A 72,089-nucleotide genomic window follows, 5' to 3' on the forward strand; every position below is an offset into this window, starting at 1 on the left:
AGTTGAAATTTACTCCTCAATATACGAAAACACACAGAGTATATAGGGGTGTGGGCTACTAAAACTAAAGCACTAGCCCCTTGTTTTTCTTTACAAATTGAAAGAAGGGAAACCCCCCCTACACACACCCAAAATATATTTCAGGAGCAATCTTCCAATTGTATTTTATAAAGAGGACTTTTAGTTGAAATTTACTCCTCAATATACGAAAACACATAGAGTATATAGGGGTGTGGGCTACTAAAATTAAAGCACTAGCCAGTTGTTTTTCTTTACAAATTGAAAGAAGGGAAACCCCCCTACACACACCCAAAATAAATTTCAGGAGCAATCTTCCAATTGTATTTTATAAAGAGGACTTTTAGTTGAAATTTACTCCTCAATATACGAAAAAACATAGAGTATATAGGGGTGTGGGCTACTAAAATTAAAGCACTAGCCCGTTGTTTTTCTTTACAAATCGAAAGAAGGGAAACCCCCCTACACACACCCAAAATAAATTTCAGGAGCAATCTTCCAATTGTATTTCATAAAGAGGACTTTTAGTTGAAATTTACTCCTCAATATACGAAAACACATAGAGTATATAGGGGTGTGGGCTACTAAAATTTAAGCACTAGCCCGTTGTTTTTCTTTACAAATTGAAAGAAGGGAAACCCCACCTGACCCCGTTTGTTTGATTTGTACAAGAATGCACGCTTCTCTTCCTGCGCAAAATCCTGTATCTGATCTATCTTACATCGCGATATTGTTGGCTGGAACTGTTGGCTGGCTTGCTGTTGGCTAGCTTATTGTTGGCTGACTCTACTCCGGCCCCACTAGCTAGGGGCCACATAACCGGGGGTGGGGCATGCAAACTGGGGCTTCAGGCTTCAGCCCCTCAGCCTCCACTATTTTTTTTTTCAAAAAGCGCGTGTACAATTAAAAATGTAAAAATGGTCATGTATTGTCAGCTAGCCTCCCCCCCAAAAAAAAATGTTCGGCGGCCTCTTTAACGCGATTTCGGCTCGACCTCCCCCGCCCCCAGTCATTATGCGCATACGGTATATACCATACCGGTAATTTTTTTTTAATTCAGCTTTCCATGCATGGAATTAAAAGCAGTTCTTGAAAATACCGGATCGGTACACCGGCGCGGCCGCGCCGTATCACGTATACGGGGGCGCCGGGCGGCACAACCAACACCAAGATGTCTGCGCTCTTTGGCTTCAGGTGGTGTGGATCAAGGTCACAGATATTGTTTAATATCTATGGGAAAAGGTAGACCTTTTAAATTATTAAGTAATAATTGTTTAATGTACTGCGATATCCGAGAAATATGAACAGATTAATGTTATTTCAACTACCTTTTATATGTAAGGCTTTAGCAAGTCACGAAACGTTCGCGGTACCGCCCTACCGGCACCGTGCATCGATGGCAGCCGATAGGATCCCGTGGGTTGGCCCATGGCTACTTGAAGCCCCGGGGACGATCGTCACTTATAAAAAAACACACTTGCTCTCTGGAACTGCCCTGTCTGTGACTGGTGAGTCTATGCAAACATACTACCTACTAGTAGTAAGTATAATATTGGTTAACCCATTGCACAGCTGTACAAGGTATAGACTAGTCTTGAGTTGAGGACTAGCCAGGGGAGCGTTTCATGAAAAATTGAAGGGACTTTGTCCGACAAGTTCTGTTTTATCCGACAATTACCATAGTAACAGTACCTCTCAGCCAATCAGAATCAAGGAAAGATGTCAGATCTGACAACTTGTCAGACAAAAATGTTGATGAAACGAGCGGCTCCCCAGGAGGCTTCTAGAGAGTAAAAATCATTTACTAACGTAAGGTTACTCTCATACGAAGCCAGGTCTTCCTTCCAATACTTTTGCGTGTACCACCAAAAAACCTGAAACTTTCGCCCCCGAGATTTCTACTTTCTTTCTAAAAGATCTAGCCCTAAATCATGTACATGGGATACAACTTCATTTCCGACATTTCTACGCCATGGATTTTATTTCTAGACAAGAATTAATTCATCAAAAAAAATATCATGAATAGACGGAAGAGACTTGCCCGATGTTTACGCCGCCATCTTGTTTTCTATTGTTCTTCACCCACGATACGGACGCTTGCGTCGCGTAACGTTGGGGAAGAACAATAGAAAACAAGATGGCGGCGTAAACATCGGGCAAGTCTCTTCCGTCTATTCATGATATTTTCCTCATTTTTTTGATGAATTCTTGTCTAGAAATAAAATCCATGGCGTAGAAATGTCGGAAATGAAGTTGTATCCCATGTACATGATTTAGGGCTAGATCTTTTAGAAAGAAAGTAGAAATCTCGGGGGCGAAAGTTTCAGGTTTTTTGGTGGTACACACAAAAGTATAGGAAGGAAGACCTGGCTTTGTATGAGACTTGAGAGTAACCTTACGTTAGTAAATGATTTTTACTCTCTAGAAGCCTCCTGGCTATTGAGGACGCCATGATGATGACTTTTATTAAAATCCTGACATATACTTCATCATTGGCGTCTTGAATCGCCTCTCAGTCATACTGATCTAAAGGAGAACCATGTAAACACAGATGGATTTCCCTAGGAAATCCATCTTTTAAGACAAAAATCACGTAAAGTTTATGAATTTTATTGATTTTTACACCTTCCTACGCTTAATGCGTAGGAAGGTTTTAAAAAAAGTTAGATAAAAATGTTTAAAAATGAAGGTTTCTTACCTAACTGATGCCCCGTAGACCCCTCGATCCACATGTAAACAACGCAAATACAATAGCGTCGACCCTTGAACCGCTTATGTATGACGTACTTCCGATTAGCAATGCCGTTTTGAAGAACAATTTTTAGATAAAAATTATTATTTCACAAATACTAAAATTTATTAAGTGATTATAAATAATTATTAGTATTATACTAATTATTTATCTTTTATGCATTGTAACGTGAGAAGTCTTAAGAAGAATATTGATAAGCTCCATTCATGTGTAACAAATATAAATACTAATTTCTCTGTTATAGCGATAAGCGAAACGTTGAAAGATAATGAAAATAAATTTATTACCAGTGTTCAGTTTAAATGGTTATAATTTTGTGAACAAAGGAAGGAAAGATCGAACCAGTGGTGGTGTTGGTTTTTTCATAAAAGATACATTGAATTATAAAATATGTACTGACTTACATTTATTTGTTAACGAAGTTGAAACATTATTTATTGAACTGAAGTTTAATAGACAATGTTATTGTGGGTATTATTTATAGACCACCATCTCAGTCAGTACTTCCTTCTAAGAATATATCGAGCCATAGACCAAAAGCTTTGGTCTCTGTAATGTTGGTTGTTCAGCTGAACTCCGTTGGCTTCACTCACCAAATACAGAGACCGAAGTTCTAGCGCGATCTGTACAGGGGACTCAATGACAATGGCCATATGTTTATGTGTATTAAGTTCGGATAAAACAGGGCAGTGAAGTTGCGCGACAGCCGAGGTAAGTCACTGTTTTTGTTCCTTTTAACTTGATTTTCTCTGTTTTTTGGCAATTAATGCCAAGAGGGAATATTAATTTGCATTTCGGTTGCGTTAATTTTCAAAAGTTTGATTCATTAAAGACAAAAATTGAAGAGCCCCGATGGGGGGATTTTGCATTGTAAGTCCCCTAATGAGGGCTGCACGATAGCGAGTCGTCTGTGTATGAGGAGAAATTTAAAAAATAAAAAAATGTTTAAAAACTCGAAACAGATGGCTGCTAGCTGTCTAATCGAGCCAATGCTTTTTCAAATTGTTAATGAAAACCAACCCTGTTACATAATTGGAGATTTTAACATTGATCATTTTCTACACGATTCGTTACAGTCATCTGAACTTCTACAAAGCAAGATGATACAAGATTCCACTTCCTACCTATGTTACACCATGGATATAGCTCCATGGTTACACAGACACAATGTCCATAAAACATGGGATTGGCGAACTGAAAACATAATAGCTCCATGCTGAAAATACGCTTATTGTGGAATTAGTACATATATGATAGACAAACTTACATTTTTATCTTACAGCTTTGATTGGAATAGAAAATATTTGAAATAAATTATGTTTCATTCAGTACTATGACAAACCAAATGAGGTCTTGTATCTGCCTGTGTTTCATTTGGAATTTGTTCACACATTTAAAGGACAAGTCCACCCCAATGAAAATTTTATTTGAATAAAAAGAGAAAAATCCAACTAGCATAACACTGAAAATTTCATCAAAAACAGATGTAAAATAAGAAAGTTATGACATTTTAAAGTTTTCGCATAATTTCACAAAACAGTTCTATGCACATCGTGGTCGGTATGCAAATGAGGGGACTGATGACATCACTCACTATTTCTTTTGTATTTCATTTTATGAAATATGATTTATTCCCATTTTCTCCTCATTGTCCTTGAAACAAAGTTTCATTCCTCCCTGAACATGTGGGATGACCATCGCCTTAACACTTTATGGTTCAGTCAAGTTGTTCCTATTGTCAAATCTGTAAATATTGAAATATTCTATATTTCAAACAATAAAAAACAAAAGAAATAGTGAGGGACATCATCGACTCTCATTTGCAAGTCATTGAGTTGTGCATATAACTTTTGTAAAAAATAAGCGAAACTTTAAAATGTCCTTACTTTTTAGTTTACATCTGATTTTGATGAAATTTTCCGCATTATGCTAGTTTGAATTTTCTTTATTCATTCAAATCAACATTTTTCTGAGGTGGACTTGACCTTTAGATTACATTGCTAAGTGTTTTTCTATGATTTCAAGTATTTCCTTATTACCTATTACCTATGCAGTATACATGCAAGAAACTGTAAGCCATATGCAGACTATTTTCTTTTGAAATATAAGTTGATTCCTTGCACTGACAATAACAAGCCCACTCTATATTTAACAATTTTTTATATGGATATGAAGTTCATTTATAAACACACATGTAGGTATTGTTTGTGTAAACTAATACAATGAAAAGCATTAGGTGTATGTTCACATTCATATTTCCAATAAACGAGCATGTTTCATACTGTGATTAATCAATGTTTTTATTAGAATTCAGCCTATATATTTGATGCAGGAATAAAGATTACCATTGGGAAAAAAACAACACATTTGATTTGCTGATACAAAGTAGTTTATGTTCCATGTTCCTCAAATAATATTTTATTAAGTAAAGTTAACATGTTGATTACTATTATGCTGCATCTTAATAATGTGTTCAGCTAAAAAATAAGGGATATACAGAGAAATGTCATTTCGGGTCAGAAAAAGACATGATTGAAAAAAAAGTCTGTGTAATGTAGGTATTCTATGGTGTCTGTTTTGTCATGTTGAATAAAAGTGGGCAAATGAATGTGCACAATTCTAGATTTCTAGTGGTAATTCGTTAAAGAGTTTGTTCCAGAAACCAGAGGAAACGAAGTCTGAATCCCCCCCCCCCCAATGTCACAATTTTTTACCCAACACCATGGATTTTATTTTGTGCATGCCTGGTATTTAATGGCCTCCTGACCCCATGATCCTGTGTGAATCCGACATAGACTCATGGGAACTCAGGCCCCAATCTTCTCTTTATTATGAGGAATAATATCAAGGTAAAAAAAGGTCTGACATGAGATCTACCTTGCTTCTTTTCTCAGTATTCATGAAAACTTGATCCATCAATTCAGAGTAAGTAAGCAAGATATCGCAGTTGTGCCAAAAGTCGGATAGTGCAGTTCTTTGAACTTGAAATAAACCAATTTATAGTTTCCTGCTTTAAGAATTGGCAGTGTTGCAATGGTCTGGATCTGTATGTACATGTATACAGTGCAGGACCATTTTGGTATAACATACCGAATGAGAGAGAGAGAGAGGGCTTATGAAGACTAGCAGTACTGAAGCTGCCTTGGAGGTTGCGACCGTCTGGTAAGTTGTGATGGTGTCTGAAAGGTGGTTCCAGTCCACTGTACTTTGAAGAAAGAAATATTTCTTTAATTGATCTGTGTTGAATGTCTCAACTGCAAAACAATTTCTATGATCTTGGACTTCTTGGTGTGCAATAAAAAAAATATCATTTCGATTATACTTCTCAGGTTGCAGGCACCGGTGTCGAAGAGGCTGATCCATAAAACTGCAGGTGTCTTATCGGTTTCAGACTCTGAGTTCACAGCAGCTCAGGATAGATTGAACTCATTGAAAGAAGACCCGGGTAACGAAGTGAAGCTTCAGATATATGCCCTATTCAAACAGGTGATTTACACACAATCTTATAGTTTTACTGAGTACTCTTCCGCAAATGAGAATCGGAAGGCACTTAAAAGAGGCAAAACTAGTTATTTGTAGAAGCTGATACAATATAGAAAGTTGTAGTTTCTTGTACTATTTGTGTTTTTTTTTCTTCAAATATCAAATAAGGGATAGAGCCTCGTCAATCTGGTGCAGCACAGTGGCTGCCGGGTCCACGATCAATTGGGCAAAGCAAATTTTTTTAGTATTTCATTTCATGTCTATATGTATTTCAAACAATAAAATATAGATTTTCATTTTTAATATGGATGGGATTTTCAAAGTACTGAATGATGAGGAGGGTAGCAATGTAGCAAGTTTGAAAATTTATAACCAGAAGTATGCAGATGATTCTTTAATTTTTGCCAATGAAAGGAAAATTTGCAGTCTTTGAGGAAAAAACCAATATGTTAGAATTAAGTCAACAAGGGTGTTATTCTGATAGCCATGGTTTAGTTAAATCTGGGTTTCTGACCACACATTTATGGAGTTCCAGTTGTCAGCTTATTCACCAATTAAGAATTATTCTAATCCCGTTGCAAATAGTTGTTCAAAAATGATTATTTTTTTATTTAATTTTTTTTTTTGTAATATTAAAAAAAAAAAAATTGGTACATAATAAGTTCCACTAATATGGAAGTAGTATTGTGAAGTCAGCATTCCATACAAACGTGGTTTTAAAGTCTAGTTTAGACTGGAGTTAAACCTATGTCTAATTATCAGAATAACACCCCAAGTGTTCTTGAAATTAAAAGAGAGATCTTCACAAAAATTTAGATGCATTGTGTTGTTAGAATATAAATTTTGAGCTAAGATGTAGAATTTGGAATTGCTATTGCAACTAGTCTTGGAGACTCTGCAAAGAAAGAAAATGAAAATTAGATATGTATGTAATGTGGTGTGGGTGATAAAGAAGTCCTGAACATTGCAAACAATGAGAGAAAAAAATCCCACCGTGCAAAAGGGAAATGTGTGTACTCTGGGCATGTGATAAAGAAAGGAAAAAGAAGGCAACAAAAGAGCTTGTTTGAAAGTTAGTAGGAGGTGAAATTCATATCCCCTACCCACCTACTGTATCACCCCCCACACCCCCCCCCCCCAAAAAAAAAAGAATGTGGCAAAGTGATGACTGATGACAGTGTTATCTAAATAATGTAGACAAAACAAGATATAGCTAGGATTATGAGATGGTTTCCCAACAAATATTGATCAAATTTAAAGACAAAGTTGACAGCAAACCACTTGCGTAGTCTGATGATGTCGAATGATATGAAGAAAAAATTATAGAGAGATTTGCAAGGTTACATGAATCAAGGCAGTATAGGTGCATTATGCATTGCAGTTTCTTACAAAGGTTCCATTTTATTTTCAATTTTTGTCTCGGCTACGTAGCAGAGCAAGACTATAACTTTCCGACGGAGGTGGCGTCGTCAACTTTGAAATCTTAACCAAGGTTAAGGTTTTGAAGTGTCATTACAACTTAAATATATGGAACTAGTTCATGAAACTAAGACATAAGGGTAATCAAGTATTACTTAATATCCTACCTAGGTTTCAGGTCACGTGACCAAGGTCAAAGGTCATTTAGGGTCAATGAACTTAGACCATGTTGGGGGAATCAGTATCAAAATCTTAACCAAGGTTAAGTTTTTGAAATGTCTTCATAACTTAGAAAGTATTTGGATCTAGTTCATGAAACTTGGACATAAGGGCAGTCAAGTATCCCTGAACATCCTGTGCAAGATTCAGGTCACATGACCAAGGTCAAAGGTCATTTAGGGTCAGTGAACTTTGGTAATGTTGGGGGTATTTGTGGAATTGTCATCATAACTTTAAAAATGTATGGATCTAGTTCATGAAACTTGGACATATAGTCATAAGAGCAACCGTGTATCCCTGAATATCCTGTGCATGTTTCAGGTCACATGACCAAGATCAAAGGTAAAGGTCAATGAACTTTGGCCATGTTGGTGGTATTTGTTGAATTGGCATCATAACTTAAAAGGGTTATGGATCTAGTTCATAAGATAAATAAGGGTAATCAAGTATGAATTATTGTTTTGCACATGTCTTAGGTCACATGATCCGAAAAGATCCAAAAGCGTGTATGTCGTATCATCCTGAGAGATCAATATGTCTCCTATAAACATGCTTTGAATAGACTTGGCATCAGTCGCCTGTTCGAGCATCACGAACAGTTGCTGCTTACCTTTGCCAAGGGTTTGTTTACCTCCCCGAGGCATCGAGATTTCCTTCCGCTCCTGCGCAGTGGAGTGTCCTCTTGGTGTCTACGTTATTCTCACCACTTGGATACCCCTCTGTGCAGGACGGCCCGTTACCGTTCGTCGACAATACCATCTGCGATAGACTACTCAACGCAAACCTTTGATACTTTTGAAATTTATGTTGTCTGGACAATGAAATTTAATAAAGCTTTCCACTCTATATTTTTTTGTTTTAACTTTTTATTCCTCTCTCCATAATGTTTTTATATTTGTGCAATAATTGACACGTATGTAATGTCACAATATCAATCACTTTAATAATTTATCCAGTCATTTGAAAATATATTCTGTTAAACATTAAGTGCAATTTCATTACTCCGAAATAAGACTTACACTCTTTAATTAGTTAATTGTTTTGGAAGAAGTACTAGTAATACAATAATGATTTTATCTGCAAGATAAGAATCATATTTACATACTGAGACATTTTCTTATTGTGTTTGATTATACTGTACTTAAGTTAATTATTACCCTGTATTCAATCCTGTTTATCTGTAAATTAATTTGCAATATTTCAAAATTGTTCAAATATTTATTAATCAATTTCCCTTTAACATTGACACTTTGCTGCACACTGAAATTTACTGTTTATTTTGATATTATTTTAACTCGAAGTATAGATATTAATTCTGTTTTATCTACACAACAGATTTACTTTATTTAAATTTCAATCACTTGACCTTTGCTTCAACTACGCCACTCATTTTCTGCTTTTTTTCATTGTTGTTCATTTAGCCCTATTTGTTTGTTTCTGTATTTTGATTTCAAACATAATAGTAGAAATTCAATTTATGTTTTATCTCTCACCATTGTATAATTATACTAACTCTGTTGATTTTTTGCTTGTAAATTCAACATTTTCAGCCTGCGAGCTGCCTGTTTGATATATTTTTTTCAATAAACCGTACCAATTTAATTCAATGATCATGGTCATTTTGAGTCAATGGGCATAGTATTTTATCATCATATGTTTGTTTTGTGAATAATTATTTAATAGCTGTTTTCAAAGTCAGCACTGCTGCTATATTGAATCCCGTAATGCAGGCGAGACTGCCAGAGGCGTTCCACTTTATTTTTTATAATATAAGTAAGATTTCAGTTGATTGCAGAATTGTATATTGCACAGCTGCATTCATTGACATAGGTAAAGGACTGCATGTATAATGACAGATATGTATTTTGCAGGCAACTACTGGCAAGTGCAACATCTCTAAACCAGGAGCTTTCAACATTGTCGCGAAGGCTAAGTGGACTGCTTGGGATTCTTTAGGCGATATGTCACAGGTAAGTTGATTCATTGATGATCAATCTCTACTGTGTTTTTTGACAACTTTTAGATTCAAAACATGGTAGTATATGTGAGCCGTAACTGGAGGACTTGTTTATGAGAAAATGTAAAGCTTAGCGATATTAAAGTAAGGAAGATTTATGGATACATCTTTTTGTTAGCGATCCTGGAATGACCCCCCCCCCCTCCATGACGATTAAAACAAACTAATAAATGGTTAATTCAAAATTAGTCAGTTTTTGAAATTTCACATGTTTGTTGTCATACCAATATTGTGAGTGTGGAAGTTAAGTATCATAGGACCAATCACCATGAAATTATCATGGGATCAAAGTAGAAGTGAACAAGCTTAGTTTGGTATAGACATGGACAGTATAGAGTACCAAGGTGATGACGTCACAAATTTTTTTTTTTTGCATTTCAGCATTTTTTTATACCATACCTTGGCAGGGCTTGATGAAAACACCCATTACCAAAGTTTGGTGGCAAGCGGTCCTTGGGGGTGTTAAAAATGACCTCATGAATTCATAATTTAATCAATCAATGTATTGTCCTGGTTCCTAACTTTTAGAACCAGGCCAATAATACATTGATTTCCATGGGGCCAATTATGTTTTCATATAAGGCTCCCATGGACTGATTCCCACCAAATTTGGGTTGTGGAGGTATTTACCCGTGCTCTACCAAAAAATGGTTTAAAAAACACTGATGTGCAAAAAGTGAAAATTTATGAGTCACACTTTTATACTCTAAGGGATTATATATATGCCTAACACAATTGATGACAATGGTCACGATTTGTATTCTAAATTCCTGAGGAAAAAGAAGTGGGTGTCACTATTGAAATAATAGGATTTTACATATATCAGGCACGTTCTCATGGTGCCATTTTCACCCAAGAATCCAGACATCATTTTCTTGTCAATCCCTCAAAACCTTCCTGCATTTCAGTCAGAGTGTCAGAGAAATTTAATTTGGAAAGCCATGCTTATAATTATTCGTATGGGTTCTCCTTTTCCTCCTTGTTAGGACCAGGCGAAAGAGAAATATGTTGGCATCGTCAAGGATCTCGCAGGACAGGAAGGAGGTGAAGCAGAGGTGGCCTCGACATCAGAAGGAGCTCTGTCTTTCACTGGACTCAAGTATACAGTGGAGAATGGGGTTGCAACCATTACTCTCAACAGACCTAACAAGAAGAATGCTGTAACCACCGAGGTAAGAGCAGTCATTTATTGATCGAGTGGATGGTTTTATGCCTAAAGGATAAGAACGCCTGGGACCCGTTTCATAAAGAGTTGCAACTGTTATGACTTTGCCATTATGGCAACTACCAATGAAACCTTGATTCTGATTGGCTGCTGAGCTCTGTTACCATGGTAGTTGCCATTATGGCAAAGTTACAATAGTTGTAAGTCCTTTATAAAATGGGCCCCAGATGCACTTGTAGGGACTGTGATTTTCCGTTTCAAAAAATTGCCTTTTCCGTTTCAGAAAATCTCAAATTCCGTTTTAGCATGTCAGAAAACAGAAATTCTGTTTCCCATAGACTTTGTGTACATAAAAAAAGAGAATTTTGTTTACCCATTGAATAGCAATATCACACTCGCGCTGGTCAAAATTTGTATCTGCCACTGTACCAGCACCGCAATAGAATCCGTTCTAATCGGATCTATGTGGGTACACAAAATATTTTGACAAACATATCTAACATAAATACGTCCTCACCTTTCGAATTAATAGCATTATTTTCATTATAAATGAAATTTCATCGATGATTTGGGGGGTTTTTGACATCGTTTCCAGCAGTCAGCGAGTTTCGCCTATCCGCCATTTTGGATTTCAAGACCCTGATATTGTGCTGTTACATCTTCGAACGTAGAGGGCAGCAACACACGACCGTGTTGTTGAAATCAAGCATGTGCATGTTTTCAATAAGCCCAATACAACCCCGCCGGGGCCGTCGCTGGGTACGGGCAGCGAGTGGTTCGATCGAGTGTGATGAAGTCGAGTGCAGTCACGATTTGTGAATTGTCATGATTGTAGCGAAGTGAGATCGTGTTTTCTGGGGTTTTGTGGCTATTTAATATTAATATTTTGTTAAGATTTTAAGTAATTTCTGTTGCTGTTCTGTGTATTTTGAGGAAAAATATGTTTTCTGTGATTTTCCGTTTGAAATGCCACTTTCCGTTTCAAAATGCCCTTTCCGTGATTTCCGTCCGTTTTCCGCGATCTCGGAAAATCACTGTCCCTACACTTGTTAGTATTTGTCCATTGTGGGGCAACCATTACTCTCAATAGAGCTAACAAGAAGAATGTTATAACCACCGAGGTAAGAGCAGTCATTTGTTTGTAGAGTAGATGGTTTATCATAAAGAGTTACAACTGTTATGACTTTGCCATTATGGCAACTACCGATGAAACCTTGATTCTGATTGGCTGCTGAGCCCTGATACCATGGTAGTTGCCATTATGGCAAAGTTACAATAGTTGTAAGTCCTTTATGAAACGGGCCCCAGATGCACTTGTTAGTATTTGTCCATTGTGGGGCATTTAAAGGAGAATTATTGTATATCCTGAGATATAAAGAGTACCAACATTTTGGTGATTACCTTTAATTAAGTGAACCTTGATTGATTTCACTGTAGCACCTGTCTTCCATATACCATAGGCCGAGCTATCTTGGCCTTGGGGTCGATGGGAATCAAGAATAACATGATTTGTCGTCAAGTTTATTTTGTTGCTTTATGAAATAAAATTAGCTCTATCCACTGCAACATTTTTAATATGATATCACAAAAATATCCAAATTCTGATAAAATGTCAATGAATGGATGATATTATTTTGTCCAATTATATATGGCCTTGATTTTGTAACAGTTGAGGTTTTGATTAAGACAAGAAATATGCTTTGAAATGGAATAAAACCCAGACTTTATCCCTATTACCCTAATCCAATTCCAATTCATCAAGATCCAAGCGAATCACCATGATTTCATGTACTGCCACCTTGTTATAAAACTACAGAAACGTGATTGCCACATGGGATAAATTACTTTTTCATGTGATTACTCTTTTTGTGATATCCCACTCATTCTTACTTTGTATTTGTCAAGATGTATTCAGAATGGGTAACTGCTCTTGATACAGCCGGAGCAGATGACAGCGTGGTCTTGGCTCTAATTACAGGTTTGTTGAAAAAATGTTCCGTATTACAGATTGTATGTTCTCATATCAAAACAGAATTGAGGCTTGGTTCTTAAAAAAAAACAATGAATAAAAAGTGTTAAAACAAATTAAAAAGAATTTCTGTATATAAACAAGAATATCAATAGTAAGTGAATGCTCTACCACATACAGTTTATTCAGCAATGTATGTTTTTTTAAAGGTATGTTTGTCTGATGATGAGTTGGTCACATATAATGATTCTGCCAGCAGGACTAAGGGTAATTTAGCCCTCAAATGTCCAAAATTGCCCCTAAAAATTACGATCCAATGTGAAAGATAAGGAAATCATTATCATTCAGCTCTCATGGAGCAGTTCTGCTGCATCCCGATTAGCTAGGTCTCGAGTTTCTAGCCCTCATGAAAAAAAAAACCAGAGTTTAGAAATCGTCACGAATCATCCAAAGTTGGCTGTTTCTTTGCTAAAGTATCGTCTGTGTCCGGGAGTCATGGAGCATGCTTACATTCGGCTCTTTGGCCGAATTCACAAAGGTAGTTTTGAAAACCCACAGTTGAGTCCATGGTTTATGCAGATTTCCTGTATAAATTACGCTTATTTTACCGCGTATGTTAAAAAGTGTCCAATGCTGATGCTCGCTTTTGTCACAGTGTGCCAAATTGACGCCTGTTGCCGTGGTTATCCACGCTTTTTCATTCATAAGTCCATTGTTTGAAGAGTGGACACATTACTTAAAACAGTGGACTCATGAATAAAATAGCGAATCTAACCATGGTAACAGGCGTCAATTTGGCGCACTGTGACAAAAGCGTGCATCAGCATTGGACATTTTTTATACACCCGCCCGATACACGCTAAATTAAGCGTAATTTATACAGGAAATCTACATAAACCATGGATTCAACCGTGGGTTTTCAAAACCACCTTTGTGAATTCGGGCCTTTATGTCTTCAAAAGTGTGTGATGGTTGTTGGTATGAAGGAATTATCCCAAAATCAGAAGTGTACTTTATCCAAATTAATATGCTTCATAATGCCCATTTATCCATCTTTTTGTCTCAAACTTTGGATGAAACCCAAGTGCCATGAAATAACCAAATAACTGTAGGTTCATGATAAGATTTTGAACTTGTTTTGTTTTGATGTTTTTTCTCCATCAGAAGTAGATGGATAATTCATATGTTTGTGTTTGATACATATAGGTGCTGGTGACTTTTATTGTAGTGGGAATGACCTCAACAACTTCATGAAAATAGACCCGAGTGATTTATATGAAGAATCTGTAAAGGGTAGCCACCTGCTCGAGTAAGTGAAGGCGGGTGATCTTGTGTCACAGCATCTGTCGTGTCCATGTATTTCATCCATTTTTTTTCTTAAACATTCTCCACGGTGATTTCCTCATTTGTGTGACAATTTATCGGTGAAATTAAGAATGAATGAATCTTTGATTTAATTGTTGGAAAACGATTTGTCCTCAAGTCCTCTACTTTCAAAACATTAAGAATACAATCAGTCTAGTATTCAGTCTAGTATCGATCTACTCTTTTTGTATGTGTACAGCGTTGAGGAAGAGGTTGAGTCAAGTTGCAATTGGTGTGAGGGTTTCAGTACTATAGGAATAAGATACTTGCAAAGCAATGATTATACCCATCCCTTCTCCTAAAGTGCAATAAGAATTTGACAGAAACATAATGAATAAAAGAGGAAAAAGATCTTTTTTTCTTCTTTTCTTGCCCAAATGTGGTCAAAATTCATTGAACCCGGGATGTTTTGGGGACACAAAGCTGCCAGGATTTCATCCTGATTCCGGATCGGATAGCAACATTAGTTCAGAAAATTCGGAAAATGATATGTCTTTGAAGTCAGTGTCATTGTTTTAGATAATCTATGATTCATAAATATACTGTCTATTGCTTATCATTCCAGGAGATATGTTAATTCAATGATAGATTTCCCCAAGCCTTTGATTTGTGCTGTTAATGGTCCAGCAGTTGGTATCGCAGTCACTACGCTGGGGCTAATGGATGTTGTCTATGCTTCAGATACGGTGAGTCGCAATCTTATATCATGAACTATATCATATTTTAATTGTTCAATAAAAGGATTGCTATATGTTCCTTTTCATATAGTGATAATTAATAATTGCAACAAGGATAATGCAAATAATTGTAATAATAAATATCCAATTATTTTCTTTAAATGACAAGCCTTAGGTGTGAAATCCACGAAAATGTAATAATTGTGTGCGAAAAAATAAAGTACAATCAAATCAGAATGCATTTTTAAAATTTATAATTATGTATAGTATCCAAGTCTAATTTAATATAGTGTAGGTTATTTCAAGTTTTATTTCAAGTTTATTTATTTAAAACCAAAAACATCACATTATAATCATATAAATATGCATACAATGTATATAATAAGTACATAAATATTCTCTTTGCCCTAAATGGGGAAATTCAAGATCGAAAACAACACTCATTAACGTGACTTAGCAGGAAAGGGATATGATAAATAAAACAAATATTCAAATAACAAAACTTTTTTGGGGTGGCTATTATTACTTTAAATTAATACTTGCAAGAATAGTATGCATTAATTTAATTTAATGGAAACGCTGTATACTGTCATAGACCAGGCCTGTCATTTCGGGGTTCTTGTTGTTGGATTTTGTGTAGGGCTAATTCAAAGAGAACAATTACAAGAGGAAGGCTAAATGTAGATTCTAACTTGTTCGGCCCAGTACACTGTTAAAGGCAGGTGTGATAAATAGGCAAGATCAAACTGGTGTTTGCAGATTAGAATAAACAAACAACTTTCATAACTCCATATAACATACATTTTTTTATTTGAGATTCTGGAAAAATTGGAATGGCCATCATATAGTCTACACAATACTAGATGATCCCTGTCTAAACCAACCAGTGGAATAAGGTAGCATGCCCATTTACATTGTGGGTAGGGAGCTTACTCCCCCTCCCCTCCCCAAAATATATTGCTATATGTTTATATTTTTTCCAAAGAAATTAACCCAAATTATGTACCATGTCTGTCAATTTTAAATTAAAGAAAAAGGAAAAATCAGCTAGCTAATTTGCATCGCTCCCTCGCCTGTATAGAATATTTTACATGGTTGCCCCCCCCCCCCCATCCCCCCCGACTGAATTAGTGATGACCATTTAATGCAATGAATAGGGTTTTGAAAAGGCCCTGTGTCTTGGCTATATACCTCGTCAAGTAGGGGCAGGGTTGGCACGTTTTAAACGGTGTGTTTTAAAACATGTTTTAAAACGCGTTTTAAAACACCCGTTTTTTTTTACAAAAAAAACGTGTTTTAAAACACCTCATAGACTTGTGTGTTATAAATATGCATGGATGTGATTTTACATGAATATGTTTTTTATACTTATAATTTCTTAAGTGGTATATTTTTTTCTTCTAACTAAATCTTTCTCAACACCACTCTTTTTCTCCTCTCTCTTTCCCCCCTTATTCTCCCTTTTTCCATTGCTTTGTCATGTTCCTTTCCTCCTGTTCAATTATGGACATCAATCTATATATTCTCATTTTAACAAACATTTGAATGTTGTGCTCACTTTTAGACAGGGAAAGAAACAAATAAGCTCAAATATGTAATAGTAGTACTTGAATGAAATGGAAGTGTTGCACAAGCACAATAATATTGCAAATAGACAGTATAACTGACATTGTAACCTTGAGGTACACACGAAAGTACATGGAGGTGAAACTTTGCGCTTCGTAAAGATAAAAGTAGTTTAATTCAGAATAAGATAATCACCTAGCAAACCTTAAAGAAGAAAAAGGTATTATGCTGAAAATTTCATCAAAATCGGATGTAAAATAATAAAGTGATGACATTTTAAAGTTTCACTTAATTTTGCAAAACAATTATATGCGCATCCTGGTTTGTATGCATATGAGGGGACTGATGACATCACTCACTACTTATTTTTTATGTCGTTATTTTCTCATTGTCATGTGAAATATAGTTTTATTTCCTCCCTGAACATGAGTGGAACTACCATTGTTTTAACATTTTTTGGTTCAGTCAAGTTGGCAGGGGTGTAAGTGGTCACAAATAAAAAGATCTGAAAAAAGCTGAAGAGTATTGAAAAAGTCTGAAATAGAAAGAGCTCCCATACTTTTTGTACAGAGGAAAGCCAAATATAAGCTGAAATTCAGCTGAAAATCAAAACAAAAAAATCTGAAATCAGATAAAAATCTGAACTCTCACACCCCTGAGTTGGTCATTATTATCAAATCTGTATAAATTGAAATATTGTATTGTTCAAACAATTAAAAAAAACAAAAGAAATAGTGAGTGAGGGACATCATCAACTCTCATTTGCACATCACTGAGTAGTTGTAAATGCTTTGTGAAAAATAAGCGAAACTTTAAAATGTCATAACTTTCTTATTTTACATCCGATTTCGATGAAATTTTCAGTATTATGCTTGTTTGAATTTTCTCTACTGATTCAAATCAACATTTTTCTGGGGTGGATTTGACCTTTAACTCTAACAATCCCAAGGGATTGTAGTGGCCCCCTTAAAAATTTCTATGATTAATCCATAAGCACAGCAGGGCCACGCCATATTGCTCAAGCCTATTTTTTGGATACATGCATGGATATGCGGTTATGATATTACCATGGAGCTATCAACACATTGATAGCTCCATGATATTACACAAGTGCATGTCAGACCAGAATTGCTCAATATCGTATAAAGCCAATGCAAATTTTTTGCCAACATTTTTATCTGTATCAATATTTGTACTTTTTGTTAATGATTGGAAAATTATTGCCAATAATTTCCATTAAAAAATGATAAGAAAACCCCAAAAGTAACCACAAAACTGTACATAAGAAATATTAAAAAAAAAAAAATTTGATCAGAATTCCTCAAGAAATAAGCAGTTCAAGGGCCTAATATTTATAGATTTAAACCCTAACTTGTATTTCAAGCACTTGTTGGTACCCGGTACGATGTAAAAGTCATTGTAGCTTGTCCAGAAGACCAGAACTGTGTGCGCCTCACTAGCGACTGACTGGAATACTACCCAGGGAGTGGAGGATGTGCATACATTGTGGGCGGGAATGACTGATTGAATCCGATGACTGGGTTAATAATATATCTGTAAAGCGCTTAGACACGTCGTTCCGATGTATTAAGCGCTATATAAAAGCAGACTATTATTATTATTACTTAAAATTGGTATAATTGATTCAAATGAAATAAAGCATATTGAGTAAATGAAATTAAGCTTTGAAAGCCTATAGTCCTAGATTATGTTGTTTTCTTACATAGTGCAACGTCTTCACACCCCCTAGATTGACAAGACTTAAAAAAACCCTGAGACTACATGTATGAGGAATAAACTTATAAAATGTCAACTTACTTTTTCGGCATTCAATTTCCTTGATTTAGTAATTTTGGGAAAAATATGAACCCTTCTGTTGAAAATTCAGGAACAAAAATTGCAGTCATCTCTTACTTACTCCAAAAAATGTATTTAAAACATCAAGAGCTTAAATCATACTATATTAAGTGTATAATTTAATTGATTTACAGGAAAATTACATCGTTCGTTGGAAAAAAAAACGTTTTAAAACGATTTAAAACGTTTTATTTGTTTTTTTTAATAAAAAACGTTTTTTATTACAACCCTGAGTAGGGGCCGAGACTTAGTCAACAAATTTAGTTGGCAAGACCTGAACAAACGTTTGATTGAGAGACTGAAGTCGCATTTACCTTCTTGTTCTTTCCTTGGTTTTGGGGGCAACAAGTCAGAAATTGTTTTTTTTGCCACAGCTTTTAAAAACAATCCAATAGCTTCTTTATTTTTTTTCTTTCTTTCTCATTCATTTTTTTTCCCCATTTTTTTCTCCTTTTTATTTTTTTAAAAATATGAATGTTTTAACAGACACAAAACCTTGTCCAAAGGCTATGCAATGAACTGATTGGTTTAGATGGGAAACCTGGTGGGTGTTTCATAAAGCTGCTCGTAAGATAAGAGCGACTTTAAGAACGACTGGTGATCCTTTCTTTTGGTAAATGGTATACACCATACATGCCATAGACGATGGTTTATCGCGTAAGAAAGGATCACCAGTCATTCTTAAAGTCGCTCTTAACTTACGAACAGCTTTATGAAACGGGCCCCTGTATGATCGTCACGGTCTCAGTCACACCACAAAACTGTCCCCAGACCAATGGAAAGGTATTACTTTATTTCCAATGGCACGCATATTGTTGGTCAGTTTGGAGTCAGTTTTGTTGGTATGACTGAATGTGTTATCACTGATCAGATCTCTACTACATGTGTTCTCCTGGTCTTGCAACCCTTTGCACAAGTACTTACAACAGATCTAAAATCCTTGAGCCTCCACCAGTAAATGAGGCTATTAGCTATGAAATTCGTAATCACCAGCATCTCTTGTAAATACACAAAGCAGACGCTTATTTTGAAGCCGGAGGTCTCCACGAAGTTGAAAGTCGCAAAAGCAACGGGGTAAAGCATGACAAAGATAGTCGTCCCCAGGATGATACAGAATGTCCGCAGGACACGTTGGTTCTCTTTCTTCCTCTCTTCCAGTAGGTTGTTACCATTCGATTCGACATTAGCAACGGAGCGATAGATGAAGATATAGCAGATGCACGTTGCCAAGAGGGAGATAACAATAAAGCCCGAGTTGATGATAGGGTAGTATCCAGTAAACTTGTCCGTAAACATCATCAACCCTCCAGCAATGACCCAAGTTATGACGCAGACGATGATACACCGAGGAGTCGTAATGATGTTTTTCACCTCAAACGGGTCGATGGGGATCGTGATGAATTGATAGATTGCAACCAGTAATATGCTCATGGTGGACACGATAAAGGACATGTAGAGGGTGCCAGCCAGTATTTTCAATTGAATGGCGTAAATTAGGTCCTTTGAAAAGAAAAAGAAAAGATAGTAAAGGAAGAGACAGAGAAGGATAAGGAAAAGTGAAGAAGAAAAAAGAGGAGGAGGTGGGGGGTAAAGAAAAAGAAGGAAAGGAAGGATATAAAGAAGATGAATATGAAGGAGAAGACAAAGAAGTAAAGAAAAAAGTATTAAAGATGAAGGAGAAGTAGTAGAAAAAGTAGTAGTAAAACCAAATTTTATTTCATCAAATGACATCTTTAGCAATAGTAGAAAATATGATATTTAGATTAACATTTTATCAATTTCCATTTCACATGAACAAAATATAAACAAACACACATAACAATGAAGTCAATTACAAGCAAATTAGCAACAGAAAGCGATAGAATACATTCGTACTAGGTCCCCATTTTTTAACCTGGGTTGAATGCAGCAAAATATGAATTCATTTTTTGCAGAAGGTACATAGATATTGTTATAGAAAAGATAAAAGCAATATAGTTCATGCTAATCCTTTTAGAAATGTAATTAGTAAACGATAACAAGACATTTGCTCCTGCGACAATTGCTCTCCCTCTAAATTTCTCTGAAGATATAAAGTGAGCACAATGATATGAGGATTATGATTAAGATTAGGGAAAGTTTTGAAGTTCAGCTTTATCTCTGGTTTAATGCGCAGGAGCAAATGTCATGGATTGCGAGTAAGCAACTAAAAAGACGTCTCAAGTTTATCAGATTTTCAAAACATACCTGATTATTATACCTCTTGATCTCGAAAACTGTGTATACGATCACGCCCATCAAATCAGCAAGAGCGAGGTTAAAGGGAAATATATGATGTTGTTTACGAAATCGAGGATGAGTGAGAATAAGAAGTAATGTTGACGTTATCAGGAAGCAGGCAATCACGAGTTCCATTCCTTTGATAATGAACAAAGCAGCTAAGCATTCTTCCATTTCCCTAAATGCCATTGTGAATTTTATACGTTTACTTTCCAGTTATATCTTCATGCAGTTTTATCCACTGAAATTCTCTTTCGAAACCTCTAGCAAAATTAGGTTGGTGAACCTCTCTTTCAGTAACATCAAATTGTCTTCTTGGCCAAAGTTAGCAAAAATCAGTCAAATTAATCGATTGATAAAAAAAAATAGTCCATGAAGGTGTTGTGTTTGGATCTCCAAAGTGTCTGAGTGTAAGACGCTTCGTAAAACAATGACAATGACTAACAGACTAATTCATAGAAAACTTGAAAAAAGTTGTTATCTAAGAAAGCGGTGCCAAAGTTCTGCTGTCGATCTACTCCTCATCAGAGTTTCTCCTGAATGTGATGTCTGGCTTTTGCTCCAGTCGAACAAGGGAGACCAACTTCAGACCGACCAAATATACTCTGTTATTCCCAATGACATAAACTGTATGTCATATGGTCGTTCAGTTTGGAGTCAGTTTCTTCGGTGTGACTTTGTTATTAGAGAAGCCGAGTTGGAGCTGAATTTCTAAACTTTGATTTAGACAAAAACCTTGTTGTCATGACTGCAGTATAAACAATGCAGGAATCCAAGCCAATTAGTGAGCTGGTTACCACTGGTGTTTTGGCAAGCTGACTCCTCTTATTGGTCGGCCACATATTCATCAACAGATTGGTTACTTTGGCCACTCCTTTTTAAGAGTGTACATTCACACCCAGTAAACCGACTCCAGGGAGGTGTTTCACAAAGATTTAAGTATGACTTAAATTTGGCTAAGTATGACTTAAATCTGACTAAGTATGACTTAAATGCTGACGCGTATATGATATGCAACGCGCAATCTTATCAATCAATACGCAGTAACGTGCGTCCTCCTGGCATGATCTGACCGATGCGGTTATGCCTTTTATACTGCACGCAACTTGTCATTTAAGTGCGACTCTAAGTCATCCTTAAATCTTTGTGAAACACTCTCCAGACCAACGGATGGTATACCACCTGAAAATAATGTAATGTATTTGATCGGTCTGGGATTGGTTTCATTAGTGCAACTGTACCCTGGAATAGCTACTTATGAAATTGTCCCTTAATTTCTTAAGTGCAAGTACTAATTAACTGATGTGTCATCTCTTTCCACTTTACCTTCACTCGTTTTTGTCTCACCTGCATAGCAGAGTGAGACTATAGGCGCCGCTTTTCCGACGGCGGCGGCGGCGTCAACACCAAATCTTAACCTGAGGTTAAGTTTTTGAAATGACAGCATAACTTAGAAAGTATATGGACCTAGTTCATGAAACTTGGCCATAAGGTTAATCAAGTATTACTAAACATCCTGCCTGAGTTTCATGTCACATGACCAAGGTCAAAGGTCATTTAGGGTCAATGAACTTAGACCATGTTGGGGGAATCAACATCAAAATCTTAACCTACGGTTAAGTTTTTGAAATGTCATCATAACTTAGAAAATATATGGACCTAGTTCATGAAACTTATACATAAGGTTAATCAAGTATCACTGAACATCCTGCATGAGTTTCACATCACATGACCAAGGTCAAAGGTCATTTAGGGTCAATGAACTTTGGCCGAATTGGGGGTATCTGTTGAATTACCATCATAACTTTGAAAGTTTATGGATCTGATTCATGAAACTTGGACATAATAGTAATCAAGTATTACTGAACATCCTGTGCAAGTTTCAGGTCACATGATCAAGGTCAAAGGTCATTTAGGGTCAATGAACTTTGGCCAAATTGGGGTATTTGTTGAATTACAGCCATAAATTTGAAAGTGTGTTGGTCTAGTTCATAAAACATGGACATAATAGTAATCAAGTATCACTGAACATCCTGTGCGAGTTTCAGGTCACATGATCAAGGTCAAAGGTCATGTAAGGTCAAAGAACTTTGGCCACGTTGGGGGTATTTGTTGAATTGCCATCATATCTCTATAAGTGTATTGGTCTAGTTCATAAAACGTGGAAATAAGAGTAACCAAGTATCACTGAACATCTTGTGCGAGTTATAGTAGTTTTCAAAATCAGCACTGCTGCTATATTGAATCGCGTGATGCAGGTGAGACGGCCAGAGGCATTCCACTTGTTATTATTTCATCTTGTTAATAATGTATGGTTGTATTATTATTCTCTCCTTTTGTGCATTTCAATTAAAAGTATCTCCACACAAATCATTATTGATGAATTAATTTAATTGATAAGCACAGATGCATATTTAGAGCATGAATGTAAAGCTTCATTGTTCAGAATTTGAAGGGCATATTTCATTTTAAGAATTTTTATCTCAAGGGCTGACAATTGGCATACAGTGTGTCCTAGAAAAAAAAACAGAATTTCGACACTTAATTAAAAGAAATGTCATTGTGATGACTAGACTATTTCTTAATCATCGTTGAATCCAACTCCTCTGTCATATGAAACCAAATTTATTGCTACACACTCTCCAAACTTGTCTGTGTTGTTTCAATTTAAATTTTATTTGATACCTTATATCGAAAAGCATTAAAAGGATATTTAGTTTTCAATAAATATAGTAAATTTCACAGCGCAAAATGATGAAAATTTGATCAAAATTGGATAACAAATAACACAGTTATTGAAGTTTAGATTTGCATTATTCCGGTGAAACAGTTCTAGGCATGTCTCATGAATATTTATTAGGTGGGCTGATGATGTCATATCCCCACTTGTTCTTTCGTATTTCATTATATGAAATTAGGTTTATTCAATTATGATTTCATGTAATAACATAAGAAAAAGGAATGTGGGGATGTGAAATCATAAGCCCATCTAATGAATATTCATGACAACATGCATATAACTGTTTTCACAAAATATTGCTAAACTTTAAAATTCAATAACTTCTTTATTTGTTATTCGATTTTGATGAAATTTTCAGCATTTTTGCTCTGTGAATTTTTCTTTATTTATTTGGATATAAATATTCTCAGCCCAGAGCATCCCTTTAAATATTAATCAATTAATTGATAATTACTGGCTACAACCATCTCTCGCCCAAGAGTCATTATTGCATGGCTGACTTACAATAACTCTATGTGAATACGATTTGTAATTAAGATCACTGGTGGATCCAGGGGGGGAGGCACAAAGCCGGCCCGTGCCCCCCCCCCCCTCCCGTTTTGAGAGGCACAATTAAAATTTGTAATGTAAAAATGGCGTTAAAACAGAATCCCCCCCCCCCCCTTGAAAGTGAACCTTTTGCTTGTCATTTTTTTTCGTTGACGAAATACCCTTAATTTTTGGTTAAAACTTTTTTTTATGCTTTTCAATTTTTTTTGGGGAAAATATGCCCCCCCTCCTTTGGAAAATCCTGGATCCGCCCCTGTATAAGATCAATTCATTAACATGATTCTGCTATTGGGGTCTTGATCCAATCAATCGTAACTAAAAGCCAGCAAAGTTAACATATAAAATGTATGTTTGTTCATAATATTTTCCAGATATGTATTTTCATAAATTCATTGATTTTTTAACAATTTGGTATGTTCTTTATTGTTTACAAAGGACGTTTTGAAAATTTCCTGTAGAAAAAATGATGACACTGATGGATTTCTATAGAGATACGATTGATCGGATCAATCGCAACTCTTTGCAAGATGGGCCCCAGGTGTTCTTTTATGAGAGTACATATTACAGGTTTAGAGTGAGCATAATGTAGATAAAAAAATCAGTAGTTTATGGACCAATTGAATAAATTAGAGCTTATGGTTTCATGCATAAATCAGCATAATTTATTCATAATCACAACTTATATTTGTGGAAAATTAATTGTATAGTTAACGTAAAAGGTGATGTTCATGCTAATTTTTATCATGAGCGTGCAGTCGACGGTCAAGATCTCAGTGAGGGATGGATTTTGCTCTAGTATGATTATCTTTCATATTTAAATTCAAATTCCATCAAATTCTTTCACTATGAAATGCACAGTTGATCGCTTTATAGAAATTGATATATCAACTAAATTATGTTTGTTTGTAATTTCCTTAAAAACAGGCAACGTTCCATACACCTTTTGCAACACTTGGTCAGAGTCCAGAGGGTTGTTCATCATACACATTCCCTCAGATGATGGGATCAGCTAAGGTAAGCTTCCTGAAATGCTGTATGTAAAAGGCTTTTCAATGCCTTTTGTGAAGACATAAGGGAACATTTTTAATTGGATATCAATATACATAGCTTTATATTCAATTTAAAAAAACAAAAAACAGAAACCAATAAACACTAATGAATGGATGGAAAGGTTATAAAGACATATTTTTTAGAATTATTCTCTCTTGGTAATGAACAAGGAGAGGAAAATCAAAGCTATGATTTAAAAATGGGACTTTCAGATTGTTATTTAAACTGCAATTCATATGTTTTACCATTTTCAGATGTTTAAATGAGCTTTCTTTCATCTAATAGTGTTAACCATATACTTTAATCTACTCTTAATTGCTCATGTACTTAAAGTGACTATGACATAGTCCCTAATCACCACACCAACAATACTTATTATATCCTACATAAATTAAATCCTGTATGCTGATTGGTTTAAATAGCATCATGTGATCAAACATATTCTCACTATTTTGCGATGATGTCGAAAATGAAACGCCCACCGAAGAAAATGTGCTATTCTGTGACGTCAATGATGGAATAGTCGACTATTCCATCATTGATGTCACAGATCATGGCGCAAGCACTAATACGCGTTCCGCGCACTGAGCGCGTAGCTAAGCGCTTCAGGAAAAGTAGGTCAGTCAGCGCAGCTGGTTTAATTCAGATTAAAAAAAGGATGAACTAAGAGTAAAAGAACTAGATTATCAAGATCTATTTCTATAACTTATTAAAGTAGGATATAAAACAAATATACCAGGCCTTTATTTCGAAAGTATAGAGGAAATTATTCATCCTCGGTTGTACTGGCATAATCACTATTTTTTCCCTCGGGGCTTCGCCCCTCGGGAAAAATAGTAATGCCAGTCCAACCTTGGATGAATAATTCCCGCTATACTTACTCAAAGCTTGGTATATTTGTATATTAGCCTCTTGTCTACTGTTATTATGAAGGCTCAGTCTCTGACATCTAAAAGTGCATTATTTACATTTTAGTTTATAAAAAAGTCAAATACTTTGTCTCAAATATGAGCAGTGAACAGTCTTAGATAATTGTTGAAATTGGTAATATGTTGCTTATCTACTATTCTTCAAAGTTGAAACTACTTTTAAGAACACTCAAGAGTGCTATATTAATGCACTATGTGCTCTAAGTCTTATATGAATGTCATATATTGTTTAGATCATTCATTTTTTGTCTCGCCTGCGTAGCGGAGCGAGACATAGGTATCACTATTTCCGGTGTCGGCGTCGTCGTCAACAATTGTGTTGTACACCCAATAACTTTCTATAGTTTCGAGGTGGGATCACCAAATTCATACCAGAGGTCCATCTCCTGAAGGCACAGGTCAAGTTCGAATATGAGTCGAATTTGAATAAGGTCAAAGGTCACTGAACTTTCCATGACTGGCACTGTGCTGTGTTGTACACATAATAACTTTCTATATCTTCGAGGTGGGATCACCAAATTCATACCAGAGGTCCATCTCCTGAAGGCACAGGTCAAGTTCGAATATGAGTCGAATTTGAATAAGGTCAAAGGTCACTGAACTTTCCATGACTGGCACTGTGCTGTGTTGTACACACAATAACTTTCTATATCTTCGAGGTGAGATTGCCAAATTCATAACAGACGTTCATCTCTTCAAGGTACAGGTCAAGTTCGAATATGAGTCGAATTTGAATAAGGTCAAAGGTCAATGAACTTTCCATGACTGGCACTGTGCTGTGTTGTACACACAATAACTTTCTATAGCTTCGAGGTGAGATCGCCAAATTCATAACAGAGGTCCATCTCTTGAAGGTGCAGGTCAAGTTCAAATGTGAGCCGAATTTGAATAAGGTCAAAGGTCAATGATCTTTCCATGACTGGCACTGTGCTGTGCTGTACACACAATAACTTTCTATATCTTCGAGTTAGGATTGCCAAATTCATACAAGAGGTCCATCTTTTGAAGTTGCAGGTCAAGTTCAAATGTGAGTTGAATTTGATTAAGGTCAAAGGTCAATGAACTTTCCATGACTGGCACTGTGCTGTATTGTACACATAATAACTTTTTATATCTTCGAGGTAGGATTGCCAAATTCATACAAGAGGTCCATCTCTTGAAGGTGCAGGTCAAGTTCGAATGTGAGTTGAATTTGATTAAGGTCAAAGGTCAATGAACTGTCCATGACTGGCACTGTGCTGTGTTGTACACACAATAACTTTCTATAGCTTCGAGGTGGGATCGCCAAACTCGTAACAGAGGTCCATCTAAGTCATATAGCATACATGTAGTTTTGACATGCAGTCTCTTCATGACTGCAATATGCAGGCGAGACAACGCTTGGCGTTTGCCTTGTCCCTTTTTTTTTGGTCCTTGTGAACTTTGGGATGGGATTGACTTATCTTATTATCTAGGAGTCTCCTTTTCTTACATTATGTCATGAATTTAAGATAGTATTTGTTAAATGTAATACTTTTGAACATTTTATGGTTTTGTAATAAAATTAACTGAAACTGGAAACTGATAAGTGAGGTTTTTAAAGCACTCTCTAAACCCCTTCTTCATGTTACGGTGTAAAGTTTATCAAAACACAGTCCAATGTAAATATTTTGAGGACTGATTCTGGTTGACTATCACAAAATTATTAGTGACATAATTAAAAAAAAAGACTATCAAGTGCTTATATGGATCATTATACATAAGTCTCAAAGTGATACTGGTTGAAAATGGAATGATTACTTAGTTATTGTCAAAATAAAAAAGGGATTCTATCAGCTTAATTTTTTTTAAAAGCTATAATTAACAAATGTGCTGTCGTGTGCTCGCTGTTTATAGTGTTCTCATTTTTCTGATTGTTTTTAAAATTTTACATCATTTAACTAGCATATTTTATGTCAGAAATTTAAGGATTTAGATCTATTTTGAATATATAATAAAAAAAGTTAAATCAATAAAAAAAGATGTTTGGAGGGCTGCTATTAAGAAAATAATAGTAATGCAGAGAGATTTTGGTCAAAGGTGATCTTATTCACACTATCAATCAAGAATTCATCATATAATATAATCAAATGAGCATCCTTCAATTGCTTTGTACGATTATGATGTTGGAATGATACATTAACATGTAGTTCAACATCATGCATGTCAATCTCTACTTCGAGATCTTGGCGCCCTTAAAAGTTAATGTTGCAGTATGGTTTGATTAGAAAGCTGCTGCGACAAAACAAACATCTCCATTTTGAATTTCTGTCCTGTCTTCTCGCAGGCCAATGAGTTCTTGCTGTTTGGTAAGAAGTTGAACGCGCAGGAAGCTTTTGATCGTGGTCTGGTTACAGAGGTCATTCCCGCTGCTCAGTTCAGAGAAACAGTGGACAGCAAGGTCAAGGAATACGCTCAACTTCCAAGAAATGTAAGTTACCGTTTGTAGGTACTTAATGCATGAAATGTTGGCAATTCTCTTTCAAATGGAATGCATTAAGGCTTTAGGGAGCAACAACAAACAAATGATTCAAGCAAGAAGAATACATAATTTTGTAATTAAATGACTTATGTGTGATTGATTGGTAATGTATATTTCACACCATCTTTTGACAAAAAAATTGAATACATAAACGTTACAGGGCAAAGTAATTTGATAACACTCAAGACACACAAACAAAATATCCAAATTACAGGATGCGGTGAAGTTCACACTTATTTCTGTTGTAGCTCGTAGTAAATTTCATAAATGAAAGAAAGACATCTTCTTTCTCTATTCATGAAATCTCACTTGTGAAAAGGATACTCTAGGACAGACTTGTTTTTTCAGATTGAATTCGCGATCAAATTCAGAGTTCAAGCCGGATATGTCTCTATATTATGAGAATTTCTTCAGCAAGCTGTCAACGTTCCATTCTATTATCCATGATGGACTAAGGGTTCATAGTACAAAATTTGAGCAGCCAGGGTATTTGGTCCTATTCCATCATGAACGTGCTATGGACCAGAAGTGGCCTTGTGGTAGTGTCGCTAACTGATCAGCAGTAGATGATTGCTACTTTTAATTTTTTTTTTCTGATTTATTTTTTAGATTAAACATGTGATAGCTTATTCGTTGCAATCCAGAAATATCTTATTTAGACTATAGCAATCCTCTGACATATCAAAATCTAAGATAACTCTTGCTTTTCAATGTAATTGGGAAAAGCCATTTTGATCTTTCAACAAAATTTGTTGTGGTTTGTCATAATGAACTGACATTTGTGTTGACTGTATGACAAGTTTACCATTATGAAGCTGCCATTTGTGCATAGAGTGAAGTAAAATATTATGTTTGATGAAAATCATGATGATATTATTGCACAGTGTTGACTGTCAATGTATATCCTTTCATTTCAGGCCTTAAGACTTGCCAAGAATCTGATCCGGGAAACGGAGAAAGAGCGCCTCCATAAAGTGAACCGAGCAGAGTGTGACCTCCTTATTGAGAGATGGACGTCAGACGAGTGTGCCCAGGCCTTAATGAGCTTTTTCTCCAAATCAAAACTATAAAGATAATCCAACTCCTGATTACTCCTCTCTCCATGTTCACAAATGTTTGAAAATTTGACTATCAACATAGAAAGCTTCAGTTGTTTCTGGAAGCCGTGCTGGGAGCTTTTTATGTTGATAATCAAATTTGCAGAATTGTTACGCACAAGTGCCAATCCACCATTGTGCACTCAATACACATAATTTCATGCCCAGAAGTGTAAATGTATTGCAGACCTTCCTGTTGGCATTAATATTTCTCAGATTTGAAGTTTATTTCTGTTAAAGGAGTTTGTTTGGGTTGTGTGTGAGGGTTAAAGTTATTAATTCATATTGCAAGCAAATATTGGAATACTAGTACATTACCTCATAAATTTAAACAATGTCCTTTTATTGATGTGTTGAAGAAGATGCTCAAATTTCAGATTTATATATATATATATATATATATATTGCAAGTAATACTTCATTTTGTGTAGTTTTATTTCAAGTTTTTACCGATTGTATTTGTTTTTGTCATTTGTCATGTATGGCGCTTTGTAACTTTTTGAAAAAGCGCTTAATAAGAAGCAATTATTATTATTATTTTGTTGATGATGTCATGGATGAATGACCAGGGATGAAGCTATATGCTAACCATGCTCTCCGATATAGGGGGGGGGGGCATGAGGAAACACAGTAGCCTCTACATGAAAAATTATTTATCTTTGCAGGAAACTGTATAATGAACAGAACTGAGCCAATATACTACAATTTCATTTTGACTGTGTCAGCATGAGGCTGGTACAATAAATCACACAAAGAAGTGTTTACACATTCTTCATAAACAGTAAAAAGCTATAACATCAGAAATGTCCCTAAATTATATAAAAATCAAAGATAACATTTACTGCATAGTATACTTTGTCAAACTTGACTTAATTATGATAAATGTGTCCTAAATGTATTGAATACATGTATGAAAATACAAGTTTCAAGGATCTAATTTAAACAAATGCTAACTGTTATTAACCAATGTGTAATAAAAGTGAAGAGAAAGTTTTTTTTTTAATTTAACTTTTGAAAGGTGATCACGGTGTTTCATCATCTACTTCAAGGCTATAATCTTATCAACTTATGTAAAATGTTGCAGTATGGTTTGCTGAAAAGTGCATTTGCAAAGCAAGAGCTGAAATTTTAGTTAATATACGAACCTGAACACGGGGCATTTTAAGGTCTGTAAATAAAATAGTACTCAAGTTTGGCATCTCACTAAACAAATAATGTGAGCTTTCTGTATTTTGGAGACATTTGTAATATACTCAAATGTTTTTCAGTGCAGGTGGCTGTACATTTTCAGCATAAAGAATGGAATGAAAACCGAACAGATTAGATCATTTTTAATTAGATTCATTAATAAAATACCTCTTTGACATGGGCTCAAAGCCTATCATTTTACCAATTTATTGTATAACACATGTTATGTAAAAATGGACAATCCATTTGAGCTCCTAATAATTTGATGCCCCCCATGAAAATATTTTGGGCAAGCATAATGTTTTGCCCTCCTCCTCCTCGTAAAAGTATAATAATAATAATTCCTGAAGTACAAAATTAGAGTAATTTCGTTATATAAAATATGAGTATAAACAGCACAGTAAAAAGGATGATTTCTCCGTAAATGGGTAATGATTCCATCTATCTTTGAAATTTTTGTTCAAGTACATTTATGCAGGAATTGAAATATTTATGTAGAAATAAAATTATTTTCTGCCAATAAAGAAATATTAATATGACAAATCCTTCTATGTTATAACTCCACTTTGTAATCGTGGAATAGTGTTATTACCGTTTTTTGAGGTGTTCATTTGTCGGGGGTATTATACATAGAGAGAGAGGAAGAGAGAATCAGAAAATATCTATGAGAACTTATTGAAATACATATAAATGAATCATGAAAGCAAAGCACAGATTTTGGCAAGAGAAAACAATCATAAAATAACTAGTAATAGATTGTGCCTCTGAAAAAAAAACATTGGGAGGTGAACCAAGAACAGATGAGGGAAGGGAGGGATGATTTGGCCTGATAAGTGTCCTATTGATTGTAACTTTATTTACTTTATCCATATGGAATTTAGGAGAACTTCTTGTATGATAAAGGTTAATTAATACATGGTACTTAATACAGGTGGAAGGAACTCCCGGGACGTCATGGAAATAGCAGTAATTTAGTCGTGGAATTTATGCGGGAACCCTGACTGTATAATTAAAGGACAAGTCCACCTCAACACAAAAAGTTTATTTGGATCAGAAAAGAAAAATCCAACAAGCATACACTGAAAATTTCATCAAAATCGGATGTAAAATAAGAAAGTTATGACATTTTAAAGTTTTGCTTAATTTCACAAAATAGTTATATGCACATCCTGGTGGGTATGCAAATGAGCAGACTGATTACGTCATCCACTCACTATTTCTTTTGTATTTTATTGTATGAAATATTCTCATTGTCAAGTGAAATTAACTACGATTAATTCCTGCCTGAACATGTGGTGAATTAGCATTGTGTTATACTTTATGATTCAGTCAAGTTAATTGGTCCTTATTGTCAAATTTGTAAAAATTGAAATATTTTTATTGTAAGTCGAGCAATAAAAGCAAAAATAGTAAGTGATCGAGGGACATCATCGACTAGTGTCTCATTTGCAATGGCACCGAGGCGAGGGAGTTGTGCATATATCACTGTCTTGTGACAAATAAGCGAAATTTAAAATGTCAACTTTCTTATTTTACATGGGATTTTGATGAAATTTTCAGCATTATATATGCTAGTTTGATTTTTCTAGTGTTGTTGCTATTTGCATAGGCTGTATTCGATGTGCTCAGTGTCTTCTTTTTGCTACAGCAAATGTAGGCCCAACCCCGGGGGCCCAACATAATCCCCCCCCCCCCCCCCCTAGTATCAAGTCAGCTAGCTCAGGTCAGGCGCGCTTTTTTACGGTACCTGTACCTGTACGTACGTGTATGGCAAGCCATTTGACCCATAAAGCCGATAAACTCAGTTTTTCTTGATAAACCTAGTTTTTCAATCGAAAACTAAGTTTTTCGCCGATAAACTAAGTTTATCAAGAAAAAGTAAGTTAATCGGCGAAAAACTAAGTTTTTCATTCGATAAATAGGTTTTTTGGACAAACTTAGTTTTTCAATTGAAAAATAAACTAAGTTTATCGGCGAAAAACTGAGTTTATCCCCGAAAAACTAAGTTGTTCACTGAAAAACTAAGTTTTTCAATGAAAAACTAGGTTTTTCAAGTGATAAACTTAGTTTTTCATTTTAAAATGTGAACAACTCAGTTTTAGAGCGATAAACTGAGTCATTTGATAAACAGTTATTTGATAAACTAAGTTTTTCAAGATATAAACTAAGTTTTTCAATTTTGAAAAAACTTAGTTTTTTTAATTGAAAAACTGAGTTAATCAAAATTGAAAAACTAAGTTTATCACTTGAAAAACTCCGGGGGGGGGGGCCACTTACATTGACGAGTGGATACCATGCGCGACCAAAAAAACACGTAAAAAGGATGTCTTTTTCACGATAGGGCACGTTACGTACGTAACGTGATAAGGGTGTCAAAAACACAAAAATAATGAAAAAAGGGTATCTATTTCGCTCGGAAAATTACGTGTTAAGGGTCGAATTTGCGGGGATGATAAAACAAAATTAAAATGTTTTATAAAGGATGTCCTTTTTGCCTCAACACTTCGTGTTTAGAGTCCGATTTGCGCGAGGTGTAGAAGGTGGGGTCGTACTAAACCAAATAAGGTAAAGCCGACGACCGAAGGACCCGTAACAATAAAACATTTTTGTACTTGTTTAGGGGTTCATTTCAGGGAATATTTGCCAAGAGTATCGTTTTGTTTCCAATACTTGTTAAGGGTAGGGTTTCACACGCCAATACTTGTTAAGGGGTGCATTTTCAGAATATGGAAATTACGTGTTTAGGGTGCTTTTCGAGACCCCATGGTCGCGCATGGTACACGGGGGGGGCCACTTACATTGACGAGTGGATACCATGCGCGACCAAAAAAACACGTAAAAAGGATGTCTTTTTCACGATAGGGCACGTTACGTACGTAACGTGATAAGGGTGTCAAAAACACCAAAATAATGAAAAAAGGTTATCTATTTCGCTAAGAAAAATACGTGTTTAGGGTCGAATTCGCGGGGATGATAATACAAAATTAAAATGTTTTATAAAGGATGTCCTTATTGCCCCCAACACTTCGTGTTTAGAGTCCGATTTGCGCGAGGTGTAGAAGGTGGGGTCGTACTAAACCAAATAAGGTAAAGCCGACGACCGAAGGACCCGTAACAATAAAACATTCCTGCACTTGTTTAGGGGTTCATTTCAGGGAACATTGGCCAAGAGTATTGTTTTGTTACCAATACTTGTTAAGGGTAGGGTTTCACACGCCAATACTTGTTAAGGGGCGCATTTTCAGAATATGGAAATTACGTGTTTAGGGTGCTTTTCGAGACCCCATGGTCGCGCATGGTATCCACTCGTGGATGGAAGTGGCCCCCCCCCCCCCGGGGCATGGTATCCACTCGTGAATGGAAGTGGCCCCCCCCCCCCCCCCCCGGGGAAAAACTCAGTTTATCTAGAAAAACTCTGTTTATCAGTCGAAAACCTTAGTTTTTCAAGAAACTCTGCTTTTTAAGAGAAAAACAAAGTATATAAAAAAAACTATGTTTATCGCTTGAAAAACTAAGTTTATCAATTGATAAACAGAGTTTTTCATCGAGAAACTCTGTTTTTCAAGTGAAAAACTAAGTTTATCAAAAAAAACTCTTTATCAACAAAAAAACTAAGTTTTTCGGTGATAAACTTAGTTTTTCAAGAGATAAACTCAGTTTATCGGCGAAAAACTTAGTTTTTTTATTGAAAAACTAGGTTTTTTTATCGAAAAAAATAGGTTTTATCGCCTTTATTGGTAAAATGGCTTGCCATATGCGTCGTACGCGCGATGCGCAAAACACGAACACCGAAAAAAAAAACATCCGCACGTGCTTTTATTCGTCGTCACGCAACCGATGGAATATGCAATGCTATGAAAATGGCAGGACTTGACGCCTTGAAATCATATGGAAGCGATAGCAGCTCCGAAAGTGATGGTGTTCCCGACGAATCCCTTCAAACAAGCAGACAGGAACCGGGATTCAGTGAGTATCCTATTAGCATTTTCTTTCTTTTTTTCACCCGGGTTCATCGCCGACATGTGACACTCAGTCTCAGCAGCGTGAACTTTATTTAAGACCGTCATCATAGACGTAGGAACTGCGCCGACACCGGCCGCGCCCGAAGCTGAGCTCCAGCTACCCGATGGAGCTTAGCCTTACTAGCCGCGGTGCACGTGCAGCTGCAGTGAAGCTCAAGATCCGGAGGCTGAGCTGAACTTAGTTGGCCAGTGTAAGCCTGATAAGGGGGAAACTTGTTCAAAGTAAACCTACCAGTTGAGTATTGAGTTATTCTCGATATTTTATCAGTAATTTAGAAGCAACCAGATAAGCAGGCAAGGACGAAATAAGACAGCTGGCACTGGCAATTTGGCAGCCGTCTGTTTCGAGGAGTTTTTAACATTTTATTTAATTTAATTTATTTTTTAATTCTCTTCGTATACAGACGGCTCGCGAGCATGCAGCCGCCATTTTGCATTAACAATGCAAAATCCCCCGGACAGGGCTCATTGATTTTTGTCTTTATTTCATAAAATATATGAAAAGAACTGGACCAATAAGGCAATAATACCTAGGCCCTAGGCCTACATTACAGTAGAGGCGCACGGCCAATATGGGAGACTCTCTCCAATAGGGGAGACAATCTCCCACATTGGCGACTTGCTTTGCAAAAGGACAAAATAAACAACACCAACAAAAGCATGATTTTTTCCACCTAAAATTTTGTCTCACTGAGGTCAGAAGCCCATTTGTTTTGTGTGTGATTGACAACAAAATTCCTTATCAACAGACAAAACAAAAGTAGACGGTGAATTTTTAAAGTAGACGGTGAAAAGGGGTAATTTTTCATGAGGAATCTGCTTATCACATTTTTATTTGCCGCCAAGGTAATCCTTTTGCAGCAAATGTAAACAAAGGAAATTGGTCCCAAACTGGAGACTGTCTCTGAAATTGGATACCCAAATTCTTTACAAAAGTCTCTGATATTGGAGATAATCTCCCACAATGGAGACAGTCTCCAATATTGGCCGTGCGCCTCTACTGATATACAGATTATTATTCTGTTTTGGCCTGAAATATGCACCGAAACGGGAAAAAAATAAACTTATAAGGAAAAGAAAATAGTGACTTAAATTGGCTGTTGTGCAATTCCGACTTCCCTGGTTTATCCGAACTTAATACATAAACCACTCAAACTATTGCGAGGTTAGTATGCTATACGAACCTCGCACAACCAACGTGTTTACGCAATGGATTTTAGAGTTGTCGTTAGACGTTAACATCGCTTCATAACGTGAATGATGTTAGCCGAAACCCATTCCACTACTCACCAGGGCTTTTTCTGGTAGAAAGCGTTCCATTTTCAATTTTTAACAAGGACACAAAATAGAGCAAAATCGCTTACCTCCGCCTGGCCTGGAAAGTGGCTTCCCACGTCTCCCACCGAAATAAAAGGAAGGTCGTTGGTGGCGCTAATACAGTTCACAACCTTAATTCAGCTTGTTGGTATTTTTTAAACTAGATTCATGATTCATTGTATGCGCAATTCCAATGATTGTTTGATAAAATAGAGACACCAATAAATGCAATTACTTCAAAATCATACTTTTTTATTATTTTTGCTGACGATAATACTTTTTAGAAAGTCAAAAGGGGCCTAAGCTTTCGATCCTAGCAGAAGACGAAGATTCTGCTAGGATCGAAAGCTTAGGCCCCTTTTGACTTTCTAATTTACTCCATTGGCTCTTTTTTATTAGATAAGCAGTTTTCAGCAGCTTCTTTTTGCCATTGAAAATACTTTTTGGAAAATATTCAAAACGATGACAAATTAAACAAAAAATATAGAAAATTCTACGTACCTTGAACGAAGTCCCGCAAGTGCTACCGTTCGTTTGTCAATTAACGTTCTTCCAAAGTCTTTACAGTAAAAAGATTGGACACTTTGCCGACTTCGCGTAACGCTTTGCATCGATTTACGTGTAAGATAGTTTTTATGTCTAGTCTTTCCCTTGTAGTGTCTTTGATATGAAGATCAATCGCGCGCCCTCTTTCGCTCATTAGACGAAAAATTTGAGAACTCATCATATTAGGAGGAATTGACTTCACATCGTTTGGTAAGTTTTGTAGGAGGACTTCATTCTGTAAGTCCTCTTAATAAATTTGCAGAAATTAATGGCATTGTTGAATGCGTCGTGCCTTCAATTTTCCTGTAGTCGGCGGCAGAGATGTAGCCATAAACATATGGCCCTTGAGTCCCTTGTATAGATAAAGTTAGATCTTCGGTCTCTGTAATAAGTGAGTGGAGCCAACGGAGTTCAGCGGAACAACCAAGAAAACAGAGGCCGAAGCTTTTGGTGTAGTCTCCTTCTAGACAGCTGGCAGCCGTCTGTTTCGAGGAGTTTTTTTTAACATGTTAATTTTTTTATTCATTTCTCCTCGTACACAGGCGGCTCGCAATCGTGCAGCCGCCGTTGGGGGTAAACAATGCAAAATTCTCCTGAAGGGGCTCATCGATTTTTGTCGTTATTTCATAAAAATATATGAAAAGATCTTGACCTGAAATGCACCAAAACGGGGAAAAAATAAAGTTATAAGGGATAAAAACAGTGACTTACTTCGGCTGTCGCGCATCTCCCACTTCCCTGGTTTATCCAAACTTGATACATAAACATATGGCCATTGAGTCCCTGTACAGATCGAGAACACTTCGGTCTCTGTAATTCTCCTGCTACATGTAGACAGCTGGCAGCCGTCTGTTTCGAGGAGTTTTTTTAACATGTTAATTTTTTTATTCATTTCTCCTCGTACACAGGCGGCTCGCGATCGTGCAGCCGCCGTTGGGGGTAAACAATGCAAAATCCTCCCAAAGGGGCTCATCGATTTTTGTCGTTATTTCATAAAAATATATAAAAAGATCTTGACCTGAAATGCACCAAAACGGGGAAAAAATAAAGTTAAAAGGGATAAAAACAGTGACTTACTTTGGCTGTCGTGCATCTCCCACTTCCCTGGTTTATCCAAACTTGATACATAAACATATGGCCATTGAGTCCCTGAACAGATCGAGAACACTTCAGTCTCTGTAATTGGTGAGTGGAGCCAACGGAGTTCAGCAGAACATCCAAGAAAACAGAGACCGAAGCTTTTGGTCTAGTCTCCTACTAGCTTGTAGAAGTTAACTTTTTAAAAAAGAAATTAGATCATGAGGCTGAGCCTAACTTGTTACTTAGTTCAAAGAGTTCTGCAAGAAGCTGTTTTTGATCGACAGACAAGGGGAGCTAAATTGTCTGATTAGGAAGGAAGATGGAAAGAAAGAAATAGAAACAGAAAAAAAGAAAGACGGAATGAAAGAAAGATAAAGGAAAAGGAAAAAATAAAGGGAAGAATGAATAGTGAAGTACATGTATAAACAAAAAAAGAATTGAAGAATGAAAAGGTAAAGTTAGAAAAGAAAGGACATTTTAAAAAGAAAAGAAAGAATTAAAAAGTAAGAAAGAAGGAAACAAAGGAAGAAGGAAGGAAAGAAAGCAAAAGGAAGGAGAAAAAGAAAAAGGAAGGAAAAAATGAAGAAAGGAGGAGAAGAAATTATTATTATTATAATTTTTTTTTTATCGTACAACACACAAATGGATAAGTTAATGGACTCACAAATGTAGTGTTTGTTGATCAGACATAAACCTCAAAGTTTTTTTTCTTAAACAGAAGTGATTATTCCTCAACTATTTGAAAATTACAGAGTTGCACCAATTTTTAGGAAATTGGTCATTATAAGAACATTTCGTTGGTATTGAATGTGAATTTTAACAATTCTGTGAGATTTCTTACAGAGCCAAACATCAAGTTTGAGTTACCAATGCAATGTGCAAGCCTTGAAATAAGCAGCCACAGACCAGGGGTATTTTATTTCTAATTGCCCCTGGTTCACAGGGTTTTAACATAAACCAGGGGCAATTTAAAAAAAAGTAAAGAATATGACATTGAATCTCATGGTGCAAATTTTTATGCTCAATGACACGTGCGCCCCCCACACTTTTTTTTAATGATACATGAATATCACTCAATTCAAACATATTTGAAGGAATCGGATTTAAGGGTTTAAGTGTATTTTGACATGCTCACATCATGTCTACACACCCATATGCAACCACACAAACATATCCTGAACCCCATTATCTTGTGTTCATGGGTGTGTGGATGCGACTGTGGGGTGGACTAGATAGATGACACATGTATGCATTTAAGTTCAAGAAATGTAGAAATTAAATCAAAATCTAATTTCTTATCTATTCCAGTACAGTAACCTATGAATATCAGTACACAACCATATAGGCATATCTCCACATGTCATTGCTAACAGTGGCATCACAAGTCTTATGTGGCTATTAAGGAGCCAGGGCTTAGCATACTGGAGACAAATGCAAGAAAAACAAAATAAAAATGATTAATATTATATGATGCACATTTAAACCCAACCGGTCATGATTTGGAGACTCGGACACATCAACAGAAGATATTAGCTTGTACATTTGCGTGTCATTGGACCTTTAAACCAAGGCCCATTAATTTAGGCATTCTTCTGACCTTTCCTATTATATTATATTTTATGATTATTTTTAGAAAACCAGGTCCAAAGACGCTCCCCCACAGCTGAGATCAGCACCCTGCCACTGCCTGGTGAAATCCTTTCCATGTTTAGTAGTCCATCCTCTGAAATAAACAGCCCTATAGAGCATCAGGGGAGGATCCGAAGCTTTGCTCATACTCCAGGAAACTGGGCCACGTTTGTATACATACAAGGTGAGACCAAATCTTTTCATCCTCTTAAGCAATTTGTACAGAGGGTATCATAAGGACTTTAATTCTCGCTACCCCAAATAGCGATTTCGCCGAGATCCGGGAAAATCCCTGTAACGCGCATTGCATTATGGGATAGCTTTTCGGTATTACAACTTCCTGTTCGGAAGTCCAATGCACTGTTTTGCCATTCAGATCAACAGTGCCGTCACGCACAACAACACAACGTCGCTTTCGCTCGGAAAGTTCGTGATCACAACCCTCTCTTTCACGATACAGTTTAACGGCCTTTTCTGCTAAAGTCATTAATTCTGCCCGACGCTTTCCATTGCACGGTATTCCTCTGTCAGTTCAGATTTTTTTCAGTTCCGAAACTGATTTTTTATCCATTTTGTGGTCGACGAAAAATTGAATGGAATGAATGCTGTATATATTTAGCGTCTAGTCGAATACGATCGTTAAGTCAGGCCGGTCGCAAAATGCAAAATTATAAGATATTCATTTTTGTTTACTTTTTTATAACCAAATAAAAACATTAATAAAAATTATTTTCACGTAAAATATATATATTTTTTTATTTATAATTCAAATGGAATAAAAACTGACCAAATTAAATAAAAAGTATTATAATTTCTACATGTTACGCTGATTGGCATCGATTTCAGCGTGGTGGAAAACTCAGTCTCGCGAACCTCGCGCGAGCATGACTCTGAACCAGAAGTGGTGATGACGACCCGACGGAGTGAAAATTATCGCGCATTATGAGATTTTTGTTCCTATTTGGGGTAGCGAGAATTGGCCAAAATATTTATATTTGTGATGATTTTAAGAAGCACTCATTGAGGTTTTTTTTCGATCTGCTTAGTTTTTGATGTAGCCTTTTACGTTTATTACTTGCTATATGAAAGACAAAATAGTAAGGTTCAGCAAAAAAAATACACGGGGGTGGCGGGCGAATTCGCCCCGGAAATGCCTAAAGTCGCCCATTTTAATCAAAGAGATCCGAGCTCAAAAACTATTTAGAGAAACATAATCAACATGAAAACATCCTCACCTTTCATATTATTAGCATTATTTTATGGTTAAATGAGATTTTATTGCTGATTTGGGGACTTTTCGGACATAGTTTTGAGCAGTCGACGACTTCCGCCTATCCGCCATTTTGGATTTGTTGAATCAGCGTGATCATGATATTATGACTGAACGCAGAGGGCAGCAACACACGGCCGTATTCTGCCTTATATGCGGACGTGAGTGTAAACTAAAGTTAGATACGATCAAGTGATGGAGGGGCTCGAGTGTAGTTACGATGTGTTGATTGTCATGATTGTAGTAGCAAAGTGAGATCGTGTTTTTTCCAGTTGATATCATATTTTGTTGAGGATTTGGGAGTAATTTCTGTTGATATTTTGTGTATTTTGAGAAAAAACATGTTTTCCGTGATTTTCTGTTTGAAAAAGACACTTTCCGTTTCGAAAGGCTGATTCCGTGAATTCCGTCCGTTTTCCGCGATCACGGAAAATCACTGTCCCTACACACCAATGAACACTCTATAAAGGTATTTGTTGCATTACTACTTTGAATGCATGAGCATGTTGTTACAACAATGTACTTGGCCAACTGTTAAATACCAGTTGCTAGTGGACTCATTGCTCTTTGTGGATCTCATAAAAAACACAATTCAAAAGAATATATGAATAATCAATACATCAAAGTTGGCGCTTATCTCATTGAATATTAAACCACCATGTCACTCTAGTACAAATGACCTTCTGATCATGTGCAGAATGGAATCCGAACTGGCTTATAGTCTGAGAAATGCATTCTCGATATTTAAATGCCACCTCTATTATGTTTGTGCACATGCCTAGCATCCTACAGATTCCAATCCTAGGTTGTGCCTGTTTTATGCATTCGGTTGATTCAGAGAGTCTGACATTAAATGTTCACTGTAGCTGCACTTCTGTTTCTTCTTTCTCTGCAGTTTAGTTCTACATGTATATTAGTTAAAGGTAAATGCTAGTTTTGGTAACGATATCAAAATGAGTTCGTACAGAATCCAATGAAATGACCACCAAAGTGTCTGTTTGTATGAATAAAACGCATGTGCCAAAGGATTCTGGAAGAAATTGTGTAATTGCTGAGAAATCAGCAAATAAGCACAGGATTCGGGTAGAGCGTCGGGCCCGACGCTCAAAGCAATAATTATACACTGTGCCACGTGCGCTTATCTGTGTTGCAGAGCTTCCAAGTCTCCCGGATCCTGCGGGAGAATACTGGATTTCGATCCAATCTCCCGTTCTCCCGACCCCATGCCAAAATCTCCCGGATAATTGTGATTTTTAGCTGTTAAATTGTAAAATTCATACAAACGACTGTTTTACGAGTCTAGCATGTTCAACTCCCTTTACACCCACGTGGAAACTCCTTATCACATTTTCATTTTACCCAGTTACTTTTACCAGTTTTTGTATAATCGTACATTGATTTCCAATGTAAATGAAGATAATTTTACCGAACGACTGGTGAATTAGTCTAACAAGCAATTTTTTTTTTCTGGTTCTGCAATGTGCATGTGCGTGATGGAAACACTTTAGCGGCACTCCATGCCTATGCCCCCCGACGCGCCCCGGCGCGGCACTGCCTGGTCTCCGGCAGACTGCGCCGCGGCAGGAGGCTATGCTAGAAGGGAAGTCCGATGTATTTTTCGGAAGCTTGTGTGCGCTTTATTCGAGCTGAAACTGTGGATCAACGATGGGTTACTATTATAATTACACCCTGACTTTTAGGAATAATTTTATTGACAATCCTGAAGAACAGAAGCAAAGTGGAGATTTTTTTTGCCTACTTTTACTTAGGTTGATCGGATTCGAACATTTTCTCTTTCGTGAGTGAGCTAGCCTGGCGCTGGCTGGCTGTGCGTGCTTGCTACAAAAAGGCAATTTTCACAGGAACCCCTCGGCCCTCAGACTTTAAACAGGCCACATATAAGTCTTTACAGGGCCAGGCAAGCTCATCTTCCACTACTGCAGCCCTTTCCCCCTCTGGACAATAAAGGTATTTTCTTGTTGAATGCATTCTTTTGTGAATCATTTTATGTTCTACTGACACTGTCATGACTGTATTGCCTGAAATCAGGCTTGAACTTAATTTTTTAGTCAATGACAGACAATTCATCATTTCATGAAATCTCTCTAATGTGCATTTAATCTATGTGCCAAAAGTTTTGATGGTTTAGACAGCTGTCGGATACTATCAAATGTTGTTTCTTAATGAGTTTTGCTACCCAAAACTCCCGTCCGTGGGACATTTCGCCGCGCGCTCCCTCACAAAATCATACCTCCGCGAAATCTTCTGGATTCTATCATCCCAATGTTGGCAGCTCTGGTGTTGGGGAAGTTCAGTCTGAACATTATTCAGCGTAGATTTCAAGATTTCACAAAGTTCAGTTTATGTAACTGTACCTGATCTAGATCCTCGATGATATACTGACAATTAAGCCTGGTTTTACAGACTTTCTCATGAAATCAGTGTTTACTGCAACTACTGGAATTTCTCTTTAAGAAACCATGATACAACACCATAGAAATATCAAATGTTTCTGTAGTTTATCCAAGAAGCTCTAATGCTACAAGAAATGTGGCCTTGGCTCCAGAACCAGAGATCAAAACAAGAGGATTTTGGAGTAATTTACTAACAAAATTCGTAAATGAAGATTGTTCACATCTTAAACTATAAGAAAATAACTTTCAAGTTTTATTCCATCATTTATCAATTGGGATATCTATATATTTTACCATTCTAGCTGAAACTCCCAGCCTATCCAGCCTCACAGAGACATTGATGTCCTGCTTGCCTCAGGATCTGACCTTTCACCCCAGCGATGACCTCCATCTCAGCCTATCCCGAACAGTGTGTCTACAGTTCCACTGGATTGACCCATTCATACAGTCATTTCGCGAGAGGGTTGGAGGTCTAAGGTCATTCAAATGTCATGTTGAACAGGTGGATGTGTACACCAATGATGAAGAGACAAGGTATGATATGGGGTCATAGTTAAAGGGTATCCACCAAGAGTATAACAAATTTGATTCTATTATGTAAAGTGAGGAGTTCATAGGTCATGGAATTTATAAATTGCAATTTTTGTTGTGCCTGGATAGAAGAGGCAAGACAGAGGTGCCACTTCTCTAACAGTGGTGTCGTCAACACCGAATCTTTGCCAATGTTATGTTTTGAAAATGTTATCAAATTTTTAAGTTTAAGGACCTATTTGATAAAACTTAGACATTTAGGGTAATGAAGTATCACTGATCAGTTTCTGTTCACATCAAGGTCAAAAGTCATAAAGGTTAATGTGCTGTGACCATATTGTGGTATCAACATCTAAAATATAACCATGGTTAAAATTTAGGATTTTCAAGATTATGGTAGTACAAGTCCCTGCTCCATAAACTGGCAAGAGTTCCATATCCACCCCCACTAAAAATGGAAAAAAATATATACATACATTTTTAAAAATATATATAATCATGAAATAGTGTTATTTAGCGGGAGAAGTGGTAGAAATTAGAACAGTTATACCTATAATTTTTTCATTTACGTATATATGATACAGTGTAACTCCTAACTCATCTGCATCTTGTACAAAGGGTTCAAACAGATCTTCCCCATTATGTTGTTGCCTTAATTTGATATAGATCTATATAGAGAGAGAACTAATGATAAAATAGGAAAAAAATTGAAATAAACAGCTATTATGATTATTTTATTTGGCATAATCTAACATATAAACAACATATACAAACAATACGATAAGGAGAGTCACATGGATGCCGGGAAAGGAAAAAGCTTAACTTAATAACTATAACCCGAAGGTCTTCCTTTCCAATCCATGTGATCTTACAAAAATAACAAACATATAACACAGAATAATAAAATACAACTATATAGTTGAAGATTACAACAAATTAGAAAAGACTCAAGAAAAGGGGGGGGGGGAAAGAAGGTGTCACCCTGGTTACAGGTAGGACTCACAGCAACAATAAAAAAGATGTAATGTGAGTACGTACCCAGATTGACACAATCTGTATGAAGAGGGCGCTGTCCAAAAAATGCAATAAAATGATAAGCATGTACCTACAAAACGATTGGCATATGACACCCAAAAAAAAAAAAAAGTAGGCCTACTTATTTTCCATAAGTCGATTAGACCCTATAGGCTGAGAACCAATTTTATGATTGGATACAAGAAATTACCCCCCCCCCCCTTCCCCCCGGAAATATATGGCCAAAAGCAAGTATTAATATAAATCTATTGATGTACACTGAATAAACATGATCAATGTTAGGAATATTCACAAAAAAAGCCGCGTGTGCACTGTGCAACATAAAGCTTACATAAATCTTGGAAGGTGTCAGAGCCTAAATTTAAATTAGCTGAAGAATAGCAACCCCATAATGCTTAAGGGTTACAAAATCAAATAAAGTACCGGTAATGAGTTTACAATTAACCAGTGGAAAGTACATGTACTTGTGTCATTAATTTGTTAAGCCAGATGTGAAAGGACAGCAGCACTATAACCACCTTTAAAGTAGAAGGTAGTGACTCCCACACACAAATGTGTAAAGGGCAGAACCATGCAGTCTTTGGGTGCAAGCTTTTTAGATACTTGAATTGAATCACTTCTGAATATCTGGAATTAACATGAATATTATATTCAACAGCTTCACCTTTTACAAGGCAAGAGTATTTTAAGAAAACTAATCAAGAGATAATTTCGTCTAGAGTTTAGGGTATACCATTTCAAATTTTGAAGATGTATGGGGTACTCCATTTCCTGTCTTTTCTGCTTGAGAGTAATACGCGTTGCTTTTCAATTTTATCAATGTGTCCCTTGCTATGTATAAACCAGGCTGGTTGCCCATATTATACTCTTTCTCATTGAGGTTGTACAACTCCGCTGCGTCATCAACAAAGGTTTGGAACAAGTCTTCTCGTCGGTGAGCTCGTCTCCACGTATACTTGGTCAGATGTAGGTCCCACTTATCTTTCCGTGTGTGCGTTGCACTTAGTTGTCTCTTTATTTGCCACCACAGATTTTCAATATTTTCAATATTGTTTGTATGTTCTGATAGGGTCAACAAAATGAAGAGAATGATTAACAGTGAGATGTGTGAATCCAGCACTGCCAAGTTGGTCATATGCTTTCCAGCAATCCGATTTGATGGTAGTACCTGGTTTGATATGCTTTTTAATGAGCGGCTCAAGTATGGCCCTGTCTCTCTTGTTTTCTGGAAGTGCAATCAGGAAAACTTCCTTCGTCTCCCGACAAATACCGCCGAAGACCCCCTGGCCTTCTACCACTCGGCCCCGATTATATTTACGTTTTCCGAACTTGGTCTCATCGATTTCTACTGTTCTTCCTGGACCTCCAATTGCTTGGTCGGAGTGTAATTTGTTTGAGACAGCCCACTGGCAAACTTCTCTACAATAGTTATAGTAATCGTTCACTGTTTCATTCGAAGTGATGACTACTTGTTTGCTTTATGAAGAATCCAGTTCAGAAAGAGATGGGATACTGAAGAAGTGTAGGCAGAAGTTGAAGCAGTAGAGGAAGAAGTCAAAGAAGCAGTACAGGCAGAAGTCGAAGCAGCAGAAGTTGAAGCAGCATAAGTCGAAGCAGCAGAAGTTCAAGTAGTAGAAGTCGAAGCAGTTGCTGAGGCAAGAACGGTGGCACTCAAATCCGAAGACTCAGACTCAGAATTGGACTCAGTCTCACTTTCACATTCGCTGTCTGTAGACCCAGTGTTGCTTTCTGCTGATGATGATTGAGGTTTTGTGTATTGCTTGTTGATATGACACTTTTTGGATAAAACAATAGATGAGCAATATTGATCGTCAAAAATTGACGTTGCTGTCAAACCAAGTATTTTTCCTGATTGACATTTGATTTCTCCTACGACTTGAGCTCTTTTTACACAGCTGTCTATTGCACTGAAATCTCTGTCTTTTTACCTTTCTGATTGTTGAATCTGTAATGAAAAATAAGAATATAATTTTCATATCATGCATTTTTAACTTATTCGGCTTACAAAATTCAAGTAGCCTACAACATCTAGTTCTAATCAAAATAACATAGATCTATACATACCATATATATCTTATCTGTGATGTGTCTGCAGTTCGGACATTTGACAGATCTAGCTATCAAACCCACGTCTTGAGCAAAACTTATGGCAGAGTCCTCGTCTTTAACAAGGTTACAAAGACGGAAAAAGTTGTTTCCTCTTTTTTCCACTTCCTTTAGATTCCAGGTCTGCTAGAAGCTTTCATGGTAAATCCAAATTTGCAACAGAAATTTACGACCGAAATCTAGAAAACAGCCTCATGCATTCAAAGAAAACACGCGACTGCGAACCTCGTGTTTTAACGCAATATGCATATCGGCGAAAATGCGATAGGCAATAGCATAAACGCTATTAATGATAAATCTGCGACAATGAATAACATTGGGGTGAATGGGGATTTTTTTTTTTTTTCTATTTTCCAGAAATATATTGTGTATTTTTGGGGGCGGAATTGCCCTGGACCCCCTGGTCTTTTAGCTTTACTAATCATTCACTTATATGATAATGTAACATTCAAGCTTAAAAACTTAAGCAATTTTCCTAACTTCTTTTATTTCATTCCAGGACATTTCTGGGTTTGAAGATTGGAGCTGGCCATGAAATCTTATGTGACCTGGTGAAACTGACCGATGACTGTCTTCAAGAGTTCTCATTGCCAGTATTCTATGAGGTGTGTACAAATGATGTGAGGGAAACCAACATTGGTGCCAGTTAAATGTTTTCAAACATGATAGAAAATATGAACACAAGATTTGCAGCACTTGCCAAATGAGTAGAACTCAAGCAAGTACACCTTTCCTCCCCCCCCCCCTTATCTCCTGCATTCCATAGCCAATACCCAATGGTTTGACATTTTTTCAGTTTTCAGCTTGGTAGAAAATTCAAAGTGTATCATTTCTACATTTTTACAAACTGTACTTGTATATTACATTTGACAGATTTATAAAATAATGTTCTAAATTATTTCTAGGACTACCCACAAACAGTGAAAATCTTTGATTACTTTAGGGTTTTCCATGAAAGATCAATTACCTAGTTCCAACTTCTTCCGTTGTAATGTATCTATAGAAACAAGAAAGATTTCCCCAGTTTTCTGTTTGGTCTTGAAAATGTTATAATATAGTTGCAGCTGTGATAACATGCATGTAATGTACAGTGAATCTAGCAATGATTTTCATATTTTGCATGTTTTATGTAGGATCCATCATTCCATGTTAGTTTCTGCTGGTGTGTTGGAGATGTGTCGTCTAAGATTGGTCCCAAAGTGTTGCAAGAGCTACAGGTAAGCAGTCTAGGGGAAATGGTTCATGAAGTGTTAAGACATTAGAAATGCTGACCAGTATAGGAACCTCTCATCTACTTCTGTAGACTTAAAGGCTTGGTCCCACTGCACTTACAGATGCAGAGAGGATGTAAAATGGAAAAGAATCTTGCCATTCGTTTGAAAACGTTACTTGTGTACTCTCTTTATACGTGGTTCATACGCTCTATATCCATTGAGCATCCGTCCACTGTGATTTAATTGTTTGCCCATTTTGTCCATTGTCTGGACCAGATAAAAACGGATGGAGCCACCCCAAAACTTTGCTTGTCCGTTTTATCAGTTATGAATACGTTTTTTGTCCGTCGGCCAGTGGAACCAGGCCTTAAGGGGTGATGCAAGAAACTTGTAATTGATCGCAAATAAATTTTAGGTCTCAAGATCTACTGAAAGTCATTCTAATGCAAATTCAGAATTGATTGATGGTCTGCTTCTTGCATCAACGAGTATGAATTGATTTGCTTTAATTAAAATTGATCTATCACTTGTTAATTTGCATCTAAAATTTGCAATTGATTGCACATATTTTCTTGCAACACCCCTTTAGTATTCTTTAAAAGTTTTGTTTTTAAAGGTCAATATCATGTTAACTTGTACCTGTTTTGTGTAAAAAGGGGGTCAAAATTGCAGATAATGTATTTGAAAAACCAGGCAAAAAAGGGGGCATTTTTCGACGTGGGGAATGATCATGCATTACACCTTTGAATAGGAAGTGTCACCACCGGAGTACGTGCATAACTGCATACTGTCTCATATCATTTGGTGTTCTTTAGAATGAACAAACCACAGCATAATGGTGGTTTATCATCATCCCCAATTCAATCTATGAATTTATCCCTTCATTTCATTGAAATTCTCTTGTACTGCGTGTAATTGTGGTCCTTAAAAATGGCAAATGACACTGGGGTAGGTATTTTACTTGATCAAATTATATATATATATATTTCTCTCTCTTAATACAGAATAAGTTAAACAACCATCTTGGTGAACTTTCAGTCGATGTGCGTGAAATCCGCTGCAAGAGCGGCTGCAAGAAGTTTGTCTTTCCGCTAAGATGAAATTCCTGTGTGGCTTTCACCAGATGGCACTGTCGAAGAGAAACGGTACCAGCACTGCTAAATCAACTGCAAGCGCTGGTACATTCTTCTCCACATGACTTGACAAGAACAGCTGTGAGAGATTTCTTCTGGGATGGTCATCACTCAACCCATTCAGGGAGACTTCACGTGAATGCCAATTATAGTGATAGAAGTCCTTGTGGCTTCTACCCAGAAGGGCTACGGAAGAACTGCTACAGGTGTAGAAGTTTCTTCCATGAAGATTAGGTCAAGTGGCTTCAAGTAAGTCCCTTGGTAAAAGAAAACGGTATCTGCACTGCTTAGTCAACTGGAAGCTCACGTGGGTTTATGCTCAACAGGACTTGACAAGACCAGCTGTAAGATGTGTGTATTTCCTGTAAGATGTACTTTGATGGAGGGAAGATTTCACCTGCAAAGTTCAGTCAACTAGAATGGCATGTGGCTTCTCCTCAACATGACCTGGCTGCAAAAGAAAGAGAAGAATGAAAAGAACCAGGTTCATACACGAAAGAATGGTTTGTACAGACCAGTGAATTGAAATATCAATTCCTTGAAACAAAAAAATCATAAAGTCTGGATTTTTCATACTTTCTTCATGCAATTTTTTCTGAGATATTCTTTTTAATGATATTGAGATTTAATTTATTTGAATTATTAGGGAATTATGTGTTATACTATTGGTGAATTCAATTTTGGATGGCTCCAACCTGACATGTAGTGCATAAAGATCAGTCTCGTGGATTGATGCTTGGGTTTTTATAAACTTTCATAAAACATGAATACACAATATACATCAATGAGTCATGAGAAAGTACAATATGCTGTAGATTTCTGTGGAAACTCATGGGATTTTGAAAATGTGTAATTGTATTAACTCAGGTATGAAATTTAAAGCTAAATGAACGTAGTTGCAGTAAAACACTGATTTCGTGAGAAAGTCAGTAAAACCAAGGTAAAATATTAATATATCATCGTGGATCTAGATCTGGTACAGTTACATAAACTGAACTTTGTTAAATCATAATATCTAGCTAAAAAACGATCACACTGAAGATCGCCTACACAGATAGGCACACGTGGGACAGTGTATTATTATTGCTGGAATAAAGACCCGACGGAAGTGACCGAATCCGCGCTTATTTTGCTTATTTCTCAGCAATTACACAATTTCTTCCAGAATCCTTTGGCACATATTTTTTATTTATACAAACAGACACTTTGGTGATCATTGTATTAAATTCTGTAAAAAGTCATTTTGAGATCGTTCCCAAAACTGGAATTTACCTTTAAGCACCTGGAGAATATTGCCCTTCTGGGAGCACACCTGCCATATAACGTTATCAGAAGTTGCTCAAGACTTGAAACCCTTGTTTATTCGAAAATATTGTTCACAATAAAGCGCAAAAATTCAACCGTTTTCAGCCTAACTTGGTAACCATCAAGAAGTTGGTGGCATCAAGACCAGTTCAAACTATATGGATGCATGTGGGGGACATAGTAATATTGACTGGCTTGAGGATAATACCATATATATTTCAATTTATTGTGGCGGAAATATAGGAGGAGGAGGGGGGGGGGGGAGAAAGAAAGAAAGTTAGATAGAAGGGGAAGAAGAGAGTGTGATAGAAAGAAAGAAGTGATAGATGGTAGAGTAACATGGAAGAGAGAGAGAGAGAAGAGATAGATGGAAAGTTCCCATCCTGCTCTGCCACCAATGTTCAATCAACCATTCTCAAAAGGTACGTTGCCACCATCTGAACTGAATAAGAGCGTCAGAAATCTCCACCCCTTATAACTTAAAGTTATAAAAGGACAACCAGTTTCACTGTCTCATATCAACATCGTAATTTAAATGCCTTAATTATTCACAATTTGCTGTAACCTCATTGGCACACACTCGGCCATTTAATTCAGCGTGTCACATTCAACACAACTCCCAATTGGTCACCTCTGACCCCGAGTCCCTGGAAATCATAAACATTCGCGCTCACTTCTTCACTACACTAGTGCGCGCGGAACATCTCAAGATTCAAGCCTCAGGTCTCACAGAAAACTTTCATTTCACATCAACATCGGTAAGTTAACAACTTATTAAGTCTAAAATCAATATTTCAAGAACACATTGGAATAATTCAAACTACTAATCTCATGCACTAAAACTTGCACAATCAATCAACTGCTTCATTTCGCCAACTCCACATGGCATCACAAACTGTTTACAACACTGTCCACTATTGTCTCGCTCACACAGTCAAACTCGTGAAATCGCACACAACTTCTGTACTGGGGCAATTCTCCTCTTACAGTTCTCCTATACGGTAGCAAGCAATCTGATTGCAATAAAATCTGATAATAAATCATTTTCAAAGATTCCAAAATATTAGTTTAAAACAATGTCAAAATACGGCACAAATTACTTTCTGCCGGTTTGTAACTGCTAACACAACTTTACTCCAGTTAGTGATTTGCCTAACTAAACAAACACGCCGTGTGTGTATATAAAGTACACAGTCTATGGAGCCTAACAGTGGGCGGGATCAAAGGAATCCCTGGATGGCATAAATTATGACGTCAAGTCGATAAACAATGAATCCTCAAGTTTTGTTCGACCTCGGTTTTTCAGCCCAATTTGATAATTCCAAAGCTCCTAATCAATCAAATTCAATTGCATAAATATTCTGAGTATGGTAAGATTCAATCCTAACCACAAAGAAAATAATGAGATCTAAGTAAGAAAACTATGTCATATTTACCTTAGTCTCGGACTCTTTCTTGATACACACAAATTGTATAATGTTAGAGCAATGATGCGCGTGACTGCAATGGCCGATCGGAATACACAGTAATTTGCATCTAGGTCAGACGCCCTATTTATACCAGCCCTGTAGCCGCGCAGTTTTCAATACTCGCATCGCATTTCATGAATATGCGCAACGCACTTTTCACTGATTGGTCCCGATTTCACACGCATCTTCTGGTAAATATGAATATTCATAAGACCCCTGTTACATCTGAGAGATTCCCTACTTTGGGCCGGCCCGGGGCCTACCTCGGGTTGGAAAGAAATCAGATTTAAACATCCCAAACCTACCTCGGGCCACCTTTTAGCGAACCTACCCGAGACCACATCCAGAGGTAGCCTCGGGTAGGTATTGGGCTGGCCCCGGTCCACTGATTCGTAGATGTAAACGCACACAAGCTTTCGAACCTATCTCGGTCTGTTCGCCAGCTGTCAAATTACGTCATAGCGCGCGCTATCCCCTCCCCAGCCCCGTCGTTCTTTGAATGTTTTGCGGCATGCGACATGTGATTTGTGATTGATATAGTCTTTGATTTGAGTGGAAAAGATGGCCAACCGTCCTGTATTCACAATTGGTCGTAAGTTTCCAAAGTGTAATTGCTACTCTCTCTCCTGTACGGATATACACTTCCTGAATTTTGTATTGTTCCTCTCAATGTGTGGTCCAACCTCTTGACATAAAAAGTCAAAGGTTTTAACATTCACTCTAAAGTTTTCTCTGAAATCTTCAGCTGTAAACTCCTCGTTCACCACTCGTTGCCAGAAATGCCCCGATCGGTACTTGCTCCAGAGTACCCTGTCGCTTGTGCAGCCGTAGCTCATCGCCATTATCAACATCGCCATCCTTATTCTCTGCCGACGCCTTTCCTCAAACCTTCTCACTCTGATTGCCCATTCCCGAAGAAATTGCTTACGACTTTCCCGAATCAGGGAATACACATTAATATTCTTCATAATGTATTTGAGGGTCTGTACTTTTCGGGGTTTTATTTATCTAGAAATAACAACTAACGTACGCTATCCGATTGTAACCAAATGGCAGAGCCTAGATCGAGAGCGCCCTTTGGTGTCAGCAATCGGATACCGCTCGAAACCGTACCGATAGGGCAGGGAATGAACGCTGTGATGTAAACAGACCACATTTCGGACTCGGTCCGTTCGCAAAGCTAATCCACCAATAATCCAGTCAAGGTTGCAAGTGGACTCGGTCAGGTCTCGGGTATGAAACTTTCAGATGTAACAGGGGTCTAAGTCTTTTACAAGTCTTTATTACGTCACAAAGGATTGTTTATTAATGAGTCAAACCAACAGTATGCATTTGAATTTCAGATATTTCTTCAGTCAATCAATAAGCCTAAAACCACACCATCGCATTTGATGAAAGATAAGAAATTAAGTTTTGCATGTCAATCAAAGATTCAGCTTAAGTTTTCTTTTAACTGATACCAGATCTAAACACTTTTCATTTATTTATTTTCTACCAAGTTTGCGAGGGGGGGAGTATTCAATAAAGTCTAGTCTTGTTTTGGTGACATACATTTTACAAAGAAACAAAATTGCCTTATTTTGGAAACCGCTACATTACCCCCACCTTTCTAATTGCTGTCCCAGCAATTTTCTTTAAGTAATCAAACAACAACATTGAGTTCATGTAATAGATTTTATACAAGAATTAATAAAGCAAGATCATGACATTCATTATGAATAGTCAAAATGTATAGTGGTATTCTTAATGCCTCCTCTTCTCTCTATCCCATTGGCGTAATAGAACTTCTCAGTTACCACTACCATCGATTTGAGTCTCAAGGTTCCTGCTTTGCATTTGCTTTGTCTTATTTTCACTTCAACTACCTGTTCTTCATCGACTTCTTTCAGAACCACAATACGTGGCTCCACGGTCAGAGATGCAGTTTGGTTCATATCCTCGTCAATAGCGACTGGATGGTCTGGTGTCTCTTCTTCGACCTGCATATCCCCTGGTTCAATGGATGCACTTACAGTCTCTTCTTCAGTACTGAGAGTGACAGGTGCCTCTTCTTCATCAATAGTTGGTTCGGTAGAGGTTCTTAAAGTCTCATGTACCAATAGAGTGGCTTCTAAGTCTTCTCTCCCAATGAGACTTATCCTGTCCGTGCAGATGGTAAGAGAAGGGATCCTTCTCTCGGGCTTCTTTTGCTACTTCTTCTCCTGCCCGGCTCTTCCTAAGGATATCCTTCTGTTCCATGCGTTTTCGTCTCCTCGCCAGGTATCGCTCACTGGCCTCGGTTAACTCGCAACTTCTTACTTCATTAGTTCGTCTTCCCTCCTTCCGTAGTGGTGTTTCATAGCACCCTGGAACTCTGTTTCATACGTGCAAAATTTGCACTTTAGTGTCAGTGGTATGTTGTGTGAATTCTCTAAATGCGTGTGGTACGCTGTTCGGGTAGTAAACCCAGCCATGCAATGGTTGCAGATAATCATTCTGTTCATGAAAAATAAAAGGGAAATGACAGAAAACAAAAATTCATCGTTACTCCAAGTATCGGTTAGGCACTTTCCTACTTTGGGATGGGTTTTTCCAAACTTATACCATCCAGTTTCTAAGAGGCTCCCCTTGTACCTCTTAACTCTGTCAATATGGACTACTTTGGGTTTGGTCTTTTCAGACCTCTGAATCCTATACACTACATCGGAAAGTCGATTAACGTACTCAACTACAAATGCTCGACAAGAAATATTCATTTAGAGCCTTCATTTAGATGCCCAACTAAAAATATCTAACAAGAGCTTTGTTAAGTGTATACACACATTAACAAGTCAAAACATACACACAAATAAACTCTTCTCTTTAAAGATATCAAAGTCACAAAGCACAAAATTGCTCTGAAAATACATCAACAATGTTCTACCCTAATTTGCTGTCAATTTGCATGTAAAATCTGATAAATTATGAATAGTCAAACTGTGTAGTGGTTGTCTTAATGTCTCCTCTTCTCTGTATTCCATTGGCGTAATAAAACTTCTCAGTTACCACTACCATCGATTTGAGTCTCAAAGTTCCTGCTTTACATTTACCTTGTCTTATTTTAACCACAACTTCCTGTTCTTCATCGTCTTCTTTCAGAACCGCAATACGTGGCTCCACGGTCATAGATGCGGTTTGGTTCATATCCTCATCAATAGTGACTGGATGGTCTGGTGTCTCTTGTTCGACCTGCATATCTTCTGGTTCAATGGATGCACTTACAGTCTCTTCTTCCCTCCTCTTTGCTTTCTGATTTCATCAATAATTACATCAAAATTTTCGAAAAATACAAAAAAAATCATGCAAAAAATAAATGTTTTTTAGATTTGAATACAAATTAATGAGACCTATGTAATAATCTGAGCTAGTAACTAAAGCTCCTTTGATATTATGTTGATTAAAATTTGAACTAATCGTCGCTATCTTCTTGAGATCCATGAAAAGGTGCAAATTTCAGAAATACTGATATTACTCAGTATGCTTTCCCTTTGATTGCATCTATCTGACTCTCCAATTTCTCTATCTTTTCTCCTTCAGTCTGTTGGCTGCTTGGAACAGGCAAGTGGTATTTTGTTGACATGTCCATCAAAGATCCATCACTGGCTGTGCAGTCACAATCAGCGCTTCCTTTTGCTTTCAAATGGTCTTAAAAATGTGCTGAGAGCCATCACTCGAGACCTTGAATTACAAATTACAAATAAGCATTGCTGGCTTTGTAAAGATTTAATCAATAATCCTAATGATAGTGTTTATGTTTGTCCAGGTATTTTTAGCACAAATATAAAGTTTTTAAGTATCAGATTCTATCACCGTTGATTTCATTAGAATTTGTAAAAGGCTTTAGTACTAGTAGTTCAAGCAATAACATTATGCGTTGACTGCATGTGACTGCATGTGACATTATGCAATGATCATCTAACGCATAATGTCGCAATCAAAATTATCGGTTGTATCAAGGTCCACAATCCCTTTACTATATAAAGGAAATGACATTATTGATATTCTAAAACAAACTTTATCCGAAGTCAATACGTCTTGGCTCCCTCTTTCCATTTTGTGTTTCTTTTCTAGGTGGTTGTCAAGGCAGGAGACTTCTCGCCTGCAAAGAGGGCATTCTCTTCTCTTCTTGATTTTCCCGTTCCTCGTTACAGGCTCCCTATAAACAGTAGTGTATTTTCAATGTGAAGGAGATGTAAGAGTTTAACTTTATAAGTTGAAATCGTACCAATTCTTGTAACAAGAAAAGGTTCGCAGTCGGCAAGGTTAGGATCCTAACCAGACAAACTGCTTTTTTTCCCAGGCCAGTGATTCTGATGGACTGGATCTCGCAATCTTCTTGATTACATTTTGGGCATCTACTGGATGTGTGCCACCATATTTCTATGCAAGTTCTCCATCCCAGGAGGTTCTTGCAACAGCCAGAAACATTTTATCGCAATGACCTTGAGGTGGGAAATATAATCTAAATATAATGAACAACAATCAAATATTATTAATTTTTTTGTAAAAAGTGACCCCTCTTCATCATCATGAATTCAATTTTTTTTTTATTCCTATTGCAATGACCTTGAGGTGGGAAATATAATCTAAATATAAATGAACAACGATCAAATATTATCAATTTTTTGTAAAAAGTGACCCCTCTTCATCATCATGAATTCAATACTGCCCCCACCCCTGCATCCGTGTCTGTCCCACCAAACACACCTTTAAAAAACGATTAATGATTACTGTAATGATTACCTGTAACGCGAGTCTTGAAGAAAATGTTAATGCGACATAATGCGTAAAGACTTGCGACGTTATGCGTTAGTACTTTTAGTTCAAGGTACAACATTATGCGTTGACTGCATGTGACATTATGCGATGATCATCTAACGTATAATGTCACAATCAAAATTATCGGTTGTTTCAAGGTCCACAATCCCTTTACTATATAAAGGGAAATGACATTATTGATATTGTAAAACGAACCTTTATCCGATGCCAATACGTCTTTCATTTCTTGGCTCCCTCTTTCCATCTTGTGTTTGACTTACAGATGGTTATCAAGGCGGGAGATTTCCCGCTTGCAAAGAGGGCATTCTCTTCTCTTCTTGATTTTCCCATTCCTTGTTACAGGCTCCCTATAAACAGTAGTACATTTTAAATCTTTTTATGCCAGTGAACCTCATTTGGAAAGTGAAAGAAATTAAGACGTTTCCTCAATGAAAAGCACACTAAGAAGAGTAAAATTCGTGCAAGCAGAACATGCGATTTCCATTTACCAATTTGATTTGGGTGATTTTTGTCTCACTTGCATGGCAGAGCAAGACCGTAGGTGCCGCTTTTCTGACGGTGGCAGCAGCATCGTCAACATTGAAATCTTAATCAAGGTTAAGTTTTTTTTATGGACCTAGCTCATTAACCTTCATCACACGTTTCTGACAGAATTTGCATTGATTTAAACAATTTTCTTTTGAATTCAAAGCCCTCACAAGAGCAAGAGGCTCCATGTTGGGGCTCTTGTCCTCAGTCTCCCTCTTGTCGACGAACTGCGCATCCACAATATTTTTGGTCTTATGGTCCAGGAGGGTGTAGGTGCAGTATTGGGCGCTAAACCCTGGTGAGTCATTACGTGCATCACCTAAGGTCACATAGAAAAATTAAAACGGATTGAAATGCATTGCATGTTTCATGGTGATACAAAAAACAAATGCATAACAATCTTGACAATGTAAACAGCCGCTGCATCACCTAAGGTCACATAGAAAAATTAAAACGGATTGAAATGCATTGCATGTTTCATGGTGATACAAAAAACAAATGCATAACAATCTTGACAATGTAAACAGCCGCTGCAATTTTCTTTTTCTTTCATTTTCAAAGAACATATTATGAAACGTGATGATTGATTCACCTTATAGCAAACAAACAACTTATCAGATATTCTGTAGTGCAATACAGTATAATGTACTCACCGCACACTACAATCTCCTGGCCATGCAGTTCGTCCACATTTCTCTGCACAATGCCGGCAAATGTGCTCTCTACCTCGGGGCAGACATAGTTTTTCTGCATTGCGAAGAACAGCCTACTGGTTATAGGATGCAGTCCCATAATTTTGAGCATGTGTTGGATTTTTATGAAGTTATTGCCCGACAATAAAATAGCTGAAGCCATTTTAATATCGCCAACATGGCTTCTATGTAGAGTCTCCTGAAGGCAGAAGCGGTCCTTATGACCATTCAGGCATGTCTGTGAAAGAGAAGAAAATGCAATACAAGAAACATTTACACTCATCGTCCACCAAAACAATATTTGTATATAAACAGAACTGGACCTCAAAAGGTGTTTTTCTCTAAATATGTTTGTAATATGGTTAAATTGCCTTTTACAAATAGAAGAATAAGTTATATCTACATCATCATCATCTTCTATATTGTTAATAACTCATCTTCTTCTTAAATTTTGTCATATCTTTATTTTACGTCGTAAAGAAACAAACCATTTTATTAATTTTGAACGATTGAACATGTTACATAAAATCAATCATCTTCAAACTTGTATTTACGAATCATCATGCTTGATTTAGTACTACAAATGCTAAAACAATATTTGTATATATACAGAATTGGATTTCAAAAAAGTGTTTTTCTCTAAATATTTGTGTAATATGGTTAAATTTCCTTTTCAAGTAGAAGAATAAGTTTAATCAAACAAATGCGATTTTGCGAACAAATCAATCGTCCATGGGTTGGTTTATAAAACAAAAAAATATTATTACAAAAATGTTGATCAATTGTCCATGGGTTGGTAATCATAAAAGGCTTGTCGAAATATCTTTATCCACAAACAAAACTTGGCGAAATATCATTTGTTCTTGTTGTTATATAACCCATAAAAAACAAACCAAATGTAGTCGAAATATATATTGTCCTTGCATTGATACATATATATTAAAAAAATATATATGAAATAAGAGTTCGCGAAATGTATCGTCTTTGCTTTTGTACACAAAACAATAAACCAAATTATTAAAGGCATTTATCAACATAAATATAAATCGTCCATGGGTGCGATTATTAAACAACAAAATGAATGTATTAACTGAACACTTCAGATAATTGTTGTTCTACTGTTTTCTTACAAGTATTTCAATAGAAAGTCAGTTAAACATATCCTCCGAACATTTTCCGATTTCTACGAGTGCTCTCCTCATATTGTCTGTAATGCACGTTGGCAGCTTTCGCATGTAGGCCGCCCTGTATTCTTGCTTGGTGAGTGTGTCGAAGGCCTCCCAGTCGATGTTATCCGCATCTCTCTTGATGAAGACTTCTGACTTTTTGCTGTTCGAAGAACTGCGTACTGATGTGAGCTCTCCGGCCATCTTTAATTGGTCCAAGGCGTTCTTAAACTCCACGCTCCCGACGCTTCGCATCGCCCTACTGCACGTCGACTTAAATGATCGATAGGTTAACACAGGTCCAGGCGTCTTTATTACTGATGTAGCCACGCATGTAGGAGTCGGTTGTTCTTTGACGGGTGTTGTAGACGGAGTGGTGATGTCACGGAGTTCCTGTGATACCAAAATCATGTAAAAAATGAGAAAATATATGTATTAATTTCGTGTATATACAACATTTTAAATTTGGAAGTCGAAAACAAATTACAATATGTAAATACGTAAGTGTATGCAACATTATAATTATTTTATTTTTTGTGTGTATTAGTTTAAACTCTGAACGATGCTCATGCACGTTTTTTTTTTTTTATAATGATTATTCATTAAGAAGTATATGAACTTTAAATTATTGGTTTATTAACCATTACGTAGAAATAAATGTGTTAAATTTAATAATACAAATCGATTTTAATGCAAATTTTCTTAATAATGTTGACTTAGTGCTGTATCTATTTATACAACATGTGACCAATTATATTGATGTATTGAAAGAAAAAAAATCATAAACATATTAATTTTATATATATAGTACGGTGGAATAACTTACAGTTAAGAATGTTTCTTTCTGGCTCTCTACATACTCCACGTATGCCAAGGCTGCATCGAGGCTCTCCTTCTCGATCTGTCGTGCCGGTGGAGTTGGTTGGATCCCTTCCAGGAAGTCGTTCAGCACTGAGGACAAGACGTGAATGGGCGCCGCGAGCCTTACCACCAAATCAATTTTTTTGGATTGTGGAGGTGTTTGTCCGTCGACGATGGCCTGGTTTATACTTTCTATGTAATTTTCGTTAATCTTGTCCAATTCAGCTTCACAATTGTCCGCGAAGGTGTAGGATCCTCCTGTCTCGTGTAGACTTTCCACAACTTGCAGCACATGGGTTATGGAGGGTTTGTCCGTGATTCGTCGCCTGGCTTCTCGTGTGGCGCTGGGGGAAGGACGCAAACAGTCTGGTATGTGAACGATCAGGCGTTCTATAAACCCGTTGCCGACGTCTAGGGCGGTGAGGAGGTGAGCGGCTGGCCCCGGTTGGGTGGCTCCCAATATAGAAAAGGCACGTTCTGCGTCGATCTCACGCTTATTCTGCGTTGCATAAGTTGTGGACACCTTCTCTCCGCTGAAAATATGACATAACGTAGCGATGTCCCCGCTTGCGTTTTCACCGTCGCTTTTTGCCATCTTAAGCAAAACATCATGGACCTCGCTGTTTATTAGCATTCCATTACCCTGTGAAAGTCTTTGAAATAGCCCAGCGGACGTAGACTTTCCTATTATAAGGGAATTGGCGTCATCGCGTGCGAGTGAGATAGCGTGTAGCGGTTCCGTTGCTCCCACTTGTATTGCCTGGGACTTCCCGGTTGATGGTGGTCCAACGAACAGAACGTAGATATTCGCCTTTGTCGTCATCCCGTTGAACCTGATGTCGGACGTTTCGGAGATAACAAAAGCTGTAGTCGTCAGGACGCTGTCTACCAGGTACCCTTCGCATGTACTAATAGAAAGCGCTATGTCCTTAAAATAACTCCGTACATGCTGTGGGAAAAGTTGTCCGTAATCAAACGGTGATGATCGAAGTCTGGCGTGCAAGTTTGACCATGTCAGAGAGTTCTGTTTAGCGACGGTTGTCATGCGAGACATTATGATCGAAGATGCGATAAAATAATTATGTCCCGAAAAAAAAGTAATATATCAAATGATTACAGACGTAAAACGGTATAATTATCAATAATATCAGTATATGTGTAGACGCGTGCGGCAGAGATTTAGTAGGAATGATTATAATTCATCATACTACTGATTTATATACTTTATTGGCCCTAGGATACTGATAAGAAAGGAAGTGGGTGATCTTGAATTTACTTTGATCTTTTAGTAAAGGTATTGTTCACAGATTATTCTGCCGACAAAGAACAAAGGTTCCCGCTTTTCATTATACTGTAAGTGTTGTAATCGCGGGTTCTAGAATTATAGGACAATAGGTAGTGTATTTTTTTGTGTAGCATCTGACAGCTACTAGGATTACTGGTTCAAGAAGTGAGGGATCAATACGTACTGTGAGTTGATGTGACAAAAGGTTGAATGTGGATTTTATTGTGATGTATTAAATGTTCATGTATCGAAAGTTTACTAAACAAAGATACAGATTATGCATTCAAGTGTGTGTACAGGTTTTAATTGCAACTAAGAGAACATAATGATCATGCCATTTTAAACTTATTTATCTAACTGCATGATCGCATAAGAAATAGAAATGTAAAGCCATCATTCACATTGAAATGGTTAATGTTTAAACCGTCACTAATAATAATATTGCAGTTGGTCGACGTCATAATATCTATCATATATATATATTTGTTAATGTTTATTATGTTTATCATGAACTATCAAGTACAAACAGTGTTGTAAATACACAAGATTGATGTTATGAAAACAAACAAGTTTGATTTATGATACAATCAAATAGGGAATAGGAAATAGGAATGCGTCTTAACAAGTTTTGTTGTTGTTATTCTTAAGCGTACCTCTATATGTATAACTTGTTACACTTAACGTTAAATGTATTACATGTAGTTTAATTTGTACATCATAGAACCTGTTTTCCATGATAACATTGATATTTTATTAAATGGTAGTTAAATTGTTTTATAGGCCCACTGTACTACTTGTACTTGTAGCTACTTGCTCCCTCTATATAGAAAACAATGCCTAATTTGTGGTTGTTGGTCCCCCATGATCCTCTTTTTCTTATGTTAATTGAGAGCTGAGTTGATGAGATAACCACCTGTCAGTGATCACGCTAATCCCTCTAATCCCTCCTGGGAAAACTAGTGTAGAGGGCTTTAAAGTTTGTATGGAGTTGGAGTGGGATATTTGTTCATTGAAAAGAATATTATAATAATGGTATTTATTCAAAAATTATCATCTCAGCTCGAGAGTTGAATTACAAATGATTTTACCAAAACAAGCGCATGAACACAAATGGCGTAAAACATAAACAAAAACATTTCTTCATAATAATTCGAATATTACATTAGAAGGGAGACAAGAAAAAATAAGTATGAAAAGGACACAACAAATTACACGAAAAAAAGATAGGATTCTAGAGCGGAAGATGATAGGGGAAACGTAATAGTTTGTAAGTATTGGCAAATTTGGACAAATATAGTTTTGTAAGTATTGACAAAGTATATACAACCAATAAAAGTATTTGAGACCTATATAGAATATATGAAAAGAGTTATGTCTTAGGTCCCCTACAGCTAAGTTACGTAAGAGGAACAATGAATGTGGCCAAGGGTAAAGTTCGTTGTCATGGTTGTAAACTCCAACAATAGAAGAACGGAATGGAAGTTACGTAAGAGAAACAATGAACGTGGCCAAGGGTAAAGTTCGTTGTCATGGTTGTAAACTCCAACGGAAGGAACGAGTTAAAGTTTTATTGACATGATAGGTTGAACGAGAACACAGATGGAGACGAAGACAAATAAATTGAATTCTCACGTTTTTCGCATTTCTTTCTTTATTGTTTCGTAACATATAATGAATGACTATATTTTCAATATCATTTTTTTTCGAATAAATAAAAGACTACCAAGACTACGGCGATTAACTCCTTATTAGTTACACCCTTTAAAAAAAAAAAACAACAACAAAGCGATGCGGAAATAACACACACTGAAGCACAATTCCAATTTCACGAAATTCCTGACGTATTCAGAGAGGGAGGGGGTGGAGTTAGACAGAGAGAGAGAGACAGACAGTCCTGACAGACAGACAGAGACAGACAGAGATAGATAGATTAATAGATAGAACGAGAGAGAGAGAGATGATTGTGATGAATTATGATTTTGTTCTAATCTCTGTCATTCATTTAGATCTTTCCATGACAAGCAAAACAAATCAAATATGCGTACAAAAATTCAATAAGTATTTTATTGATACAGCAACCTCATATCAAAATAGGGTTCTAAGAGATGTAGAGATAGAGAAAAAATAAACAAAATTAAGCGGGAGGCAAAAACTAAAACAAAATGAATATTTCAAATTATGAGAAACGAAGTCGAAAGCATTCAAAGTAAATATTATTTTTGTTTTCGAGAGTAAAACAATGTTCATCTCAAAAATTCATTTCCCAAATAGTCCTATATTTGATTTGCACATTTAAAAGAAAGGGCATTTAGTGTAGATCATGGCATAATGTTGGTCAGAATATAGTTACAAAATGTGTCGAAAACCCATGTAAAACGAAGGCTTAGGCTTATTATTTATGGCTCGGTTGATAATCGGCCGAGCTTTAGCAGACGACAATCATTGACAATGGGGAAATGAATGGAGGTATCGACCGATCTGCGCGTGCGGCGGTGCTTACGCAATTTGTATTGTGAGTGTATTGAAAAGAAAGACGTGAAGCTTGAGCAAAATAAGACGGCAATTTCCCTCAAAAATAACAGACCTTATTTTTCGTATTGATGAATAAAACTTATATTTTTAAAAAGAAAAAAGTCTGATCTTTAATTTTTACATTTACTAAAAATCACGAAAATAACTGAATGAGGCGCAATGAGCAATGAAAGTAGAAAGCACCGCCAAATTTTCCATTACTGGCGATGGGAAACAATCGCCGTGCGCGGGCTCGCTCTCAAAGGGTTAAATAACTACATGGTATATAAATTAACTAAATGAATCATGAAAAATTGGTTTTCACGCATCTATAATAAACACTGATTATTGGTTTGAAAATTGGAGTAAAAGGGGGAAGCGTGCTTAAGTTGGATAATATTTGACACATTACTCTTACAATTAACTCACTAGATTATGTAATAAATTAAATACCTTAATTAAGAATGTGATAATAACGTGGCTATTCTGTAGTACATTAATATCTTTCTGCTTACTGTTATTCATAAAGCAAATTTAATCCAACTTTGAAAATTTATCCAGAGCTGCAAAGCTAAATGATTGACAGCTAACCCACCTACTTGTTAAAGATAATACCCATCTCCTGTGGAATCTATTGTGCGATTAAATCCATTGTTTGCCCACCCAGCGGTCGCTAGCAAACGCGGCTTTTTTACGCTGTTGTTACGGGTGTGTAATTTTGTGAGGAGCTTCATGATTTTACTGTAGCATTACCTTAATTAATGGAGCAAGGTAGATTATGGTAAATAATGAAGAAAAATAAAAGCTACGCGATAATCATTATGACTAGTAGTTCTTCAAACTGAGTTCCATAATTATGATTAATTATTCGTACATTCGCGACGAGTTATATTGAACAAGTTTATGAATAACAGGTTACTGGAACACAACTCAAATAGGCAGTACTGTTATTATATGCCATATTGAAATTCACAATGCATTTATCTCTTGAAAACAAATGGAAGAACTAAAAACATCCTCTATAGTTTTTTCTATACAGAAATGATCACTTACAACATTTTGTTGTTGGTATATGTTTCAGACCCCGACATACAACTCAAGCTTTATAGAGACGATGGAATATAAAGTTTTGTATGGCCATGAAAGTATTTTTTTGTTTATCTATTTTTGGAAAACATCCCCCAAGTTGTAAAAAAAGTGAGCAGCATCGATCAATTAGATTTTCAATAAGAAAAATTCATTGATGGATGCACTTATTTGGCTTAGAAAATAATCAATTCACCAATAATTATAAGATGGGTCTAATTTATTTCTGGTCGATTTCCCTAGTCAAAGGCTGGAGGGAGGGCGTGGAGGAGGGGAGCTGCAGTCCCAATTGATTTTATAATTTTAAAAAGTTGTCACATAATATTCAGACAAAGAGTTGTATTTGTAAAATATATAAATGTCATTGAAGTACACTTTGATGACATGAAGTTTTGAGTAGAACTATGAGTCAGATTGTTGCCGTATGCCTTCGATTGTTCTATTTAGAAAAAGAGTGACATTTACTTTGTCATAATTATGTCACTTTTCATTTGCAAGTCTGATGCCGTTCATGGTCCATGAACCGCTTGCCAGTACCGCTACACTAATCCCCGCCTAACGGGACCGGTGAAAGAGGATTAAAGGACTGTTTCCTCTACGCTCAGTACTCGGGGGAAAGATAAATAGGCATACTAATACAAATGGCGTAGAAATGGCGGCCATTTTCCTTTAATCTCCTTTCGAATTTCCGCTCGTTGTTATAAAGACTGTAAACGAAATCTACCGTTAGTTTCCAGTAAATCAGTAATCACAAATATTACTTCAATCAAACAAAGTTAAATGAATGAAAGGTCTATAGACTATTAATTCATTTAACTAATTACAAACATGTAATTAATGGTATTAGTGGTCGGATTTGAATTTTAAAGGGATTTAAACAGCATCTTTGTTCGTCCACTACAAAATCATACTTGCATAAACCAATTCGATCATAGTGAAATGTCACCATATTGATATGAATGGTTAGTGAATCATTATGCTCTTCTCCAACTGCAATTACTCAATAAGTTGAAAATGGTTAAAAAATGAAGAAGCAGCGCGGATAAGATGTAAGGCTTAACACATGGGTTATACACTCTATATTGTAAGTCCTAAAACTAATATCTCTTTATAATATTGCTTAACCTTTACAAGTATATTTGTTAACTTCAATATTTCAACACGTACAGAGACAGAATGGGATATGTATGACGGGTTGTTATAAATAAAAGACCATGTATTTTCATACGAGGAAGGTAATATAATTATGACACATTATTAAAAAAATGTAATAATCATATTCCTTAATCAATCTTAGATACGTGTACTTTAACCCTAAAAAACATTGATTCAATAGAGCAAAGGTATAGAATTTCGATCAAATTTTATTGGCCTATTAGATAGAAACTGAATAATAGAAAGTAATACTATACAAATTATCATACAGTCGGCTGGCGGTTGCATCATGTGAGAGAGACAGAGGAAGGATTGGGGAGTCTGAAAATTACGAATGTATTCTTTCTCCTTAGAACTATAAGAAAGATAACCAACAATTTTTTTCAAGACTACACCAACAGTCCTTTTCAGGACTACAGACCCTCAAAAAAGAATAGATTACCGAGAGACCTTTTCAGGACTCCCCAATCCTCCCCCTCTCTCTCTCTCTCTCTCACGAATACCCCCTCTCTCACATATAGTGCAACCGCAAGCTGAATGTATATGTACATCACCATGCAAGCTGAAACTTATATTCAGCATCTAAGAAATATCAGTTAATTACTTTTTCAAAATTAGTTATTCATATGAAATGATTTTTAATATTAACGAATTTATTGATTCAATCAAGGAAAGGTATACGACTTAGACCAACGTTGTACATTAACAGAAAAAGGGGGGATAAGTGATAAGGCAGTGCAATACTATTAGATCAATCAAATCATTATTTTTCCACATTTATTCATAAGATAGGATTTCAGATCATTGCAATATTATCATCCATCTCTGAAACTTCCAAAGCAGAACTTATTGTCCACGTTTATCTATAGTATAACTTCGACAAAGTTAACTCCGCTATGGGCATCGATCCGAACATCGCTCCATTCTCTTGGCGCTTTTGTTACAGGAGGATTAGCAGGGTGGGCGAACTGAGATTTGACCGCGGTATTAGAGCTTTAATCATCGCCAAGCCAATCAGCACGAAGCCTTTGAAGTTATACCGCCCAAGTTTGTATCGTGACTATCTGTAGGGATTAAATAAGAAGTCGCCTTTCAGCGAACCTATCTATAGAAGTTTTTGTATAAATGTTTGGATGAAGCAAAGGTGGAAAATAGTATAATGAATGAAGAAAAATAAAATGTTATCAAGACGATCATTATGAGTTGTAGTTCATCAATTGAGTTCCATAATTAGGATTAATTATTCGTACATTCATGTACGAGTTATATTTAACAAGTTTATGGACAACATGTTACTGGAAAGTATCTCGAAGATAGGCAATCCTTTCTACTTTTTCTATTCAGATATGAATTATAACATTTTGTTGTTGCCTTGTTGGTATCTATATTTTAGTATAAAATCCGTATCTGTTATCCTTAGTGCAGAACCCTTTCTTTATATATTATTAATTATATATTTTTTCTTTCTCAATTTTTCTGTCTCTCTTTCACCTCGTTTTTCACTTTGTAGCTTAATTTTTCTGACATAACTCATAAATGAAGTATAACTGAAAACGAAATGTTTTAACGTTCGTTGTATCATTGAACTCGGTTATGAACTAAATGGCTTTTTAAGAACAAATAGGTGACAAGAGAGGAGATTAATACAATTTTTTTAAAGTCTGCCATTGAGCTGGATTTATATTATTTTAAATGTTATTATGGAGAGAATCAACAAGGTTTTTCATTTCAAAGAATTGAAATACATGTACATGGTTAAATAAGATATTTATTATAAAGAAGAAAGAGGTTTAGCTTTAAAATTTCAACCACATTTTGTTTCCTTATGTTATTCTTTGTTTCTTCCTTCTATCGATCACCTTAGAGAAGGAAAAAACAAAGACACAAGTCATAAGGAAACAAAATTTGGTTGAAATGTTAAAGATAAAAACCTCTTTCCCCTTTAAATAATGTTATCTTTGTTTTTATAATTCTATCACTTTCTCTTTCTGTCTTTCCTTTCTGATTTATGCTGTGATATAGCAAGATGATGTCATTTTAACGGCGGGGATCGATTTTTATGTCGAACCTTAAATCGAGGATGAAGGTGTTGTCAAATTTGACCTGATGACATGAGACGACCCGACGCATGCGCAAATCACCGAAATGACGTCAAACTTTGACGTCGTGTATGTGAAAAGGCCGTACTATCTTACGTATAAAGTTTTAGCCAGTGGCGGATCCAGGGGGGGGGGGCGGGGGCCCGGGCCCCCTCCCTTAGCCAAAAAACAGGTAATATAACCCTTTTTTGAAATAAAAGAAGATGGGCCCCCTCCCCTGGCGCCCAAGGGGGGGGGGTGGCGGTTGAAAAAAAAAATCACCCTTCCCGTAGGGAAAAACAAAATTTCTAGTGCCAAAAAAAAAAATTGTGCTCACTACCCCTGGTGCCCAAAGGGGGGGGGGGGGGGTGGCGGTGGAAAAAATAACCCTTTCCAAAGGGAAAAAATTTTCGGGTGCATAACAAAACAAAAATTGTGCTCACTACCCCCCCCCACTGAGCGAAAAATCAACCGGCACGATTTTCGCACGAAGTGGGCCCCTTTTTAGGCACCCTCCCTTGCCGCCGGCTGGAACCGCCCATGGTTTTTGCCCTCATTTGCAGAACCTCTTATATTTATATTTTTAATGTAATGGGTATAGGAACTCTTTGTCATTACGATGAACATAATCGCTCTTTTAGAACAAATAGATTACAATAGATAATTTTTTACAGTTTTCTTTCAAGTTTGTTATGGAGCGGTATTTAGATTTTATTAAATTGTAATATGGAGCGATCGAAAAGGTTTTCAATGCAAAGAAATTGAAATACATTGATTAACTTTCTCACTTCCAATTCGTTTAGTCCTTTATGTTCAATAATTGAATTATTTAAAAGAGAAGGAGGTTTTATCTCTAACATTTCAACCAAATTAAGGGTTAATACCTTCGATATATCCAGGTTTAAAGGTTCTAAATAAGCTGAGTACACAATCATGCGCGTTTCATGTTCAGAAATACATTTCAATAGAAGGAGGACATAATTTTATGATGGAAATTATACCAATATTCTATTTAAATTATGCATTTTTTTGAAACCTATGTTATATTACTGCATGGCATAGACCATAACATTTGAAAGAATGAGGACAATTTTGGAACCAGTATTGGCTATCATTGTAGAGCTATTGATTAACTCTGTACATTGTTATTCAGGCGTTAAGCTTATAATCTTTGGTTTTTTAAACGCGTGCCACTTAAGTCGGTCATTGTTGTTGCTCGTCAATTAAGCATTGGCCAATCACGACAGTAGGTTGGTCAAATTTTTTTTGCCAGCAGGAGAAATAATCTTGTGAATGAAGTGCATGTAACTTAAACAGTCATTGTTATTGTCATAGACCAGGGTATATTAAGACTTTATAATCGACTGATATTTCATTACGTTACTGAAGCATGGTGTTGTACGTGTAGCTTTAACAAGTGTATATAGTCTCAAATACTCTTTATTCGACCGCCTTATCTGTATTGACGAACTTCTTACTTGTGATTGGGCACGCTTTGTTCATTGAAGGCTGTGAGATGTTTCGTTATGTATTGAAACAAAATCGAGGAAATCAAGCTGGTAAAGGAATATATGACGTTAAGAATACGGAAACTCAAACTGAAAGATGGCACCAAAGTTATGGACGCTCACATAGAAGTATCGACAAAAATCCCAATTTCATTAGTTACGATCATCTGTGCATGAATATACTTAGCAACAAGGAAGGAACATTGGATTGGCTACGAGAAAAGAAACTGATCACTTTAGAGAGATCGTGTCCCGTTTGCGATGATGACATGAGGTTGACCGAAACCCGAGACCGATATGATGGTCTGAAGTGGACATGTAAGAAAAGGAAAGGCGTAGACCGGCATAGCAAGGAGTGTTCGATTCGGAAAGACTCATGGTTTGAGAATAGCAACCTGAGTTTGCCAGAAACTGTCAAGTTCACGTACTGGTGGTGCATGGGTATATCCCAAAAACTAATTATTCAGCAACTGCAGTTGTCAGACCACACGTCGGTAGATTGGGCTATGTTTTGCAGAGAAGTTTGCTTGGAATCCTTAAACAACCAACAAAATCAGTTAGGTGGACCAGGAAAATTCGTTGAAATAGATGAGTGCAAAATCGGAAAGAGGAAGTACAACAGAGGCCACATTGTGGAAGGGCAGTGGGTGTTCGGTGGAATCGAAAGGGACAGCAGAAGGAGTTTCTTGTTTGCGGTGGAGGACAGATCTGAGAAAACGCTACTTCGCCTTATTCTACAACGAATAGCACCAGAGACCACAATAATATCCGACTGCTGGAAATCTTACTCTAATCTCAGTAAACATGGATACCAGCATGAGACCGTCAACCATTCTGTCGAGTTCAAAAATGCAAACGGATATCACACAAACACCATCGAAGGCCATTGGAGACACTTAAAGGCAAGTCTCCCTCAGTACAGCAGGAAGAAGGAGCATTACGAGTCATACCTTGCAGAGTTTCTGTACCGCTACCAGCACACAGATGAGGAGATGTTTCTTTCTTTCATCGATGATGTAGCCAAGATGTACAATAAGACACTGTAAAATGTGATTTTGCTTTACAATATTAAGTCTTTGATGATGATTAATATTTGATGGTATGCAACGTTACAATTATCATAAATTTAGAAATATTTACTTACATGTAATTTCATTTGCTGCTGTTAAGTCTTGAATATTGATTATGCAATAAGATTATAAACGTGAAAACGATAATCCTTGTTTAATTCGAAAGAGTACAGTTTTAATAAAATATGTTGTTCATATATATATATATATATATATATATTAAACAATGATCCAATAGAAAGAATAATCATAGCTTGAAGATAATGAATCCATATAGCATTACAATCATAAACTTGAAAATAAACTCTATTTCAATATTGTATGATATTACATGTAAGAGTAATAGGCCTATATTATCAGTTTATCTAACTTTTTAGTTGGTTTCTTAACTTTTTTTTATATAGGTTAAAGAAAAATGAAATAAAAGTTCCTATATAATTGTTTAGAGAGACCACTCATCAGAGAAATAATCGTTGGTACCCTATGTTGTCATACCATTGAGATGTGTTTGGAGAACACATTGTTATTATAGAATAAACCTTATCCAATCCTATTAGAAAATAAACTTTGATACCCTTTGCTGTAATTCGTTTGAAATGTATTTGGAGAAAACATAGTTGTTATATAAATGAAGCTTATATAACCGTAGTATATCTCGTTTTATGTACAAGTACCTTCTTTTTGCTGTAATTCGTTTGAAATGTGTTTGGAGAAAACATAGTTGTTATATAAATGAAGCTTTATATAGTTATATAAATATAACCGTAGTAAATCTCGTTTTATGTACAAGTACCTTCTATTTGCTTGTAGCCTGAACATTGGTGAAATCATGTTTATGATTTTCTATCAACTTGGTTTAGTGGTATTTCTGTATGATGTACTATTCTTATATATTTTCCAAAACTTACATTTTTTCTTTTATGAAATGAAATGTACATGTTGCCCAAATTGATGTTTATGCTCTTTTATGGTAAAATTAAAATTCTGTGTAATACTTAAAAATAAGGTTTGAATTATATACAAGAAATCAGTGTTGTATATCCATGTTATTGTTTGTAATTCCATCATTATTTGCTAATAAATATATTGGACTAGAAATTTTTGTTGTACTACTTGTCTGACTTTTTTTCTATTTGGAATCTAACCTTGTGATCTGGAATAAAGAAATTACTCAATACGAAAAGCGTTAAAAAGTGAGAGAAGGAGAGATGTACAGGTAGTTAGATAGATACAGAAAAAGAATATGAGAGGTAAATAGAGGAGAGAAAGAGAGGTATAGAGAGAAAGAGAGAGTGATTAAAGGTAGAAGAGAGAAGGGTATGAAGGAAAAGAGATACAGTATTTGTGTTAAGAAATAATACAAAATATGATGAAGTTGATAATGGCATTGTTAATGATAACAATTAAGATGATCAAGCTCCCGGTTAATTGTGTATCACCT

The 72,089-nt window shown here is 36.4% G+C and overlaps 3 protein-coding genes across 3 annotated transcripts; all 3 read left to right on the forward strand.

The window, feature by feature from the left end:
* Positions 1 to 911: 911 nt before the first annotated feature.
* On the forward strand, positions 912 to 32,237 carry LOC129254103 (enoyl-CoA delta isomerase 2-like). The gene is made up of 10 exons (XM_064095020.1): positions 912 to 1,260; positions 6,100 to 6,256; positions 9,763 to 9,861; positions 10,895 to 11,080; positions 12,979 to 13,051; positions 14,249 to 14,351; positions 14,973 to 15,093; positions 24,980 to 25,069; positions 28,340 to 28,483; positions 29,452 to 32,237. Exons 1-10 carry the CDS (start codon positions 1,190 to 1,192, stop codon positions 29,602 to 29,604), a joined length of 1,197 nt encoding a protein of 398 aa, XP_063951090.1. The 5' UTR covers positions 912 to 1,189; the 3' UTR covers positions 29,605 to 32,237.
* A 2,357-nt stretch (positions 32,238 to 34,594) lies between these two features.
* Positions 34,595 to 50,537, forward strand: LOC129254099 (U6 snRNA phosphodiesterase 1-like). The gene is made up of 6 exons (XM_064095021.1): positions 34,595 to 34,785; positions 39,418 to 39,597; positions 43,400 to 43,631; positions 47,290 to 47,395; positions 47,924 to 48,007; positions 49,009 to 50,537. Exons 1-6 carry the CDS (start codon positions 34,674 to 34,676, stop codon positions 49,102 to 49,104), a joined length of 810 nt encoding a protein of 269 aa, XP_063951091.1. The 5' UTR covers positions 34,595 to 34,673; the 3' UTR covers positions 49,105 to 50,537.
* A 19,214-nt stretch (positions 50,538 to 69,751) lies between these two features.
* Positions 69,752 to 70,624, forward strand: LOC129278343 (uncharacterized). The gene has a single exon (XM_054914542.2). The coding sequence runs from the start codon at positions 69,752 to 69,754 to the stop codon at positions 70,622 to 70,624; it is 873 nt and encodes a 290-aa protein (XP_054770517.1).
* Positions 70,625 to 72,089: the final 1,465 nt, after the last annotated feature.

Source organism: Lytechinus pictus, chromosome 2 (genome assembly GCF_037042905.1).
Source record: "Lytechinus pictus isolate F3 Inbred chromosome 2, Lp3.0, whole genome shotgun sequence".
In the NCBI taxonomy this organism is placed as follows: Eukaryota; Metazoa; Echinodermata; class Echinoidea; order Temnopleuroida; family Toxopneustidae; genus Lytechinus; species Lytechinus pictus.

What these genes read in the sequence shown, in the direction of transcription:
- LOC129278343 (XM_054914542.2), top strand. Translation starts at nt 69,752, where the DNA reads ATGAATATACTTAGCAACAAGGAAGGAACATTGGATTGGCTACGAGAA.
- LOC129254099 (XM_064095021.1), top strand. Translation starts at nt 34,674, where the DNA reads ATGAAAATGGCAGGACTTGACGCCTTGAAATCATATGGAAGCGATAGC. An exon ending in CACGTTTGTATACATACAAG is followed by an intron (nt 39,598 to 43,399) that starts GTGAGACCAAAT and finishes TTACCATTCTAG; the next exon opens with CTGAAACTCCCAGCCTATCC. An exon ending in CATTGCCAGTATTCTATGAG is followed by an intron (nt 47,396 to 47,923) that starts GTGTGTACAAAT and finishes TGTTTTATGTAG; the next exon opens with GATCCATCATTCCATGTTAG.
- LOC129254103 (XM_064095020.1), top strand. Translation starts at nt 1,190, where the DNA reads ATGTCTGCGCTCTTTGGCTTCAGGTGGTGTGGATCAAGGTCACAGATA. An exon ending in TTTAATATCTATGGGAAAAG is followed by an intron (nt 1,261 to 6,099) that starts GTAGACCTTTTA and finishes TATACTTCTCAG; the next exon opens with GTTGCAGGCACCGGTGTCGA. An exon ending in AGATGATGGGATCAGCTAAG is followed by an intron (nt 25,070 to 28,339) that starts GTAAGCTTCCTG and finishes GTCTTCTCGCAG; the next exon opens with GCCAATGAGTTCTTGCTGTT.